Below are 62,933 nucleotides of genomic sequence, written 5' to 3' on the forward strand. Positions count from 1 at the left end.
CCATATCATTGGTATCAGAGTCAGTCAAACCTCAAACCTCCGTTAATGGTAGAAACAAGGAAGATGACATCAATAAGGAGACCAATGGAGAGCACACCGACAAGAGAAGACTCAATCCATGATAACCCTAACCGTGAGGCCGATTCCTTAGGAGCGATCATGGCAGGACCGAGTCAACCAACGTCTATGGGTGTAAATATGGGCTTGGTGGATGAACTTAGGGGCATGTTCCAAACATTACTGCATAGAGTTGACAAAATGCAGAATGATCATAATGCTTTGAAGGAATATGTTCCAAACATCAACAAGGATACCAATGGAGAGCACACCGACAAGGGAAGAGTCAATCCACGATAACCCTAACCGTGAGGCCGATTCCTTGGGAGTGACCACAGCAGGACCGAGTCAACCAACGTCTATGGGTGTGAATATTAGCTTGGCGGATGAACTTAGGGGCATGTTCCAAACATTGCTGCATAGAGTTGATGCAATGTAGAATGATCATAATACTTTGAAGGAATATGTTCTAAACATCAACAAGAAGAGCAATGGAGAGCACACCGACAAGGGAAGACTCAATCCACGATAACCCTAACCGTGAGGACGATTCCTTGGGAGCAACCACAGCACGACCGAGTCAACCAACGTCTATGGGTGTGAATATGGGCTTGGCGGATGAACTTAGGGGCATGTTCCAAATATTGTTGCGTAGAGTTGACGTAATGCAAAATGATCATAATGCTTTGAAGGAATATGTTATGAACCGATTTGCTTCGTCATCTCCTCGACGAAGATCGGTGCCTCAAGGACCAGTGGTGGGACCACACTGAACCGATACCCCACAGGTCCAGGTGCGACATGTTAGTGTCAATGATCCTCTTTTACCTATGCCTACACTGTAAAGCTCCCGCCCGACACGGGCACTTGCATGCCCACGTGCCCACACGGCATGCTCGACGCACGCGATAGGACGGGCGAGGCCCGTCACACAAACATACGCTCCTGTGCACATATAATCAGAACATCATCAAATAATATCTACTAATCTATTCATGCTCACATAATCCAACACCAACCGAATCATATTATCAACCAAATAAATATGTTAACATATGAATATCTAAGCCCACAATAATATACACTAGATCACTACCTAATCTAGCAGCACCCACACAGGCCACAACAAACCATCAAGATACTACTAAACAACTAATACACGAGTGCACTATATTCTGACATGTGCTATACAAATCATCGTCTGATATAATAATGTACAAATATAACAAACAACGATACAACTTAATATCTAGTTAAACTAGCTCCTATACCACCTCACGTTTATATCTCACCTCATCTTTACTCTAAAATATCTCATTAGGATATCTCAAGCTGGTATAACGTACAATAATATCTGTGAGGGTTAGAAAAGAAATAAAGAGAGTCATGAGCAAAAGGCTCAGTTAATAGACCTTACCCCGAATCAGTGAAGCCAAACAAAGAGTAAATCATGTACTGAAATAATATGAATCGAAAGAGCATTATGTTATAAATGAGAATATGAATGTAACCTCAACAATATATAATTGAAATGTATATAATATGTCATAACTGATAAAAGCATATAATCCTCGACAATAAGTAAACAAATCTCCATGCCATAGTATCATCATAACTCTCACTCAAATATGACACATGATACATGTCATCTATGACCATGTTATGATATCAAATGTAACCATATACGATGTAAATTGATCATTTGATAATCAGGTATTTAGATAAGAATAAAATCATATGTAGTTCTCAATATCACGATCATCACCGACATCTCGATATAATATCATCATACTAGACCACTGTGGACAGTCAACACCCAGTACCCGATCTCAACATCCTACCCGTAGGCTCAAAGCATACCCTGCCATACGCTAGGGGTATCTCAGTCATAATCATACTCTGCCATATGCTAAGGGTATATCAAAATCTATCTAGATCGGGTACCCCCACCAATTAATAAAAGTCACATGAGGGTAACTCACCACACGCATGCCCTAGCGAACGGTAGGTGTCCGATTGTCTATGCGCAATGATTTAACTGAACTCGGACATGGGCCACGAGATATCACCTATCAGCAATCATAATCATTACTCTAGGCACCCCTAACCCTGGCGCCAACTCGAGTACCCTCATGCTTTTTCTATCAACTTTCCTATCAATGAGATTTATGTATTTCCTTCTATATGATAGATCACGTGTACATATATCCAGTACTATAACAAGTTATGCATATCAAGAATTTAGGTGGTAAGGAAGTCAAAAGGAAAATAATGCAATGCAGTCTCCAACCATATATCTAACACATGCATACTCCTTCTAGTTTATCACATGCATACTCACGATAGAAATCATCTCGATATAAAACTATAATAGTATAGTCATCTCTAATCATCTCTATATATCACCAATGTACTCATATCCTAGATCAGCCAAATCAAATGCATGATAAAATATGCTCAACTGAAACCATCTCTAGATAAAGTCATAATCATGTTGGAGGCGAAAACATGTATGTACATAATATATAATAAATCATAATTTGATAAAGGCATCTAAGGGAGAAGACTACTCACCTTTGATCAGAAAACCCAACACATGTGTCCCTCACATCCATCAATCAACCGTCACACATCACTAGCAAGGTCCACGGGGTCTCAAATAAATGGTTCGAGATCTAAAAATATTTAACATAAAGTTAGTTGTTTATCTGATTATAATCCGTTCGAGTAAAATATGTAATTTATTACAATTTAGAATTTCTACTAATTTTTATAACTAGCTAGATTTTTAATTATAAATAAAAATAAAAATATAGATAAAAACCTAATTATAATTAAATTATATCTTGATTAATTAGGGACTATGTAGTCATTACTTTATAAAATAATAAATAAATACATAAGCTGATTATTTTATTTGTTACAAAATAATAATGTATAATAAATTATTAGAATTATTTAAAATGTATCTCATAAAAATATTAGTATATAAATTTGATAATTATAATTTACAAATCTATATATTAATCTAATAGAGATATAAATAAATAAATAAAGAAATATGAGTATTACTTATATTAATACCTAATTAATCATTGATTATACAAATTATAATTAATACTAATCATATTGAAGAATATATATTATTATTAAAATAATTAATGTCTAAATTATCTATTTGCATTAATTAAGAAGGAAAAACCTAAATAAATAACATCAATAAAATAAATAAATAACTAATTAATTAATTAGTACACTGCCATCAGTGCTGGGCTCGGCCCAGCACTACCTGCTACAGTGTTGGGCCGAGCCCAGCACTGTGTAGAAAAAGAAGGTGAAGAAGCCGAGGAAGAAGAAGAAAAAGAAAGAAAGAACGAAAGAAAGAAGAAGAAGAAGAAGAAGAAGAAGAAGAAGAAGAAGAAGAAGAAGAAGAAGAAGAAAGGAGGAGGGAAGGGAGGTGCGGACTCAGGCCGGCGGGTAGGGCACCGGCAGCTAGCCAGCTACCGACCTCTCGTCGGCGGCTTGGCTCCGACGAGCTTGAGCCCAAAGCAAGAAAATTAGAGGGGGGGAGAGAGAGGGAGAGAAAAGGAAAGAGGGGAAGTGAGAGACCTCACCGGTGGTGGCGGCGATTCCACGGGAGGTAGCACCAATCGACAGGCCGGTTAGGCGGTGGCGGTAGTAGTTAGAGAGAGAGAGGAAGAGAGTTCGGGAAAGAGAGAGCAGAGAGTGAGAGAGAGAGAGAAATATAAAGGGGGAGAGAGAGAGGCGGTAGGGATGCCGGTGCGGCGTCGATGGGCCCACCGGAGCTAGCTGGCCCGGTCTGGTTGGCCGGGCCAGCGGTTGGGAGTGTGTGGCACCCCTAGCCCGCGCTAGTAGCATGGCACGAGGCCGTCCACATTATGGCTGGCCACATCGTGCCATGCAAAAATGTTTTTTTTAAGGTTGGGTTGTTACATACACATCATCCCCCATCTCCGTTACAAAACCTAAGACTAGCGATGGTGGAACCCGAAAGGCGAGCAGCACTGGTGCGCTTCGTCGATGAGGAGGATTGATACTTTGAGGATGAGGTTGATCCCTTCGGAGATGATGATGGCCAAGCTTGAGGATTTAGAGAAGGAAATCAACATGCACAAAGGTTTGGACCTAAACCAAGGATTTTTCGCAACCCCGACAATGTTATTCGGGGGAGAATCGCACGCTTGGATTTCCAAAATTTCAAGACGGTGATCCAACGGATTCGGTGTTTCAAGTGGAGCAATACTTTGATTGTCAAGGTACAGCGGAGGACACAAAGGTCCAGATGGCAAGCTTTCAACTCCAAGGAACAACATCGTATTGGTATCGATCGGTTATTTGTGGTGGAGGATTTACTAGTTGGGATAACTTTTGTAGGAGGATTACACGCAGATTTGGGACAGTGGCATATGAAGATTTTGTTGCTACATTAAGCAAGATGGTTTAGAGCACGACCGTATTGGAGTACCAAGTAGAATTTGAAAGAGTTAGTAGTCGTTGTGAGCCACCTTGGCCCGAACCGACATTGATGAGCACATTCATTTTAGGGCTGCGAGAGGAGATACAGACGGATATTCATGCTCTTTGTCCTACCACTTTTGAGGAGGCATTTGAGAAGGCCGTGAGGATGGAGCAAAAGCATAAGGCTCCCAAGATTGCAGCGAAAACGAGTTGGAGCAACCGAGATGGGCGGTTTGCACCTAGAACACCAGCTGAAAATTCTGCGGTTTCAAGGATAACCACTGTTAGTACTAGACCACGACCACCTTTGAGACCTTCTTCGGATGTTAGAGGAGGTAGAAGACCCCCCGTTCAAACTCTCACACCTACCCAAGTGGAGGAGCGAAGAGCGCAGGGCCTTTGCTTTCGATGTGATGAACGTTTCACCCCCGGTCATCAGTGTTCCAAATCGATCGAGAGTGTGATGCTCATCAATGGTCTCGAGGAGGACGATGAGGTCATTGTTGATGGAGAGTGTTTAGAGGAGGTCCTTGAGGAGGCCATGGAGGAGGGTGTAGAGGAAGATATCCAAGCTGAAATATTGATGCATGCATATTCGGGTACTTCCGCGCCGAGGACGTTACGGATAGACAGACTCGTTAGAAAGCATTGTGTGCACATCCTTATTGATTCGGGGGGTACACACAACTTTCTAGATGAGAGGTTAGTGAGGAGATTAGGCTTGGACGCTAAACCGACCACGGGGTTTGATGTTGCTATAGGAGATGGCACGAAGCTTCGGGCAGAGAGCGTGTGTCGTCGGGTCGGTATATGAGTGCAAGAACACGATATCATTGTGGACTTGTATCCGTTAGCGCTGTGAGGAGCGAACATTGTCCTTGGCACTCAGTGGTTATAGAGTTTGGGACCCGTCATATTTAATTTATGGAGCATGTGGATGAAATTTAAACAAGGAAACAAAGATGTACGGCTAGATGGCGTTCGTTCTCTACCGATTCCTGCGATGCAGCCGATGGTGGGGCTGCTTTGTACGAGTGATTTGGCCTATCTTCTTTAGTTAGGACCAGCAAGAGATGAGCCTCAAATGAGTCCAGATACTAACATAGAGTTGTCTAATTTATTAGATAAATTTACTAGACTGTTTAAGGAACCAAAGGAGTTACCACCAAGGCGAATGGTGAACCATTGCATAGAGATTATACCTGGGGCTACACCGACAAGCATGAGGCCATATCGGTACTCACATGTGCAAAAAGAAGTTATTTCCAAGATGGTTGCCGAGATGTTGGGGCAAAGCCTCATACAACCAAGTCATAGCTCTTACTTATTGCCCGTGCTATTGGTGCGAAAGAAGGACGGGACATGGCATTTTTGTGTCGACTACCTGGCACTAGATGCTATCACCGTTAAGGATCGGTATCCCATTCTGGTCATAGAGGAGCTATTGGACGAGCTTGTAGGGGCGACCATATTCAGTAAGCTTGACTTGAGGGTCGGGTACCATCAAATTGGAGTTCACCCGACGAATGTGCATAAAACTGCATTTCAAACGCCAAACGGGCACTACGAGTTTCGGGTGATGCCCTTTTGTCTTACCAATGCTCCAGCTATTTTTAAAGGCCTCATGAATAAAATTTTTTTGTCTCTTCTGCGAAGTTATGTCTTGGTATTTTTTGACGATATTTTGGTGTATAGTAGAACTAAATTGGAGCATTGGCGGCATTTGGAGGATGTGCTGAATTTGTTGAAGCAAAATCAGCTAAAGATCAAGAAGTCAAAGTGCCTATGGGGAGTACTACAAGTGGAGTATTTAGGCCACATCATCTCAGCGGAAGGTGTAACGGCGGATCCTCAAAAGGTAGCATGCATGACCGCTTGGCCAATACCTACTACTACCACAGGATTGTGAGAATTTTTGGGGCTGACTAGATATTATCGCTGCTTCATTGCCGGGTATGGTAAGAACGCTGCTCCTCTCACTTCTTTGTTGAAGGACTCTTTTAGATGGACAGATAAAGCCAACTATAGCCTTTGAAAAACTAAAAATAGCAATGACGATTGCGCCCGTTTTAGCGCTACCGGATTTCACCAAAGAGTTCATTGTGGAATGTGATGCATCGAGAGATGGCATAGGAGCTGTACTAATGTAAGGAGGACGTCCCATAGCATTTATTAGCAAAGATTTATCACAAAAATCTCAGCAATTATCGATTTACGAGAGAGATGTTGGCAATTCTGTATGTTGTGATAAAGTGGAGGCCTTATTTAATTGGTAGGCGATTCATTATCCGAATCGATCAAAGGAGCCTTCCATATTTTATGGGACAGCATATTCACACTCCGGCACAACAGAGATGGGTCACAAAATTGCTGAGGTATGATTATGAAATTCAGCACAAGAAAGGAACGGAAAATAGAGCGACGGATGCACTATCACGCCAACCCGACACTGCCGAGCTTGCAGCCTATTCTTCTCCCACTTTTTCTTTTCTTGATGAGCTAAGGTATGCATGTACATCTGACCTAGATGTTTTAAGATTGTTACAGGAGGTGTTGGATGATCCAGAGCGCCATCTAGAGTTGGAGAATCGAGGTAGTTTGCTGCTGGACTACAGATGCATTCGGGTGCCTGCAAATGATGGATTACGGCAGAAATTGTTGGAGCACTTCCACCAAACTCTAGAGGCTGGTCATGAGGGTGTCTTGAGGACGTATAGGAGGATATCTCAGAGTTGCACGTGACTAGGATTGAGGCGGGATGTCAGGAGTTTTGCCCGTGCTTGCGAAGTCTGTCAAAGGCAACCACATTGAAACCGACCGGATTAATTCAGCCTTTACCTATACCGGATCGTGTTTGGGAAGACATTTCTATGGATTTCATAAAGGGTCTTCCGCTGGTACGTGGCTATTTAGTTATTTTTTTGGTCGATGACAGGTTGAGCAAGTATGCGCACTTTTCGGCATTGTCACATCTATTTTTAGCCAAGTCAATGGCTAAAATTTTTGTTAGAGATATTGCTCTGTTATATGGCATGCCACGCACGATTGTTTCGGATCGTGATCGTATATTTATGAGTGACTTTTGGACGGAGTTTTTTAGATCGCAAGGGACTCGATTGAACTTCAGTTCAGCCTACCATCTATAGACGGACGGCCAAGCCGAAGTGGTCAATCGAGGCATAAGCAGTATGTGAGGTGCTTTGCTGGAGAGATGCTGAGACGATGGTTGGAGTTCTTACCGTGGGCGAAATGGTCTTACAACACTGCCTACCATAGTAGTATTGACATGACTCCATTCGAGGTGGTGTATGGGTGCATGGCTCTAACATTATGCACATATGATCCACTGGCATCTGCAGATCGGATGGAGGTGGACTTAAACTTTTGGCTTTAATGGATAGAGACGCTACATTGAGGAGGTTGCGTGCCCATCTTAAACTTACTCAAAATCGCATGAAGCAAGTTTATGATCACAGTCGTAGGGAGTAGGAGTTCGACATTGGCAATTGGGTGTTTGTGATAATGCAATCGTATCGACAAGTGACCTTGCATCCGATACAAAACCAAAAGTTAGCACATCGCTACTTCGGTCTGTTTCGGGTGTTAGAGCGTATTGGTCCAATTCCATATCATTTGGAGCCGCCGGAGGGGTCGAGAGTGCATCCTGTCTTCCATGTTTCATTGCTAAGGGAGCGGATTGGAGATCATGAGGTCGTTGGATCAGTTCTACTAGAGCTATTAGAGAAGACAGAGATCGTAGAGCTAGTTCGAGTACTTGCTAGGCGCCAACGACGTCATGGTACCAGATTAGAGATGGAGATTCTAGTTGAGTGGTTTGACAAGCCATCCGATGAGGCTATATGGGAGTTAGAGATAGACATCTTGGAGCGTTTCCCCAACTTTACACCTTGAGGGCAAGGTAGGAGAAGCGTGGTGGGCTGATACACATTGTTAGAGTCTTTTCTTATTGCATTACTTGTTTATTTTCATTAAAATAAAATTCATGTAGGTCGCATTCGAACGCGGAAGGGGTCGCATTCAAACACCCTTGTGAACGCCTGCATTAGGTTCGCAAAAACAGAGAACGCGAAATGCATGTTCGAATGCGGTTGGGCGTGTTCGCATCAACAGAGAATGTAGTGCGTTCGAACGCAATCGGGCGCGTCCGAACGCAATCGACGGGATTCTACTACGATTAGAGTTAGTTATTATTATTAGGGCTTGTTGGGTAGTCTCTATAAATATGTGGATGGCAACCAAAATCATTATGCTATTGGATTATTTGTTTCTTGCCTCTCTATCTTCTCTCTACCCTAATCTCCCTTCTCCTTCTTCACCAACCTACCACCTCTACCGTTGGCAAGGTCTCTCCTAACTTCTAATCTTCCTCGTTTGTCGAGTCCTTCCTCTTCTTTGGGATCTCGACCACTTCTTCCCCTTCGTCTTAATCTTTTAAACAACATCACCCATCCGTCATTATCTTCATTATCATCCATAACACTAACTTCCACTCCGCCCGTCACCACCACCATCATCCGCAATATATCGTGTTTTCGTCCTAGTTATAGTTTGAATCTGCAAAGGGCATAATTACGAAAAAATATAGATCAGGGAGTTATGGATCGATTTCACTTGGTTTCATAATTGTATGACTACGGGAGAATATTTTGTGAATATTTTCTCTCGGTTACGCGGACTGAATTTATACAATAAATTCAGATCTTTAAGGGATCGTTCCGTAGACCATATCAGATATATATTGAATGTTCAAAGTTAATAGCATCATTCAGAGTTATATTATAAAATCAACAGAAATTTTGTATGACTATGCTTGTATTTACCATCACGATTTGTTAATCACATTGAAATATTTAGCCACACATGTTTGTTACAATGAAATTTTCACGCATATTTATTTCCATGAAGGCAAACATAGTTTATTCCCTTCCTTCTATTATTGTGCACCAATTTTCTCTGCTCCCCATCCCACCGAATTGTACGTCCTTTTAATTATCCCCTTTCCACCAAATTGTACGTCCTTTTAGTTATTGGAAACGACTTGATCTTTCACATTCGTCTATTCCCAAACTATTGCGCTGCTTTTATCAACAAAAAAAAAATGGACATGAAAGTGGAGAAATTATTATTATTATTATCATCAATTTCTAAACTAATTGCAGTTTTCCGACTGCCACTTGAGAATATATAAAGACTGATTTTATCTTCTATTACTTGCAGTGATCTCTTCTATTTTGTATTTTGTCATCTAGTCTATCATTGGCATTTCAGGACGATATCCTTAATTATTCTCATAGCAAAAAAGACTCCCAGAAATTAGAAAAAGAAAATAAAAGAAGCCCGAGCTGCTCCACATGTTTGACAATAATGAACTAGGCTTCTTGTCTATTCTACTTAATTTAGTCAATTATTGTACATCTTCAATTATTGGACCTTAGAAGCATTACAACTCCTTGAACTCCTGCATCTTTCTCCCTGCATATATATATTTATATATAATAAAAGTCTGTAGACTGATCATATTATTCAATTCAATTAACTGATTACAACTTGATACAAAGATGAAAAAAGAGAAATATGACAAAAGTCCTAAGAGCAAGTCTCACACATAGTTGCATTACAGACTAAACAACAATTAATATAGGTATCGAAACAAGTACTCAAGCATAATAGAAAACAAAGAGGATAGAGCAACACTCTAGTAACAAGTCTCTCGCTTGGCCACTTGATAGCACACTACAAGTAGAATAGCATGAGTCTTGAAAAGCTAAGCACCCAACTAAGAAGCAAGCTTAGACAGGGATACAAGTACGCCAATGATGGAATTAAGTGAATTTAACAAAACACTTAAACCTCATTTGAATAAACCTATGAATCCAAGAAATAGAACACGCAAACAAAGAAAAGAAAAGGAAAACAAATAGTGAGGGGGAGAGCAAAGAACTGGCTATTATAATCTATTGCATCCACACAGATATTTAATACACAAAAAATAGATGGCCCAAAATAGGATGAGGTAGGGCAGATTGTAAAGCCGACGGCGTTGAAAGCTGGGCGAGGCACAGCGACAGAGTGTGACTTGGAGGGCTCTAGTTAGTTAGATCGAGTCTTTTGATTTTATTTCCTGCATTGTTATTTTCTACATTAGGCTAGGCTAGGTCATGAGATATTTGGTTGGGTCAAGTCATAAATGCCACCACTTGGTGCTAGTTGGGTTGGGTCTAGTCTATTTTCAGCTTTACTTGGAGGGCAAGTTATTTATCATAGGTAGCCGCTATATAAGGTGTGGTGAGCACCCAAGTAGAGGTATGAAAGAATTACTCTAATTTTCCCTCTCTCTCTCTCTCTCTCTCTCTCTCTCTCTCTCTCTCTCTCTCCTATCAGCTAGCATCACTCTTACCGAGGCCACCAGTTGAGCCTACCCAAGCTACCTCGAGAACTCCCCTACACCTCAGCTCACCCCCACCTCAGTAACAGCACCGCATATTCCTCAACCCAAACTGCCTCCATCTCCCTCGCTACACAACCCGACAAACCAAAGCCACCGTCCTTAGCTCATCCGATTGCTCGATCGCCCCTCTCATCTCTAACCACAACAAGGAGGTCGAGGCAAGATGGGTGAGGTGCGGTGACAGAGACCGAGGTGAGGCGAGGCTTGGCGGCGAAAAAGCAAGGAGCAAGCGATTCGAGACCTGGGTTGACGATTGGTGCAAACAAGTAAAGCGTGGGGCTGATGAGATCCACAACCGTCGGCTCCAACCATGGCGATACCGAGGCTGAGAAGGGATTGACGAGTACCATGGTACTTAGCCTAGATAGCGACGACGGCCAACGACAGTGCTGATGAAAGTAGGGTGGTAACGAGGAGAAAGAGGACTTATCATCACGATTTGTTAATTTATAGCTACAGATGTCTTTTATATTGTTACAATGAATTTTCCATGCATATTTATTTCCATGAAAACAAACATATTTTATTCCCTTCCTTCTATTATTGTGCACCAATTTTCTCTACTCCACATCCCACCTTCTATTATTGTGCACCAATTTTCTCTACTCTACATCTCACCTAATTTTAGGTCTTTTAATTATTCCCAAACTATTGTGCTGCTTTTATCGAAAAAAAAAAATTGTGCTTCCGACGTGTTAGACATGAAAGCGCGAAAGTTATTATTATTATCATCAAATTCCAAACCTATTGCAGTTTTCCCACTGCCACTTGAGAATAAAGATAGCTTTTCTTTTCTATTACAGTGCACTCTTCTATTTCGTATTTTGTCTTCTAATTTAGGATGAGATCCTTAATTACTCTCGTACCCAAAAAGATTCCCAAAAATTAAAAGAAAAAAAAATAGAAGAAGCCCGAGCTGCTCCACACGTTTGAAAATAATGAAGTAGGCTTGTTGTCTATTCTACTTAATTGAGTCAATTATTGCAGATCTCCAATTATTGGACCTTAATTGGAAGCATTACTCCATGAACTCCAGCAGCTCTCTCTGTATATATATATATATATATCTTGCAAACTCTTCTTGGTGTTCATCTCGTCTTGCATATTTCCATTTCTTTTTGCCTTTCCATTCATATATTCTCTAGAAGATGAAATTCATAGACATCGTTAGCAAGATGATCACTCCCCTCTTATACCCTTTTAATCCTTTGATAAATCTCATGACGATGCATGTAATCTATCCCTTTAATACTGGTGACAATGTTAAAGGCCTCGTGGACGCCACAAAGGACTTAGTAGTTCGGAAGGACGACGTCGAGAGCCGAATCAGGATTGCCAAGAGAGATGGTCTTGTGCCAACGCATCAAGTAGGATGGTGGTTGGAGAAGGTAAAGAACATCGTTATCGAGGCCGAGGCGATCGAAAGAAAGTATGCCAACAGGAGATTCAAGTGCCTTGGTGGTTGCTCTATCAATTGTTGTTCGAATTACTCGCTCAGTAGGATTGCTGCTGAGAAGCTTTTAGATATCGAGAAGTTTTATGCCGAAGGAGACTTTGCAGTTGTCGGACTGACGCCGGCTCCTCCTCCTAGTCCTCCTCCTGTGCAGGAGGTTTCTGCCAGACCAACCTCGTCATCGCCTGCCGTGGAATCCAAGCGGCATCGGTCTAAGTTCTCCTTTCTCTCAAAAAAGAGAACGCCATCGCCTGCAGGACAGGAGGTTCCCGCTGGATCAACGCCGTTGCCTGTAGAACAGGAGGTTCCCGCCACATCAACGTTGCCGCTTGTAGTAGATCTCAATCTTCAAGTGGCACTCGAATACATTAATGAAGATGGTAAGCTGGGTATGATCGGGATTTGGGGCATGGGCGGCGTCGGGAAGACCCATCTGCTCAATAAGATCTATAAATCACTTGACGGGGCCTCTTCTTTCGGCCATGTGATTCTTGTGACGGCCTCAAAAGAGTGCTCGGTAGAAAAGGTTCAAGAAGCATTAGTTAAGAAGCTCCTTTTGCCTGAGAAGAAGAATGACATAGATTCGCAGGCTGATGTCATCCGCAACTACTTGAAGGCTATGAGTTTTGTCCTACTATTGGATGACCTATGGGGACACCTCAATCTTGAAGCAGTCGGTATTCCGTTCCCCATCGGCGTTGACCGCAAGTACAAGCAAAAGGTGGTATTAACAACGCGATCAGAGAATGTCTGCGGTCTGATGAAGGTCCAAAAGAAGATCAAAGTGGAGTGCCTGAAGGAGGAGGATGCACGCCGCCTCTTTCTTGAACACGTCGGCGAAGAAGCCCTCAACTCCGATCCTCAAATTCCAGACTATGCGGAACAAATCCTGAAGGAGTTGGATGGCTTGCCACTGGCTCTTATTACCACCGGGAGTTCCATGTATTCCAAGAAGGATCCCAGAGAGTGGAAACATGCCATCGATCTACTTCGAAAGTCGCGACTTGATGACGTCGAGCTCGCAGGTACGGACCAGAAAACATTTCACATATTAAAGTTTAGCTATCAAAGTTTAAAGAATGATCAACTGAAAGAGTGTTTCCTGCGCTGCTCCTTGTGGCCGGAGGATTACATAATCCTGATAGATGAGCTTATCGAATGTTGGATTGGTTTATGCATGATAGACATGTCCAATATGCGAGAAGCATACAACGCCGGACATGGATTGATAGGTGATCTGAAGGCCGTTTGCTTGTTAGAGGCTGCTGGAAAAGACCATGTCAAAATGCATGATGTGGTTCGAGACATGGCATTGTGGATAATGTGCAACGATGGCAAGAACAAGAACCAATGCGTAGTGCGAGCAGGAGTTGGGTTGGAGGAGGCACCGCGAGAGATTAATATTTGGTTCGAGGCAGAACAAATCTCCTTGATGCGTAATCGAATGCACGCATTCCATTTTCCTATCATTCCTTGCCCTACCAAGCTCAAAACCTTATTGCTTCAGTGGAACGAATTGTCCACAGTGATTGGAAGCATCAAGAATTTTGATGCACTCACAAACCTAGACCTATCCCACAATAGCTTTGATGTTTTTCCGATCGTGATATGTAGCCTGCCCAACCTCCAGTACCTCAACTTGTCGCAAAATAGGATCGAGTCATTACCTGATAGTTTAAGATCACTTACCAATCTCAAACACTTGCTTCTAAGGGACAACAAAATCCACAAAATACCAGACCATGTAATAGGGGAGCTTAAAGCACTAGAAGTCCTGGACATAGTTAATTGTTACTCAAACAAAGATTTGTCTTACCTACCATCGTTATTTAAGGATTTGGAGTCCTTGGTCAATCTTAAAGCCGTTGGGATGGATCTGCAAGAATTAAGCCAACTAAAAAGGCTCGCCGAGTTGTCCTTTGTGCCCGTTATATTCCTCACTTTATATTATTTTGATGAATCGTCTTCCCTCTCTTTGCCAATCAGCTCGTTTACGAACACTGGAATACATATGAACTTGTCTGAACTCCGGATATTCAGAACCAAGTTAGAGCAAATCAAGTTCAAAAGCTATGATCCAAGATTTAATCTTCGTAATCTAGAGAAACTCTCGTTTGTTGACTTAGCCTACTTGAAAGAGATTGTATGCGAGGGATTGGTGCCCAAGGACTTGTTTCCAAATCTCACACGCTTAGAATTCTCTTATTGCGAAGCATTGGAAAATATTTCTTGGATTGTGTACCTTCCATGCCTGCGGATTCTGGAAATGAGCGAATGCACCACAATGAAGCAGATTGTTTGTAATGACCAGAACAACCATGTTGATCAGAATGTTGCTGAAATAGAAGAAGAGAGAGCCCGAACATCTCCACCTACCTTCCCTTGCCTGAGAAGAATCATCTTGTCCTTCTTTAAAGAGTTGATCGACATTTGCGATCCTGCAATCAGTTTCCCTTCTTTGGAATCTCTCGAGGTTTTTAAGTGCCCAAATTTGAAGAAACTTCCTTTCGGCACGCATACCAATTCAGGCAAGTTGAAGTCTATAAAGGGCGAAAGAGCGTGGTGGAATGGGTTGGTGTGGGCGGACGAAAATCTCAAGTCTTCCCTCCAATCCTTTTACCAAGAACAGTACTCGATTGATTCAAGTGTGAGCTACATGTAGCTGTTCTTTCCTACTTGTGAATTGTTTTCTTCTTTTCTTCAACTTTCATTATTGAGTATTGGAAATCGCTAATAGATCGATGAGGTTTGTAACGAGCAGATTAGGGTCTTTATTAACCCCATGTGCATGCATACAAGGCTCTTAAAATAATCGAACAGATTGGGCTTGGGCTCGGGCTCGGGCTCGGACTTGTAAAATAGTCTCTGGGCTTGTTTTACTTGTAAAGTTTATTATTTTTTTTTTAACTTATTTTAAATTTCTATACAAACAAGCCCATCAATTTAGGGTCAATCTCACAATCTTTAGTCACTTTCCTCCTCATCCTTTTTAATATTAGTCAAGGCAATCTCTTTTTAGTTTTCCTAGGTTTGAAAGGCAGCTCCATAAGTTCAGAGATTTCATACAAATGCGCAACTCTAAAGGAATTAATCTACATTCTTTTTCCTCTATGATAATGACTTTATCTTGCAATTTATCAGATAAAAGTCTTAAGGATTTTTCTTATATTCTAACTCAAGGATTCTCTCAATTGACTTGAAAATAGGATCCCCAGTTTTACTCTCCTCCGTATAAAGGTTTCAAAGCTATTGGTTACCTTTGGGTTGTTCTCGTATGAGTAACTTCAATAATATTTCATGCATCCTCGTCTATTCCACAGGTACATATATATCAAAATGCATTAGGAGAGACACTACTATACAGTTAATTGCTTTGCTATTCCACCTAGACTTTTTTAAAATATAAATTGTCTCATTATTTAAAAGGTTTTTTTTATTAATTTGATTTTTATTGCTAATTTAGCAGAGAGTTTTCAACCGTAAATAATAGAAAGTCAAACTTGTTAATCAATCGATTTTAAAAATACTCACATCCCAACTTACAATAAGAATAATTAGATCCATTGAGTAAAGGAGATCTAACTGTGAATTTACTTTCCCTTGAAAGATCCATTTTCTAGTGAATATCTCTCTAAAGTTGACATACTCTGATCTTCCATAAGCTACGTATAAATGACTATGTTAAATCGAACTGCTTTATTCGAAATGTGACAAGTAGGGGTGTTAAAATAAATGAGCGGCTCATCCCTGGCTCAATTGAAGTTCGGGCTTAGGCTTGAGCGAGCCTAAATAAATTTATAGGCTTAAATTGAATTTCGAATTAAGCCTAATCCAAAGTCGGCTCAACTCAAAAAATATTTATTAATATTATATATATAAGTATATCAATAACTATTAGATCTTCGATCTAAAGATAGACTTGATAGGTTTGGCCTTAAATAGCCTAGTTTCAAGCTTGGGCTCGGCTTGAGTTTGGCTTGAAATAGGTTCGATTTAGGCTTGGGTTTGACTTGAGCTCAGTTTGGCTCGGCTTGAGCTAAGCCAAGCTTGAATAAAAAAAATTAATTTCGAGTCGAGCCTGAGTTGGAGCCGGCTCATTCAGGCTTGGCTCTTTTACACCCCTAGTAACAAGCCTTTAAACCATATCTTCATAACATACCAAGATACAGCTACATTCATATGCAAGAGATGGTATGTTTGAATTCAATGATATGCTTTTTGCTTCTCCTAGATTTAGAACTTTATTATGGTGCTCATATGTCAAATTGAACTACCGATTAGTCCAAGATTTAGAATGATACGATTCGGACTTCACCGACGTCGTCTCGAGCATGGATTCACTTTAGGAGTGTTTTTATTTCATGTTTTAGTGTTTAATTTCCATTAAAATAAGTTTTCTGTAAGTCGCGTTCGAACGCGGGTGGAGTGAGTTCGAACGCGGTTTGTGAACGGGGTTGTGAATGTGGTGAAGAGAATGTATTGTGCGTTCGAACGCGGTCGGGCGAGTTCGAACGCGGTCGACAAAAATTGTGTTTTTAGGGTTAATTTGAGTTGTTGGTTAGCCTATAAAAGGATGTGGTAGGCAACCAAATTGATTATTGATTATTGAGATTGAGTTTTGCCTTGCCTCCTTCGTCTTCTTCGCTCCCGTTCTCTCAATCCCCGGCGATGCCGCTTCTAACCTCCCTCGTCCGGCTAATCACCCTAGTCCCTTAGGGGTGGCCCTCTTCTCCTCCTTCTTCCAATCTATCCAACACTTGCCCTAACCTTTCCATCAACCATAACCCTTCCACCACCACTTTTCACCGGTGCCACCACATTAACATCGGTCCACCATCCACCATTACCTAGGATCTCGTGCCTCCATCCACGGATCCAAAACAGAGCATCCTGACGTTCGTTCACTAAACGAACGATATCTCGAGATCCCCAACTCCGATTTGCCTGAAACTTAATTTGTTGGTCCGGGCCTACAATATATCAAAATTTCACGTCGATCCGACGGCGAAATATTTCGGGATCTTATTTCAAAGTTTCGTGCCAGATCTAATCCAGATCAAGAATTGGAAGAGATCGACCCTTCACCAAAAAGGTGAGATCGTATCAAGCTGGTATTAGAGCTCCATAGCTAGAGGCGTGATCGCAACAAGCTGGTATGAGAGCCACCGTTCCTCAGACAAGCACTTCCAATGACAACAACCAGATCCATGGCTGCACGGCGAGATGATGAAGAAGAGATTCTCCCAATAGAGGAGGGAGAAACGATTACAGGGACTTCCACCCGTGGAACCGCCCGATCTAATCAGAATACGGAAGAACCTAGCGTTCAAGCCGTGTTGGGGTCTCTTTCAGAGCAAATGGCCATCAACAACTAGATGATGATGGAGATGATGCGGGAACTACGGGCGACAAGGGAAGCAATGGCGAACGGGAAAGCACCATCGACCCCACAACGCGAGTCGACCCCCTTGAACCCACTGCCACCGGTTCAGCCTTTGCAACCACAAGAGCCGCTGCTACCACCACCCTATGGGCAGAGGCAAGCAAGGATGGTTACACCAGGTCCAGTTGCAGGTGAACCCATCCGACGAATGAACCACCATGGAGACCACCTTGGAGATCAAGATCCGTGGGCGGGCCAATACGATCCGGAACCATGGTGAGTTAATCTAAACCGAAGGAGGGATCATCAACCCTTCATGGTGCATCCTCCCCTGGTTAGACAAAGAGTTGGACATGATCCGGAATGAGACGACGGCATACGTGGACAAGTCGTGCGTCTCAAATTCCCCAAGTTCAAAGGTGGCGATCCGATCAATTGGTTGTATAGGGTGGAGCAATTCTTTGCATACCAAGGAACGGCGGAAGAGTACAAGGTGACGCTTGCGAGCTTCCACCTTGAGGATGCGGCGCTTCATTGGTTTCGAGCAGCCAATGCCACTGAGGCTATCGAAACTTGGGTTGAATTTTGCGCCGATATCACACGACAATTTGGAGCATCGGGATATGAAGACTTTGATGCTCTCTTCTCAAAGACGGTACAAAAGACCACGGTTAGGTCATACCAAGAAGAATTTGAGAGGATTAGTAGCCGATGTCATCCACCATGGACGGATCAACAACTTCGCAGCACCTTCATCTCCGGGCTGTGGGGTGACATACAAGCCAATGTGAGGGTTTTAAGGCCTAGAACCTTAAAGGAGGCCTTCGAAGATGCGGTGCTTATGGAAGACAAACATAGGGCCATGAAGATACACCTGAAGCATAGTTGGACAAGCCAAGGAAGCCGCAATCAAGCTCAACCTAACATAGCGGCGGGAAATACTATCGGAGTACCAAGGGTTGTTGCTACAGTGGTACCTCCTCGAGCACCCTTGAAGCCATCCCAAGATGTGAAGTATGCACCTAGAGGTCCGGGACGAGCACTCACACCAGCCCAAGTAGAAGAAAGAAGAGCCAAGGGCCTATGCTTTCGTTGTGATGAGAAGTTTGTACCCGGGCATCGCTGTGCTAAATCGATGGGATTAGTGATGCTAATCGATGGATTGGAGGAAGCGGAGGACGAGTTTGCAGCTGAAGGTGCAGATGTGGCTGGACATCAAGGAGAAGAAGCTGAGGAGCCACCCATGGAGGACATGATAGCCGAAATCTCCCTCCACGCCTATTCGGGGACAGCTGCGCCAAAGACCTTGCGGGTGAACGGGGTAGTCAAGAAAACCACAGTAAGAATCTTGATTGACACCGGGTCCACCCACAACTTCATTGACAAGAGGCTCCTTAAGGAGATTGGGCTCGAGTCGGAACCCATGGAAGGGTTCGATGTGACGATCGGAGATGGCACCACATTGCGAGCGGATTCTATTTGTGGAGGTGCAGAATTGAAGGTGCAAGGCCAAACTTTCACATTGGACCTTTATCCGTTGGCCTTGCGAGGTGCCGACATTGTTTTGGGGACCCAATGGCTTCGAAGCTTGGGGCCCGTGAAATTTGATTTTACAAGCCTCACATTGACGTTTTGGAGAAATGACAAGAGAGTGCTGCTAGATGGAAGCCAACTACTGCTTGAACTTCCAAATGAAGGGGTCGCAAGGGAGCTCGCTTCTTTCTCGGCGCCCACCTTTCCTTTCTTCTCAGATCTGCGGAGAGCTAGTGCAGAGGATAGTGAGCTGGTCCAACTCATGGAGGAGTTGAGAGAGAACCCCTCAAGCCACCCCGAGCACGAGGAGCGCGATGGGTTAGTACTAGAGTGCGGGCGAATCAAGGTACCCCGGAACGAAGAGCTACGGAGACTATTGATGGCACACTTCCATGATACTCCTATAGTAGGGCATGAAGGGGTATTATGTACCTACAAGCGGCTGGCCCAAAACTGTACATGAACAGCAATGAAGACGGACGTGAAGAAGTATGTGCGTAAATGTCAAATCTACCAACGAGTCAAATCGGAGGCACTCAAGCCTAGCGGGCTACTACAACCACTACCTATACCAGAGCGTATTTTGGAGGATATCTCCATGGACTTCATTAAGGGGCTGCCGGAGGTTCGGGGACAATCAGTGGTGTTTGTTGTGGTGGATAGACTGAGCAAATATGCTCATTTCATAACATTGTCTCACCCGTTTTTAGCAAAAAGGGTTGCTGAAATTTTTGTTCGGGAAGTGGCATGCTTGCATGGGATGCCTAGGACGATCGTGTCAGACCGGGATCGCATCTTCATCATTGAGTTTTGGTCTGAGTTCTTCAGATTGCAACGGACTCAAATCAACCTGAGTTCAGCTTATCACTCCGAGACGGATGGCCAAACCGAGGTGGTGAATCGTAGACTGGAGCAATACTTGCGATGCTTTGTGGCGAAACGACCAAAGGATTGGGTCAAATTCCTTCCATGGGCTGAGTGGTCATACAATACTGCTCATCACTCTAGCATCGGCATGACCCCCTTTGAGGCGGTTTATGGGCGCACTCCCCCTGTCTTGCGTGCCTATGATAGACTCGCGGCGGTGGATAGGACCGAGCTTGACTTGGAGCTTGCTGATCGAGATGAAATATTGAGACTACTCAAGACTCACCTAGCCACAGCCCAAAACCGCATGAAGCAAACTCATGACAAAGGCCGACGTGAGCGAGAATTTGAGGTGGATCAATTGGTGTTCGTTCGAGCTCAACCGTATCGGCAATCCATATTGAGACCAATTTTGAACCAAAAGTTGGGTTACAAGTACTACGGTCCGTACCGAGTGCTACAACGAATCGGTCCAGTAGCTTTCCGGTTGGACCTACTTGAAGGAACCAGGATACATCCGGTCTTCATGTATCAGCATTGAAGGCCCAGATCGGGCCTAACCATGTGGTGGGTTCGGCCTTACCCGAACTAATGGAGGAGGATGGCTCCACTGAACCGGTCCGAGTATTAGGCCGTAGGAGAAGACGCCATGGGACCAGATTAGAGACTGAAGTGATAATTGAGTGGCTGGGCAAACCTACTGACGAGTCTACCTGGGAGCTAGAGTCAGATATCATGAATCGCTTTCCAAACTTCAAACCTTGAGGACAAGGTTGCGGAAGCGTGGTGGATTGATACGATTCGGACTTCACCGACGTCGTCTCGAGCATGGATTCACTTTAGGAGTGTTTTTATTTCATGTTTTAGTGTTTAATTTCCATTAAAATAAGTTTTCTGTAAGTCGCGTTCGAACGTGGGTGGAGTGAGTTCGAACGCGGTTTGTGAACGGGGTTGTGAACGTGGTGAAGAGAATGTACTGTGCGTTCGAACGCACTGTGAGCGCCTGCATCGCGTTCGCAAATACCGACAGGCGTGTTCGATCGCGCGTTCGAACGCCTGCATCGCGTTCGCAAATCTAGAAGAGCGAACTCGGTGCGTTCGAATGCGGTCAGGCGAGTTTGAACGCGGTCGACGAAAATTGTGTTTTTAGGGTTAATTTGAGTTGTTGGTTAGCTTATAAAAGGATGTGGTAATCACCAAATTGATTATTGATTATTGAGATTGAGTTTTGCCTTGCCTTCTTCGTCTTCTTCGCTCCCGTTCTCTCAATCCTCGGCGACGCCGCTTCTAACCTCCCTCGTCCGACTAATCACCCTAGTCCCTTAGGGGTGGCCCTCTTCTCCCCCTTCTTCCAATCTATCCAACACTTGCCCTAACATTTCCATCAACCATAACCCTTCCACCACCACTTTTCACCGGTGCCACCACATTAACACCGGTCCACCATCCACCATTACTTAAGATGTCGTGCCTCCATCCACGGATCCAAAACAGAGCATCCTGACATTCGTCCACTAAACGAACGATATCTCGAGATCCCCAACTCCGATTCGCCTGAAACTTAATTTGTTGGTCCGGGCCTACAATATATCAAAATTTCACGTCGATCCGACGGCGGAATATTTCGGGATCTTATTTCAAAGTTCCGTGCCAGATCTAGTCCAGATCAAGAATTGGAAGAGATCGACCCTTCACCAAAAAGGCGAGATCGTATCAAGCTGGTATCAGAGCTCCATAGCCAGAGGCGTGATCGCAACATAGAACTTGATTTTTATCTTGGGTGAGTGATGTGAATTTGGAAGACTTCACAATGCTGTCTTTTAGAGTGTTCTTAAAAGATATATCCACTATTACTTTGGGGGGAGTTTCTTAATTGGTTTATTTACCCTATTCACGGCTACTACATATGATGTTTTTACGTTTTTCATACATTTTTTAATTGAAGAATATTCGGATTGCAGAATATTATATCTTCCATTCTCATATTGCTGCTCATGTTGAAATCACTATGCTGAAATTGAATTACTCATGCTTCATTTTGGTTCACTTTGGTTTCATTATGGTGCTCATATGTCAAATTGAACTATACATTTGCTTCACTTGTATTTTATTTGGTATCTAGTTTTGAATATTAAGGTGTAGATATCTAAGTGTGTCGTGCTTTTACTTATTTAGGAGGTTATCTCGACCCTACAGAAGTACTTAGGAAATTAATGTATTTGAAATTGCTAAAAGAGAGTTTGCTAGCACAGTAATATAGGTGGTAATTTCATAGACACAAAACATATTCTAAATCATGCGTACAGCCTTATAAATATTGTATATGATTAAGACACATAATGCTTAGATGGTTAGACTAAAGAAATCAGCTTAAATTGTCGAAAATATCATGTATTTGATATAACTTATAAAGTGGGGTTCACATATTATTAATGATAGAATTAATTTATTTTAAAGAATATTTTATTGTCATATATTCACTTATTCAAATTTATGAAGAGAACTTAATGAAAATTGGCTCTAAAGTGGGTATCATGACAATGAAAAATAAAAAAAAATAAGTTTAGTACCATATTGGATATTTAAGAAATGTTAGCATGGTATATAAGTATTAGACTTCTTATGGGTTTTGGGACCCAAAATAAGTATCTATTTTATAGATAAAATATACTATGCAAATTAACTCGCACACGCAAACTACCCAACTTAGTTTGGTTCGCGCATGGGTCAACCCCAAAATTATTTTGTTTGATACATGTTCGGATCGAGTTCGGTTGAATCCGAAGTGGTGTCCCTTCGATTAGAATAGTTAATTTATTGGTTGGTTGAACTCAAAATGGTGTATTTCTTCACAACAAACTATTAATTAGTTAAAACCCAAAATGATGCATTATTTTTCACTAAATTTTGTTCATTCAATTCAAGTCTGATTTGAGTCTTCTGTCTGCATTTAAGAGGGAGTACAATACGGTTCAGATTCAACAAGACATTCAAATAACTACTTCCTTTTAAGTGCAAGATAGTCGTTATATTATGAAAGATCGAAGTCTATTATTTCAGAAGCAATCTGTGAAGGGCAAATTGGTCTTATGGAGATAATATCCAACACTAGACTCGACTATACAGAAATTTACATTTTGTAATCCGTGAGTTTATTAATTTATTTACTTATATCAAATTTTTTGTAACTTTTAGAACCAATTGTTACCGCCAACAAAATGCACTTTTCTAAAATTATTGTATCTTCTTAGAATAGTACCAATCAAGCAGCATTTCACGGTTGAACATCATCGTACATCCGAGGGCACAAATCAGAACTAGTTATCTAATATCATCATATTGATCGATCGACAAACACAGTTGTGTTTGACTAGTGGCATTGCAGCTGATCTAGATAGGAGGTTTTAATATTTAATCAGAGTCATCGATCAACTAGTATCTCTCTCCGCTATATAGGAGCTTGAAAGCCAAAGATCTTGAGTAGCTAAACCTGTCTTCCCCACCACCATCTGCTTAGAAAAGGAGATAATGCATGTAGCTTGCATCTCATTAGTAATTTGTTCGGGTCGGCCCGTTCTTTGTATTAATTTGTTGTGTGATAGAGAGGCTTCCACGTATATCTTATTGTTTACTATTGTGTATGTTTTGGATGTTTTTGTTGCTTTAGCTTTACATACTTTTTAAACATGTAGGGTGCTAGCTTTCTAGTTATTTATTCTATATTTTTCACCTAGAGAACTACTTGTATGCAAGTAGGATTAAACAAATTGCACTAACTTAGCCTAAGTAGTAAGTACAACACCCCTTATAAATAACTCTCGGTATATATATATATATATATAGAGTGAAACAACTAATGCAATCAATGATTCATATTCATATATATATAGAGCGAGAGAGGGTGGGGGTGGGGGAGAAGATTTGTATGAACTGCTGCAGTCGTCTGCGACAGCCGACTGACTCTATTTGGTGGTGCATCAATGTGGAACAACTATATAGATGATAGATGTTAGAAGTGACCTTCTTCCATAAATAAGCTTATTACTAACTTATTTTGGTACATTATTTTCGTTTGACGCTCAGACTTACGGAACACTCGTTTTTTTTCTTTTTAGGATAACTTGCTAGATAAACCAAAGATTACCTCTGTCACTTGTCTCTTGGGAAGATAAGTTAAAGTAGGCACAAGTTGGCAGTGAGTACTCATTTGAGCCATAGTCCGGGCGTGGAGAGTTATGTTATATACCTACAGTTATTTAATTAATTGCATGTGCCATCTTCTGACTCCTTTCAGAGCATACATCTATATAGCTCAGTATTCAGGCCTTTGACTGACTCCATTATAAATCTCTCTCTCTCTCTCTCTCTCTCTCTCTCTCTCTCCCGCTACTATTGCCTGAATCAGGGGGTAGTCAGAATACCAAATCCATCTCTTTACTGGTGGTGGATTCTATTCTCTCTCTCTCTCTCTCTCTCTCTCTCTCTTGAACCACTCACATGCATCCAATTATTTTAGCACTGACATCTACCCATGTGAATGTCTTTAAACCCAATGCAATCTCTTTCAACTCTCTATCTATAATATGAAGAACATGGGATCCCTTTTACAAGCCCACTAAAATTCAATTAGAGATTTCTTTTCAGTTCTCATGTTCTTAATTCTGCAAGGCCTACTTGTTCTCGCTTCATTTCAAGTTCAGCTCTTATACTGAAACTCACTTTTTATATATCTGACACAAATTTTTGAAGTCCAATAGCAACCCAATTGAGTCTATAATATAGACTTCTTCTTCTTCTTTCTTTTTAATATGAGATCGAGTAATCTCTCATGCACGTGTGATATTCAATGATTACTATAACTACAGCATATAAGAGAGATGGTCTTATTTGCTTACTTGCACATGTGTGAGGATTGAGTGGTGGAAATTATTTGTGGTTTAAATATAAAGCATCATCTTCCAAGCTCTCCAACTACCTTTTAAACGAGCAAATAAAAAGAAGAGGTGGGAAAAGAAGAAGAGATCATATCACCCTCGTGCACGTGGTGGGTTTCACTCGCGCCGCAAATTTGTAAAAGTATTGTTAGTGGTATTAGGGTATGTACTCGGGTGGACAAAGTTAGGTGGTATAATTCAATAAAAGAAGTTGGTATGGCTTTGTTTCGGGCCTCACATTAAGCTAACTATACTCCTGTTTGGTTCGAGTACAAGGCGTTTCTAAACTTGGTCATGTTCTAGTAATCAAACATTATTTTATTTATCATTTCATTTCTGACTAATTTTAATTCCCAATATTTATCCTTGAAATAACTTATATATGTTATTTTTATGTTATTATTAATATTCTCTCTTCTATCTCTCCTTCCAATTTGAATTTTATGTTTTTATTATAAAAGTGCTCATCTTTCACCGTCACCGACAAAAAAAAAATATATAAAAATATATTTGTACACACAATTGGAGAAATTAAAAATTTATTATTTAATATAATTTACTGGCTGGCTCAATATGAGTTTAAAAAAATTACCGACTTGCATTTATTTTACTTTTTTGCGTCGAATCAAAATAATAATTACACATTTATTCCAAATCCTCTATCTTTAATTTCTCTCTAAAATAAATATATTTTTCTTTAAAAAACTTGTTAAGCCCGCAATAAATTATAGGATACTAGTGGTTGCGGATTTGTGAGTTTCTAAGCCAGCAAGATGTTTTAAGTCGGCAATAACTCACTTTCTAAAATTTGTAACACTAAAACTTCTTAAAAAAATATTAAAAAAATAATATCAGAAAAATATTAACAAAATATGGCCTTACGGTCTTATAACAAAAATAAAAGAAAAATAAAAATAGTAACTATATGTTATTATTTAATAAAAATACAACATTAACCTTATGTTATTTTAAAGATAAGAATTAAAAAAAAAATTGTAAGCCCATACAGACTTACGTGCATGCATGGCCGTATACGCCAGCGAGCCAGTTATTTAAAAGCTCTGTATTGATAAAAACATATTTTTAATTAAAATAATCAAAGTCAAATAGTATTTTGATCTATTAATTTTATATATCATATCTTTCTCTCTAAAACAAACATATTTGTTTTATCAAAAAAAAAAACAAACACATTTTTAATCTTTCACATCACATCATAGATAATAATTATACTTATAGCTTAGTTCATAATTAAATACCATATTTTCTTAGTCTACTTAAATATACCTAAATTTATTCTCAAAGTAAATATTTGTATGCTCACTTTAATTCTAGAATAAGAGCATAATAATTATCTTTCATGTCATATAACATAAGGTAAAAGATGAGAACAGATTATTTTAATTTTATCTAATATATAAATTTTTTTTTAATTTAATATAAAATTGATTGATGGGATATATTGACTATTAAACAAGTTAGCTTTATATATATATATGTGCAATAAATGCATCCACATATGCTAAAGATGGAAAACTATTTTATTTTTATCTAAAATGATAAAATTATATTTTAATTTAATATAACATAGATTGATAATATAGATTGACTGTTAAATAAGTTAGTTGTATATATATGCAATGAATGCATCCATATATGCATTATCATTCGATATACATACAATGCTTTTGTATTGCGCTACTACATGTGCAATGCTTTGGAGGCCGCTAACTCTGTAGTGTTTAATTTCTAGCTGCGCAATGCTAAGAAGATGCTACTTCATGTGCAACGGGAAAGAGGTCGTCGGCAGATGTGTGTTGCTTGAGATATCATATGCAGTGGTTGATAATTATTCATGCAATGTGTGCAATACTTGTTATGTATGCAATAACTAGGTGTGTAATAATTCATATTAAACTATTTACGCAACGGCTACATATTTGTTATCCACTTGTATTATCAAAGTGGGTATGCAATGCTTGAAAGGTAGGTGTAATGTTTGAGATATAATTATGCAATGCTTATAAAAATAAATTCTTATAATTTTAACATATATAATTTTATTAAATATTGATTTATTAATATATATTCTTCTATATATTTAATCCTACATATTTAGTTCTTACAAAAAAATATTTTTAAAATTATTTATTCTACATGGAAAACATATCTTTTATTTTATGTTAAAATATGACATTATTAATAATATTAAAATATTTACTCTTTCATATTTTTTTCCAACATTTCCTATTTTATTATTTAAAGAAATAAATATTTGATTAGGTAAATACATAATTTAAATAAAAAATGTATTATATTATCTTTGAATAAATATTTATTTCGATAACATATTGGTTTATTAATTTTATACTTTTTCCTATTATTAATACTATTATAAATTATTTTAATAATACAATATTTTCATAATTCAAATTAAATATTATTTTGTTAAGAATTTGGAATATATATTTATATTTAAACATAGGATAAAATAATATTAATAATACTTTTTAAAGTTACTTATTTTCATGAAATATTACATTGTTGACATTTATACTTTTAAGTTGGATTTTTATTTATCTAGTGTAAAATAAAAATGTTTCGATAAAGATAGCATCCAATTCTTTTTAAAAATATTAGATTATAAATGTTTCTTTACTATGTGTAATTAAATATTATATTATTAATTAATTTTTTAATATATATAAATGTTTAAAAATTTATGATTAAAATAATATTTAATAATAATAATAATAATAATAATAATAATAATAGTATTGTTCATTGAATATTGTTCATATGTTACTTTTTATAAGTATTTGAGAGAGACTAAGAGAAAAGAGAGAGGAGTGATGAATTATGATATTATTAATAAGATGTTTAAGAGAGATGAGAAAAGAATGATAAATTATGATAAGACAATGGTAAGATATTTAAGAGAGAGGAGTCAGGAGTGAAGAATTATGATAAGAGACTTTAGAGAACATATAATCAAATCAAGGGTAAATTAGTAATTAGTTTAGTGTGTGGTATAAGATGTAATTTTGACAAATAGTATTTGTATTCTAGAATATGAGTATTATGATATTTAGTGTTATTCTATTAAGATGTCATATTTTAGAATAAGGAAGAAATTATTCCTAAAAGAGTATTTTGAAATAATTTTATTCTAGAATATAATTTTTTATTCTAGAACAATAGATAAACATCATAATAGTCATAATCTAGAATACAAATACTATTTATTAAAATTATATCTTATATCACACACTAACTCAATTATTAATTTACTCTTGATATCTATCCTATCAATCTATTTTATATCAAATCAAAGGGTAGTTATCATAATTTCAAAATAAATAAAATAATTTTTTTATTTTTATTTTACTTTATGTTACATCAAAAGTAATTACTACATAATTATTCTATAATATTGGTGAATATAAGAATAATTATTCCTCGAATAAAGGCCATTGTTCAATTAAGTTAGGAAACCCTTAAGGTAAGAGTCTTATTTTAGCCTCCATAAATATGTGGAGTGCAACCCTAATTTTTTTATGCCTAGAATGAATATTGAGCTAAGCTCAGTTAAATTTATTTACCTTGCATTATTTTTAATCGTAGCTGTCTATTTTTTCTATGAGTAGATCTAAGTTAGAAACCCTATCTCCACCTTCAAACCCTAGCCACCATCTACCTCCATGAGCTACCCACTCATACGACCGACCACCACCATCACATAGTAGTCCGTCACCCTCCGACGACCTCCACAATATTAGTTTTTCCTATTTTTACCTTATTCTGACCTTGCTTCACTACTTTAGCCATGACTTTCAGATCTCCAATTGACTTCATTCTAAAGCCATTAAATCTTAGACTTCTAAAGTTACTACCTATAAAAATCTCAAGATCATCCTACAAACGAATCGTTCTAGATCTGGTTCGTAACATTAGTATTAGAGCCGACATTCCTCAGCTGATGGTTAGCACGAGATCAAAGAAGATGAAGAGGAAGGAGCCACCTTAAAGAACCAGGAACTAATCTCTGTTTTTGTGGATGTTTCCCCAGCGCTGCCACCACCGTCGGCAACCACCAATGAAGAGCCACCCTCATAAGTGAAGACGTTGAGAGAGTCAACTAAGGAGAGCTTCGAGAGGATCAAGATGGCAATCTAGGCCTTGATGGTGGTTATCCTAGCCTAGCATGACCAACCCAAGCCGCCAACACCGCTGGCCATAGCTGAAACATGCCCCACGGCATGAACGATCCAAGCTGTGAGGGAGGGGACGAGCCAGCCCAAACCATGGCCTCGACCCCTCATTTGGCCAAGGTGGAGACCCCCACCCCCCCATCCTCTGCAAACCCAAAACATCGCCACTACGACAACCCCAACATAATATTCCCCACTCGCAGTGGAAGCTAGGGCCAAAAATCCTAGCTTCCCACCAGAGGCGATCGAGACCCCACCGGCGACGAACTCCATGTCCAATACCTTCCTCGGATCACCCATACTCAAGCCTAGGTTGTCATTCTTGTTAGCACCGGCCGGAAGACTGCCAACAACGATGGTTTATTCTATAGCAAACCCACGGCTGGTGGCCACGAGTTCGATGCTTCCACGACCACCAATGGAGAACGTTGGGCGACCAAATCTGATAGCCACCACCACGGGAATTACCCTACATCGAGGTGGCTTCGCTGGGGCTTCCTGCCACTGCTGCTCTCCTGTAGTGGGGCCATGGGTCCCTTCCGCAACCACTAGGGGTTGGTGGACCCATCGGCGATGTGCCATGGATGCTGCACCAGCTCAAACCTGAGCTTGAGTTCGGCCTTCCACCGCCACTTGCCGCTGTGTGGACTGCCCGGGATGGCGACGCCATCGGCCACCTACCCTACCTAGCCTCCACCGAAGTTATAGTAGTCTATGGTGGTGCCCCAAAGCCAAAATCTAATTTCAGCCTTAGGATTAGGACTAGGGCAAATGCATGAAGGTGATAAAATGAGCAATTTTTTAGGTAGGCCAGATTTTCGCTAACCAATTCAACCACCTCGAGTGGACTAGTTTGGGATCTATGAACATGACCTGAGCACGGGTATGAGCCCAAGGATGAATGGTGGAGCGACCTACTGGGCTTATGCCATCGAACTGAGCCAAACCTGCATGCAGCCCGGGTGCGACATGAGTCAGACCCGTGGGCCCATACCCTATGTGACCAGCCTCAACCACAACGTCACTTGGCCTGCGATGATAGGCCATATTTTGGGATCCAAGCTGGGACTATCAAGCTTAATTTTCCAAAATTCTTTTGAAGAGACCAATTAGACTGGACCTATCTAGCGGAGCAGTTTTTCACGTACCATGGCACACTCGATAACCAAAAGATTCAGCTAGCTTTATTCCAGTTGGAAGGCATGGCAATTAGGTGGTACAAGTTAGCAGAGCAGATTAAACCATTTGAGTCTTGGCAGGACTTTGCGGATGCGATTTGTGCTTTGTTTAGTCCGATCTAGTACGAAGACTTTCAGGCCATGTTGACTAAGCTGACTTAGTCAACTATAGTTTGAGCTTACTAGGAGGAGTTTGAGCGGATCTGCAACTAGGTCACTAACTGGTTTGACTTGGCTCTGAAGAGAGCACAAATCACATGAGGAGAGAAAAAGATAGGCCAAGCCCCTAGCCCACTAGAGAGACTTCATTTGCCCCGACTCAGACTACGTAGACGGCTCAGCCTAATTGCTAGATGATCTCGAACTGCTTTCTACCTAACAACTTGGAGGAGCGTAGAAGAAAAGGTTTGTGTTTTACTATGATGACCAATTTACACCTAAGAAAAAATGCAAGCGCCAGCCAGCACACGTCATATTCTTAGGCAAACTCGAGGGTGAATCCGAGTCCACTGATTGGCATGACTAGCCATACGAGTATAAGGAATTGAGAGACTAGTCACCTTGAGGACAAGGAATCGGAAGCGTGATGGATTGCTACAATCTGACTATATGGGTTAAGTTAGTTGAGTCGACTGAGTTGAATCTATTTATCTTTTAATTTATTCATGCTTATGTAAGCTGCTAAAATAAGTCCAATTAAGTTTAGGAAAACTCTTAAGGCAAGAGTCCTAGTTGAATTAAAAAAGTTAATAAGATAAATTTTAATGAAAGTCAGTCTAGGGTTAGCCATTATAAATAGGTGGAGTGCGGCCCTAATTGTTTATGCCTAGAATGAATATTGAGTTAAGCTAAGTAAAGTTTATTTATCTTGTATTACTTTCAATCGTAGCTGCCTATTTTTTCTAGGAATAGATCTAAGTTAAAAATCATATATCCACCTTCAAAGTCTAGCCACCATCTATCTCCACAAGCCACCCATTCATATAGTTGACCAGCACCATCCCACGGCCGTCTGCCACCCTTTGCAACCATCGATTTTTCTTATTTCTGTCTTGTTCTGGCCTTGTTCCACTATTTTAGCCATAAATTTTCATTCGAATCTACGATTGACTTCATTTCAAAGCCATTAGATCCGAGACTTTTGAGACTACTAATCTTCAAAATCTCAGGATCATCCTTTAAATGGACCATTCTAGATTTGGTTCGTAATACTAGTCATAGAGTAGTAACTATGACATTCTATGGGTAAAAGATGAAGCATAAACATTTGGGAGACAGACTTTCTAAGTGGTTGCATATTTGTCGTGTTTTTACTTTTTCTCAGCTTATGTAGCTTTCTCTCTCTTACTTATTTGATTTTGCTTTTACTGTTTCCTTATTATCTTTTAATGGTTCTTGTGAGATGTTAAATGTCAGGGAGGAAAGTGAAAACGATTCCAACATGACAACAAGATGGACACCCAAGCAGCCTATAATGCACTATACAAAGAATCCTACAAAATCAAAAAGACTAATATAAAGCTTATAGGAAATCTGAAAGTGGCAGTATATGAATTGTCTAGGAAGGTGGAGCATCTCAAAAAAGAAAATTTAAAGTTCAAATAAAAATTGGATAATGATGTCTTAAACTCAAACTCTATAATTTATAAATATTTTTTTATTATGAGATAAAATTAATTTTTTAAAAGTTAATGTGCATGAGCAAGTTTTTTTGAGTATAAGCTTATTTAAAACGAGTTAAGTTTCTTGAATTGAATTAGAAAAAGCTAAGAGTTCATTTAATAAACTTGATGTAAGTTCCAAGAAACTGAGCAAATTATTTGGAGCTCAAGAAGAGAAAAAGAAGAATGTAGGGCTAGGATGCAAAGATACAACTTCAACTTTCTTTCCTATAAGAAAGAATTGTGATCTAGGTCTTGAGAGCAATCAATAAAAATGAGAGGATCACCGTCTTAGGTCAAAAATGTCATTCCTATACAACATGTTCAGAAGGAACAGTTTTCAAATATCTATTTGTTATCACTGTAGTGTAATCGGGCATATTAGACTACAATGTATTATTTTATAAAAATCTAAACATAATTTTATATAGGATGAAAACTAGATAAATTTGAATTAGGAAAGAAGATATTTTAATACCTTTTCGAGGTGAAGTTATCAAGTGATCTCTTAATAGAAAATTTTGGCTAGATAGAGTTTGCTTATTTATTTATTTATATACCCTAGCATATATATTTTTGTGTATACATCTTGTTTTTGCGTTTTAGATTATTTGCGGATTGGTTGGTCATTTATGCATTTCAGCATTTTGTTAGTTTTATTTAATTTGAGTTTCTTATTTTTATTTATGTTTTGTTCAAAAAATGAGAAAACTTAGAAATCTGTAATGCATCTTAGATGAACATATCTAGTTTGAAAGCAGATTATTATATTATGGTCTTCATTTGGATGACTTAGTATGTCCATTATTACTTTGATCATTATAGCTATCATATTTGCCTCTTAGTGTGGGCACTGATTCATGAGTAATTTTTCTTTAACAATTAGAACATTGGCTAGACTCACTCTGATTGACCTTACAATTTAGTATCACTCAATGGTTAGGACTATTACGTGTTTAGGACCCATTCATTTATGAAATAAGGCTAAATTTAAATAAATAAATATTTTAATTTTTAATACCAAAAGATGAGAGAGTTAATACTAGTATAAGCTATTGTTTTATTTAATTAAATACTAGAATAATAAGTACTAATTATATTTAATATGACATAAATTTAATATTAAAATATTGGATAATAGTGAATTTGTATTGGGAAGATGTCTTATATCAAATGACCAAGTATCCTTCATTTGATGTAAGATAGTAGTAATAATATATATTATTTGAAATTATAATACTTTGTTGGGTTAATTAAATTGACACCTCCGCTACAATATCTAGTTTTCACAGAGATCCCCTAAACTTTTTTAGATTACAATATCACTCTTAAACTATAAAAAAATTTCAATGTCATCTTTCTATTGGTGTACTGTCACATAAATTAGGGGAGTCAACTTATATGGTAGTCAATTTAGATGTGAAATAACCTAAATGCCCTTGTTAGAGGGAAGATAATTTTATTTTGGTCCAACAATAATACCCTCATCTTCCTTCTTTCGTCCCCGTTCCCTCCCTCTTTCTATTCTCTCCTTCCTTGACGATGCTACCGCCCACGGCGTGTTACGATCCGACCATATGGATTAAGTCGAGTCAAGTCGAGGCGAGTCAAATTAGTTACTTAACTTTATCTTTCTGTTTTGAATTTCAAATAAATTAGATAAACTGCATGTATATAAAATACGCTTGGAATTTTACTCCTATAAATAAGGGTGGACATGTGTTGATAATGATCATGGAAAGAAATCTAAATTTAGCCAATTATTATTTTAGTCCTTATCTAGCCGTTAGATCGCTTTATCTTTCGAGAAGTAGATCATAGTCGTAGAAACATCCAAACCCTCCAAGCCCTAGCCACCTCCTACCTCTAGCACCCACCCTACAATACAGCCATCCACCACCACCCTTGGTCGTCCACCACCCTCCGAGGACCACCACAATGTCAGAAGTTACCGTTCGGCCCTCCCTGGCCTAACTCTACTATTTTATTTTTATCTTTTGATCTCGACATCCGATTTAGGTCCTACAAGAGTCATTAGAACTATAACTCATGAGGCTACATCTAGAGGAGCAATTTTTCACATGCCATGGCACGCCCGACCACTAGAAGGTCCAGTTAGCCTCATTCCACTTGGAGGGCGTGGCAATTAGGTGGTACTAGTTGGCTGAGCGGACTCGACTATTCGAGTCTTGGCAGGACTTTGCAGATGCGATTTGTGCTCGGTTCGGTCCGACCCAGTACAAGGACTTTCATGCCATGTTGACTAAGCTGACTCAATCAACAACAGTTTGAGCTTACTAGGAGGAGTTCGAGCGGATATGCAACCGAGTCACTAACTAGTTTGACTCAGCCCTGAAGAGTACCTTCATTAGTGGGCTTAGGCCTGATATTCAGGCTGAGGTCAAGGCTTTGAGGCCCACTACTTTTGACGAGGCATTCTCCTTAGCTATTCTGAAGTCCAAGTTGGATCAGCTGAACCAAATCCGCCAGGAGGCGAGAAGAAAGGCGGCCCAAGCCCACAGCCCACGGCCCACTAGAGACAGCATCTGCCCTGACTCAGCTTGCACCAACGGCTCAACCTAATCGACAGCTGATAACGCGCTGCTTTGTACCCAACGACATGGAAGAGCGCCAAAGAAAAGGCTTGTATTTTTACTATGATGATCGATTTACCCTCGGTCATAAATGCAAGTGCCAACCAGCCCACGTCATGTTCCTAGGCAGACTCGAAGAAGACGAACTCGAATCCACTGATTGGCACGACAAGTTATATCAGTACAAGGGCATGAGAGACTAGTCACCTTGAGGACAAGGTGTCAAAAGCGTGGTGGATTATTACGATCCGACCATATGGGTTAAGTCGAGTCATGTCGAGGTGAGTCAAATTAGTTACTTAGCTTTATCTTTCTACTTTGAATTTTAAATAAATCGGATAAATCGCATGTGGATCCGATCCGCTTGGGATTTTACTCCTATAAATAGGGGTGGATATGTGTTGATAATGATCATGAGAAGAAATCTAAATTTAGCCAATTATTATTTTCGTCCTTATCTAGCCATTAGATTACTTTATCTTTCTAGAAGTAGATCATATTCGTAGTAACTTCCCAACCCTCCAAACCAAAGCCACCTCCTACCTCTAGCAACCACTATACAATACGGCCATCCAACACTACCCTTGGCCGTCCACCACCCTCCGACGACCGCCACAATGTCAAAAATTACCATTTTGCCCTCCTTGACCTAACTCCACTATTTTATTTTATCTTTTCATCTTGACATTAGATTTAGGTGAAACTAGAGCCATTAGAACCCTAACTCACAAGGCTACCTCCCCTAAATTTTTATTATCATCCTACGGTTGGATCGTTCCAAATCTGGTTCGTAACACGACGCCGATGAGATACACAGTGATGTCTCCACCACATCGGGACCTCCCTCCTTCCCCCTGCCCTACCCTCTTCGCACACCTTGACTTCATTGTCAGCCTCCTCGATGCTTGCAACACCACCTCAGCGTAAATCGAGGGAATACAAACAATTGCGGGTCCTTCGCTATGCGCTCCACCTCCTTTATCAAGATGCGCTCGCGAATTAGGCAGCAACGCTGGGGCACGAGATTCAAGGCATTGTAGTGGAGAGCTCATGGAAGACGATGGCATTGTAGTGGACCTCGCCTGGCAGGCTTGACTTGACCAAATTGTGTCCCCTCCCAGACGACGCTATAGCCCACAATAAGGCTCGTTGCCCCCCACGGGCGAGGGTGCCGACAAGCCTCCACTGCAACATTGTCGCTATGGAGGGAGCAGCACGAGGGCCATGCCACATAGGACGGGGAGGCGTGGGTGAGCTCCCTCCTGCTCATGTTTTGCCACCGCTCCCTAGAGAAGATCTTATCCCTCGCGGTCGGCGTTGATGCTACCAACGATGAGGCAAAGGAAGGTAAGGAGATAAGAGTGGGTTTGAGATGAGGAAATGTAGTGGAGTAATTTATTTTGAAGACTTGTATAAGTTAGTTGAGGGTATTTAGGTAATTTCATAAATTTATTTATTTTTGGCTGGCTAAATAGATGACAAAAAAATTTGTTAGGGCTATAGTTGGTCATTACACATTTTTCATCACCAGCATTACCTGTTTTACTTTGCTCTAAAGTTTAGGGGTGACATTATAAACTAAAAAAGTTTAGAAGGGTCTTCATAAAAATCGGGTATAGTACAGTGGATGTCAGCATAATTAACCCTATTTTGTTTTACAACTACTAACTTAAAATGCTCCATATATTTGCACTAGGATAAATGCAAACTTATAAATGCGTGGCAGTGTAGATATAGTTATATAGTGCGTAACAATGTTGACATATGACTATATAGTGCATGATAGTTCGGATATATAACTATGTAATGTGTGACAATGTAGATATATAGCTATGTAGTGCGTGATAGTGCAGACTTATGTTCTTTGTACTGTATTACAATATAAATATAATAGTATATTTATGTGACATGCCTAACTTTCAAGAGAAGAGAGAGAAGAGAGAGAAGGGATCTCAACTGTATTTGGGTGACATGTAATTAAGTGCTGTCTAATTTATGGGTAAAATAATAATAGCAAATTATTGTTAAAATATTTTTTAATTTGTAAGAAATAAGATAAGAGAGAATGATGAATTAGTAAGTATACCAAAATAACCTATTTTTTTTTCAGTTACTATACTAGAATAAGGAGGCTTATTCTAGAATAAGGCTATTCATATTCCATAAGTAAATAAGGGCTTAGTGTTCTTTGTTGTGTCCAGTTTGATACCGCTCACTATTTGTGAATTATATTACTCTTCATGAAAATAAAAATAAAAAATAAAAAAATATTGTGCATTACAAGAAAAGGGCAATAATAATAATAATAATAATAATAATAATAATAATAAGTGTGGTTTGACTTCAATAATGTGTTTTATTTTGTGTTCAGTCCATCTTGAAGTTGATTTCAAGTGACTACTGCCTTGTAGAGTGATTATTTGAGAACCTACAATTGATTGTGTTTACTGGACCTTAGAGTGAGTTTTTGCTCGAGGTGTTCAATATACTTATACTTAGTTATCTTGCATTATTTATCTTGCATCCTTTCTCTATAAAACTATAATGTTTTGATCTCTGTGTAGTTATTGTGAAATCTACGGATGCATCACATAAAAACACTAGGGACTAGTTATTTTTCCATGAGGAACAATATTTTATCTGAATGAGATATTTGGAACTTTCAGCTAAAATTTTGAGTACATTATTATAGGTGGACATTTTCTATTATAGAAAATTCTATTTTGTCATAAATTGTCGAATAAATTGTCGAAGGGAAAGATTGTAAGATTTTATTTGTACTCATGTAATTGACAAATTCTGTTTCAAAATAAAATTTTATTAATATAAATTGTCTAGATTTTATATATAAGCATATACATAAGTTATGATAAATTAAGAGAAGTTATGAGATATTTGGTTAAGAATATTGAAGTGAAAGGTTAGTTTGAAGTCAAGGGATTCATATATACAAGTGATTTGAAGATGTAATATTGAAATTTTTTAAGTCTTAGGAGGATTTCAAATCAAGGCGTTCAAACAACTTTACTTGCATTTGAATACATCGAGGATTTTTCATAGATTACATTATTACCTGAAATATGTCCGGAGATCTTTTTGCTTTCTATCTAAAAGGTATTTGTCTTATCTCTAAAAGAATCTATAGAGAATCTTTAAAGCAATATTCTTCTTTATCTCTAAATAAATTCGTAGAGAATTTTTAAAGCAATATTATATATCTCTAAGAGAATCGGTGAAGACTCTTTGAAGGAATATTATACCTTATAGGGTATATAAGGGTGTTTTAATCTAACCCTAGGTAAGTCATTTATCATATCTTTAGATCATCTTTTTGAGACCAAGATCACCATCCAGTTTTAGATGGAATGTGCTAAATTGCTCGCAACTCTACGTATCTATATCAAACTAGAAGAATTAAGTCTTGAGGATCACTAAATTAAAATGATCAATCTCGAGGGTCACTAAGGTTTAGAAAGATTTTATGGGAAAAAGTGTATTATGAGGTCTAACAAATAAGATTGTTATAGATTGAGTTGTAAAGATTGATGGATAATCTATAAGTTTCTTATAACTATTATAGATTTTAGTGATTGTTTCGATTCAAGTTTGGATTCAAGAATTTCTACTCAGTTTACTGTTCTTCCATGTAAAAATTTATTATCTTTTCATGCTTTATTTTTTAGTATTTTATATTGATAGTGCGTGATAGATCTCATTTCTTGGGGCGTATATTTAAGAAAATTTAATTGATATCATATCATACATAAGGATTCATATTTTTTTGAAGTATACTATGTGAGGAAACTAAGAACTCATAAAAGTTGAACTTGAAGCTCCTTGAATTCTTTTTCGATGATATTCCCTTTAAACTCTAGTTCATCCCTTCCAAAGTACTACAAGATACATCTAATGTTTGATTAAAACTTGAAGTAATAACTCCTCACACGGTGATAGAAACTGAAGCTCTTTTATGTAAGGGATCCTTGGATAGGATGTATCACTTTGTTCTACATATAGATATCTTTTATAGAGTGTGATGAACGTTTTCAATTCTTATTGGGAGTTTCACCATAGGAAACACCAAGCTTTATTGTATTTCTAAACTTTTCTTTGCTGTTTTTGGCGATCAATTTGAACTGATTTAAAGCAAGTGGACTTATTCCTTAGGGCTTGTTTACTTTAGAAATAAGGTAAATTTTAAAATAGGTATTATTGTTTATTATTTTTAAAATGAGGTCTTTATTCTAGGAATAACTATTCTTATCTTCACTTATATTCTATAAGTAATAATTTTCTTTAATGTGATATAAAGTGAAGAAAAAGATAAGAAATATAAAATTCTTATAAAATTATCATTAATAACCTTTGATTTGATACTAACTAGGTTGACACGATAGATATCAAGGGTAAATTAGTAATTAGGTTAATGTGCAGTATAAGATATAATTTTGATGAATAATATTTGTATTCTGAAATAAGGTTATTATGATGTTTAGATATTTTCTAGAATTAGGAATTGTATTCCTAAATAAGCCTCGTTCACTTGTAGATTAAAGGTGGAATAGGCATAAGTATTCTAATTTTTAAAACCAGAAAAAGATGGCTAATACTAGTATAAGCTATTGTAATGTTTAGTTCAATACTAGTATAAGATGTAATAATTATATTTGATGTGATATAAAGTTGATATTAAAATAATAAAATTATATTGAGAATTGGTAATGTTTTAAACCCAATAACGAAAATACCCTACTATATGTTAAATAGTAAATAGTATGGGGCCTTTTTATTGCGACTTCTCTGCATTGTGCAAGGTTATAGTATGGGGTTATAACCCCGCACTCCCGATGTGCAGGGTATTACCACGCACTTTAGTGTGCAGAGTGTTACCCTGCATTATGCAGGGTTATAGCCCTACACTCGGGTGTTCATTGATACTATTTGGTGAGAGCAGAGATGCCTCACCATAGGGAGATGTGGTCGAGGATGACGGTGGCTCTAAGTTGTAGTTTGTATGACCTCTCTTTGCATCTACAACAAAAACGTCGAAAGGCACTACTTTGAAGTATTCTTAACCGAATTAGGTGCACATCGATGGAGAAATGCAAGACAAAATGCCACATTCACGCAAGTAATTTATACATTATAATTTGTGTAAATAGTGTATTGTGTCAAATTTTTCCATGCGGAAAGATGCAAATTTGTTCTCGCGCTGCAAGGTCATAACCCCGTAGTATGCTAGTATGCGGGGTTCTAACCCTGACTCAGGTATGCGGGGTAAGAACCCCGCACTGTGCGGTAATGCGGGATTATAAATCCGCAGTGCGCTAGTATTCAGAGTTATAATCCCGCTCTTCTTGGTTATAACCCCACAGTCTACTTCATTTTTACCCTCCTGTGTATATCTTTTTAATGCTGGTTAATCAGAGAAATGGGAGAGATGTGCTCCTGCAAGAAGAGTGTGTGTGAAGCGTGGTCATAGTGCTTCGTCGAAGGAGTGGTGTGCAAAGCATGGTTATACTGCTTCGTCGGAGGAGAGGCGTGCAAAGCGTGGTCGTAGTACTTCGTCGGAGGAGATGCGTACGAAGCGTGGTCGAAATGCTTCGTCGGATGAGAGGTGTGCAGAGGTTGAGGGAGCTCGTTGTTTGGCTTAGTGATGGAGGCCATGGCTGCCTTTCTAGAGAAGAGAAAGAGGAGAGAGAGAGAGAGAGAGAGAGAGAGAGAGAGAGAAGAAAATCAAACTGTAGCTAATTAGATGTTAAATTAGTGCTGTCAACTCAAAAGGGTAAAATAGTAATTTCTAACTATTAATAAATTAGCTTTTAAAAGTTGTATAGAATAAGATGAGAGAGAATATTAAAATGTACTAGAATAAAGTAAGATGTTGTTTAGTTACTATACCAGAATAAGGAGGCTTATTCTAGAAGAAGCCTATTCCTATTCCACAAGTGAACGAGGAGGGGCTATTCCACAATTTGAACTAACTGGTATCGATTTGTAGTATCTTTTGTAAAACGCTGAATATAATTTGTTTTTTTATTATTAGTGTTTTGTGTGGATGAACTTACCATTATATAAAATTTTAGTAACACAAAAGTTTGTAATCAAAATTTCTAAATAAGTAGAGAAATGGTAGAAATAATATAAAGAAATACAAATTATTTCAGGGGTAATTTAATATTTTGGCAACTCTTTTACAACATTCAAACTCAAATGGCTATCTGTTGTCTTTTCTCTCTCCTCTCTCGTCTTTTTAAACTTAGAAATAAACTAGTGTTCGCTAACGAGGTTTAAAACATTTCCCAGATGAGAAACCTTAAAACCATGTGTTAGGTTTTTATTTGTTGGCAATTGTGTACAAAATATTCTAAGTATATTTTTTCATGTATATGAGCTTTACACAAGTCTAGAATATCTCTGGTTTGAAGAATTGCAAGATTATTGGAGAAAAGCCGTCGAGTTCACACCGCGTTCACAAACGAGTTCGAACGCGAAATCTGCGTTCACACAGACAGAGAGCCGCGTTCACAAACGCGTTCGAACGCGAAATCTGCGTTCACACAGACAGAGAGCCGCGTTCACAAATGTGTTCAAACGTGGGTACTGCGTTCACACAGACCGAGAGCTGCGTTCACAAACGCGTTCGAACGCAACCTGAAGAATTCAAGCTGTCGCGTTCGAACGCACTCGAGCCCGTTCGAACGCACCAACAAAGTTTAAGAATATTGGACTTTCGTGAGTACGGATAAGATTTGGATTTGGCTCTATCTTGGAGATGATATATAAGGATTGTGAAACCCTATCTCTAGGGTAGTTGAAGAAGCATTATTGAAGGAGACTTCTTGAGGCTACATCGGTTCTTCAACTAACAAGGCTCTTTTCATCTACAAATCTTAATCTTTCGTCTTAAGGGCTATCTAGACGAAAGATCAATCTCGAGGGTTACTGAGATTGGACTTCAATCACGAGAAGCGGTGAATCGTGGGTTCTAGCGAGCAAGACTGAGAGGAACAAAGTCGTTTGGTTCGACGGGTTGTTTTGAGAGTCAGTCTTATAACTGCTACTATTCTAGTGATTGGTTTTGATCCGAGTTTGGATCCGTGGTTTTTTTCCCGTTTGGGTTTTTCCACGTTAAAATCTTGGCGTTCATCTCTACTTTCGTTCTTAATATTTCTACGGACTTTTACTTAAGCGAACGAGTGATATCATTGCCTAGTATTTAGATACATACGTGTGTCTAGGAGTTTTTTCACCATGTATCATTTCACCCCTTCTAAATCAAAAACAGAAAACATAATTAAGAAATTAAAATTTCACCCTTCCAAATCAAAAACAAAAAGACAGGAAAATAAGTAAAAGTTAAATTATAGTTTGTTAAATTATAGTTTGTTAAATTATAGTTTGTTAAATTATAGTTTAGCCTCTTTATGATTTGATTCAGACCAAATTACAACCATTATCCGTTAACACGTATATAGAAGGACTTTATTACCCTATAAAATATATAATCTAATTGGATAATAATAGGGATAATTTGGTTATTTAGCAACTTGTTTGTAACGAGAATTTTTGCGTCAACTATGATAGAGGTAGTTTAGTCATTTATGTTATTATATTGAATGAAAAAAAAAACCGACTATATAGTCATAGACGATAGAGATATGCGTTTAACTTTAAGTTTAAAATATGCTAGTATAAGTCAAAATCAGTCAAAGCACAATAAGGTAAAATATAATTTAACTAAACATATGCGTCTACGGGTTCTTCAGATTCAAATCGAGGCTGTTTGACACATAAAGTCTTCTTTGACTACTTGTTTGCTAGCTATTTTGCTGGGTTTACAGCTGCCAATTAAGAGACGTTTCTGCCAATCGATTGCCTGGAAAGCATTGGACTTTGGCTAGTTCTAAAGGGTTGTCAAAGACTAATAACATGTCACATGGCATCTCATTGGGGTGAAGTATTCGTGAAGCCCAAAAGAGCTGCATAGAGGTAGGTTTAGGGTCACAAAAGTCCAATCACTTGTCCTAGAATGTACTTGCTATCACTCAACTATATATTGATCAACTGTAGATATAGGGAAAAGATACTTTAAAATTACTGTTGAAAGGTATCCATACTAACTGTTAGAGATCTTTATAATGCATGGCAAGGAGGAAGTACTGTATCAATTAGATCTTTTTTCTGTTATAAAAAATATCGTGTAACTATCATGAGATTAATTTTGCACTTTCTAGAGACCATTTTGTACTTATTTTAGAAGTAAGAAAGAGATAAAATTGAGTAGTCACTTAATATTTTTCTATGAACACCATCAGGGAGCCAAACTTTTGAAGCCAAAGGTCTTCCAGAAAATTTGCAGCATCTCTATGGAATTCTAAACTCTAATAATTGAGATGTAGACAAATTGAGGTCAAATGAGGAAGTTGTCTTTTAGACAGGATGAATCTTTTGAAGCTGCAATCGCGGGCTGTGAACTGATGCAGTAGAATGCGAACAAAAGGGTGAGAGAGAGAGAGAGAGAGAGAGAGAGAGAGAGAGAGAGAGAGAGACCAGTTGCAATTAATTACTCTTCACAAATGTGGCGGAGAGCCTCAAATGGAAAGAGGAGTGCATCTCGTTCAAATCATTAAGGTTTTCTATTTTTTTAGGAAAAACTATGATTTCTTCGTTCGATATATATCCTATAAATAACCTATAATTTTACGATAATTATAAGAAAAAAATAGAAAACTTATAAAAACATATGCCCTACATTTACTTTTACTGTCATAAACATCCTATCATAGATCAATTATCATTGGACCCCTTTGTTTCACTTTTATTGCCCCAAAACCATTTTAGTTTCTTAATACCATATAAATGAGCTTAACTTAATTATGCTTATACATAAGCATAATGATAATAATACTCGCATGCAAGTTAGCATGCACCACTCGCCTCCACAGCAGTACTCGTTGCCTCTTTGGTAGATAATTGTATTGAGGGTTATTTTATGTACTTTAATATTTAAATATTTCTTATAACATAGAGATCAAATGCTAAATAATTAATAGAAGCAAAGGTAGGGTGACTCTATTTTATAAAATCCCCTAAGAGAAAGGAGGAAGAATAGTTGTTAATTCACTAACTAATTAATTATTTCCTAGGGAAGACAAGCTTATAATTAATGGATCACTCTCGTGTTTAAAAGCCCACGGTATTGCACCTTAAGAAGCATGAATTCATGCATGTAAAAACTCTCTTGGCTACCTTGTGATCGATCAATACATTTAGCCCTCCAAATGCAAAGACTCCTACAAAAGTAGAAGAAGAAAGAAAAAAAAAAAAATTGGATCAAGAAACGAGTAGTAGAAGAAGAAATAAGATAAACTGGAGTGATGACTGGCCGACAGAAGGAGAGCAATAGACGGCTTGAGCTGTCGGCCTTCACGGTTTGGTATACAACTCGTACCCACATCCCCATGCACGCCTACGTTTTTCCTCCTATAAACTATAAGCTCTCGATCGTTTCATACCAGGCTCCTACTTCCAAGCAACCGATTAAACTAATTAACATTATTTATATTGAGATAACCCCAACATTATAATGTCTCTTTACATATCTTTTGCCAGATAGGAGAATAGCGGCCAAGTCAGGATTCCGGTGACATGACTACAAGTCTAAGTTGATTAAATATTAATTACTTTAGAAGATTACATCTTAAATAGTAATTACTTTTAGTACCAGGTATTATGCTATTAGACATTCAAAATCCTCTCAAATGCAACTGAGTTGGGATAGTCGTCAGGATGTACAGGAAGAAAAAAAAAATTGAGCAATGGAAGTTTCTTTTTATTTTTATTTACTAAATGTTACACATGCTTGATTGATATAACCAAAATAAATCTATCTTGGAATAATAAAATTATAATAAAAAACTAAAAACCATTTACATGATTCTTTCAAACTGCAGGGGCGTTCTCGTAACTCTCCCTCTATATATTCCCCACCTCCTCTCTGATCGAAGACTCTCTCTCCCACCAACCAAATATTGAAAGTCATTATATTCCATTCTCATATCTCATTACAAGAGAAGTTTCAGAGAGATATAGAGGGGGAGAGGGGAAGGAAGAGAAAGCGATGGGGAAATGCAGCAAGATCCACCACATAGTGCGGCTGCGCCAGATTCTCCGGCAATGGCGGAAGCGCGCCGGGTCGGCGGCGGCGGCGGCGGCGCCCCCAGCGGACGTGCCGGCCGGACACGTGGCGGTGTGCGTGGGGAGCAGCTCCCGGCGTTTCGTGGTCCGGGCGGCGCACCTGAACCACCCGGCGTTCCGGCAGCTCCTCCGGCAAGCGGAGGAGGAGTACGGCTTCCCCTCCGAGCCCGGCCCGATCGCACTGCCCTGCGACGAGTCGCTGTTCGAGCAGATCCTCCGCCGCATCTCCGACGCTTCGAGCTCGCGGTCGGCTCCCTCCACGTGCTGCTGCTGCGATCACGTGGGGATCAGAAGAGGTGGCGGAGGAGGATGGCGGCGCGGCGACTCGGTTCCATTGCTTGGCGGTGGTTACGACGAGAAGACGATATGGTGATCATATAAGCCATTACCTAATTTTGAGTTTTATTTTATTTTACTTTTTTTTTTTAAGCTTTTTCACGAGGTTGTAAGGATGGAGTGAGAGGAAGTGGAGAGTGATGGCGGAAGTCATCCCTTGTCGAATCCGAGAGGGAGAGAGGGAGAGGGAGAGGGAGAGTGAGAGAAATATTGTAAATGATGTGATTAATTAATTATGGCATGCAATTCTTGAGCGGAAATTCTATAGATTTCCTAAGCATATATTTGTGTGTATCTATTTACAAGATATTGGAGGAAACCGGTGGTCCCTAACCATTGAAGTACCAGTAAACAAACTATATATATATCAACTTGCATGTACAATACCTACTAGTGGACTTGTGATGTCACAAATACTAATTTCAAGAAGAGCTCAAGCTTTGCAACGAACTTATCCCCCCAAGCTGAGATTAATGAAAATTTCTTTGCGCAGTAATTTCCACCGAAAAGGATTAAAAAAAAAAGAACATTAATGAAGATGACTAAATTACTAATAATAATATATATGGACCGATAGAAGTTTAAGGTGGTTAATAATAATATAAAAAAATCAGTTCAAAATATTTTGTATTCAAACTGATAACATTTCTTAAGAACTATGAACATATTTTGCGGCCAATCAAGAGCTGCCGAGTGACCCATAACTCCAGCAGGATGCAGACAATCTCGCTATGGCCTTTTTATACGAGGAAAGTAGATTGGGACCCTTGGAATAGTGATAGCATGTGAGTTGATAGCTAATCTGAAGAATCGCGAGTCACGATTAGTATCACGAAAAGATGACAAGATCCATGATATCATGGTCTAATGCTTCACCTCACGTTACAACCTTGATAGATGATGTCTTACCTAAGTACTAAAATACTTTTCTTTAGATTCCCTGAAAAATTAACTTTGTGGATCATATATATATATATATATATATATATATATATATATATATATAATAGAGTAATTTGTTTTCATTGTACTAACCAAATCTTCCCTTCTTACGTCTTAAAGAAAGAATGAGGTTTTGACCCTAAAGTGTTGCTACAGTAAAAATATTTTTCAAAATATAATATTGCTAAACTATTTCTCAAACTAGTATAACAATTAAATCGTTATCTAAGATAGTTATTCTTAGTAAATTAATCAGTTTTCCAATAGCTAAAATATAAAGAAAAAATTTAGATTATCATAACTTTGTGCCGTGTTATTTGATTTGGACATAAAATATCTTGTGAAGATATGAAAGGAATTTATAAGATGGAATTGTTGGAGAAATTAAAAAAGTAGAGTGGAATCAAAATAGAAATTTGGGTTAGTAAGGCAAGATGCTAGAAGCTTCTTTTAAGATAATAATTTTCCCACATATGGACTCTTGAAAATTCTATCTCAAGGATATAATGTCTTCATAATCAAGTTTCCAAAAACTGCTTCCAAGGAACTTGGAGACCACCCAACTAAAAGTTAAGAAGAAAATTAAAAATCAATGCTTTTATATAAAGAAAGTAGGGTCAAGAGTATGATTATTTTTCTTATCCTTTTAGATATCTCCCTGTTTATTTAAAGATTTTTTGAGGTGGAATATGTATCTCTAAGTAGTAAAAGAAATTCATTGGAAATGACAACTTTTGAACCAAATAGAGTTATTTTTTCAACAAAAAATAACTATTTTCTGGTCATTCAAATAGGTTTCGAAAGTTGGATAGAATTTGCTCTCAAGAAAATTCTGATCGAATAGATTTTGAATGTTGAATAGAAATACTCTAGGGATTCAAATCTAAGTTTGAACGGATTCAAATCTCGTTCGAACTGACTTCCAATAGTTTTTCCTACAACACTATTTTTTTAACAAAACATCCCCATGTATGCATAATTTGTTTTATATTATTTATGAAAATATCCTACAATTCCCCACTTATTTTCAAAATAATAGTAAAATAAAAATTAAAAATTAAATAAAATACTTTGAATTAAGATAAGAGGATTAGACATTGATCTCAAATCATTAAAACCAAATGAATTAATGTCCACATTGCACGCGATTATTAATCCTCTTAAGACAACGCATTATAAGCCTTGCGCTTATCCTAGCTTAGCGGGTGCACTTGGATTTTATCAATAACCTGTAGAATTAAGGTGGTCCCGACCTTTATACCCGCAAAGGCAGTCTCAGCAAGAGTGTCCACAACCGCTTTGTATCACTCTACTAATACTATGAATACTATTAAAGACTAAATATCCATTCTTATGTTGTGGATTAAGGTGCATTAATTTAGATATAGGACTGGATTAAATAGTGGCATCCTCATTATTCTAAAGTAATATGCACCAAATATGACATACATGTCAATATTTCCTTTGATATTAATGATTAAGTCCTTTGAAGTCTAAAGAGTAGGCTTTTAATCATACTATTTTTAAATCGGTAATAGTCTCATATCTCTCCAAATTTTATTCAATCAATCACCACTAAGTGGTTTGGTGAGTGGATTCGCAAGCATTTAATTTGCAGGTAAATACTCCGAAGTGATTTTACCCTTCTTCACAATTTTTTTATATACTTATATCTCATTGCAATATGTTTACTACCATCAGTAAGTTTCTTATTTAGAAATATATATTGCAGCTTGATTATCAGAAGATAGAATAATTAAATAGTTAGCATTTCATAAAAAGGAATACCAAGTAAAAATGTCTCTACCAAATCAATTCTTTACTAGTTTGTGACATAGAAATATATTCAACTTCCAAAGAAGATAAAACAATGTATAATTATTTCTTAGAAGACAATGTAGTTAAGTCCCCATCTAAAGTAAATATAAAATCACTCACCAATTTAGAACTAGTCTTATTAAAAGCCCAATTAGCATCACTATAACATTCAAGAACGAAATTATTACATCTATAATATAAATCATAATGCATTGTATGCTTGAGATATCTCATAACTTGAGTAAGTTCTATCTAATGTTTATTATTAGGATTACTAGTAAATCTACATAACTTATCAATAGCATAAGCAATATCTGGTCTACTATAATTCATAACATGCATCAAAGTACCAATAATTTTTGCATACTATTTTTGTCTAATTGTCTTACTTTATTAGGTTTCAGCTTATTCTTACTAATTGATATCACACATAGTTTACAATCAAAGAAATCAAATTTTCTTAATATTCTCTCAATATAATGTGATTGTGTCAAAATATAAGCATTATGTTGTTTAATCACTTTCATACCCAAAATAATATCTACTTGACCAAGATCTTTATCTCAAATGATCTAGTAAGAAATTCTTTAGTTTCATTTATACTAACCATGTTAGTACCAAAAATAAGTAAATCATCAACATAAAGAGTAATGATAACTGTAACACCAGCCATCGAATGTCTACTCTTGATAGAACCCACATGATTACCACGCGACCTGCTAGTCGATGTTTCAACACAATATACAAGTAAAAAGCCCATATTTTCATAAATAATGCAGACAAAGAAGCCCATAACACCAAGGCCACTATAAGCTCAAAATACATATCCATAACAAAAATAAGACAAATCTCACGCAGAAGCTACAAGCCATTTGGCTTAATTTACGTGAATAAAATAAGAATCAAAATTAGAAGACTTAGGCCAATCTTTGCCATATACTCGATGGGCTTGAGGGTCATCTACTAATCTAAAAATGATTCCACTAACCGATGGTGAGCATAAAGCCCAGTAAGTATCTACTGCTATAGTCTAAAAGTAGTGCGATAAACGATGCAACAATAAGTAAATATGAATGTGCGCATCATGATCAAATAGAGTACACCAATACCACATATCCGTCATGCTCTTCTAACACGCACATATATTAGCAATTGATAACTTACCATATATATCATCCGGACTATCAAGTCCTCAAACTTGAGCTCATATCGAGCTCTGCCTAGTTACCATGTCAATATTACACCACATAATATGCATTCTCTCAGACTACCAAGTTTGTAACTTAGGCTCTTACAGAGCTATGCCCGTAGGCCACATCATCATCTCATGCCCAACCACATGCATATCCCCATGGGAGAGTAGATACTAGTGGTAGAATCGGCAGCCCATTACTCGGCGTACAGCATGACCAATTGTCCACCGCCGCAGACTAAGGACATCAAACGTAAGCCCATCACATAGGTCAGTATTGCACATCGATACTATCACTCGAACCCTCAGCTCCACTGATACGATCTCCCCCTTTTGACCAAGGCTTGATCTATTCTGATTTGTAGATCTGGATACGATCTGACATGAAATTTTAGAAAAAGATCTTGAAAGATGCCACCATCGGATCGATATGAGATTTTTACATAGTGTAGCCCTAGGGAAGAAATTTCAACAAATCAAGTTTCAAGCGAATCGGATATCAAGATCTCGAGATATCGTCCAATTAGTGGACGGACATCGAATAGTCTATCTTAGGATCTGTGGATGGAGGCACGAGATCCTAGATGATGATGGATGGTGGTGGACCAGCATTAATGGGGTGGCACCGGTGAGTAAGTGATGTTGGAAGGGTTATGGGTGATGGAAGAATTAGGGCAAGTGATGGATAGATTGGAAGAAGAAGGAGGAGAGGGCCGCCCCTAAGAGACTAGAGTGATTGGCCGGTCGAGGGAGGTTAGAAGCGGCATCGCCGGGGAACGAGAGAACGGGAGAGAAGAAGATAAGGAGGTAGGGCAAAAACTCAATTCATCAATAATAATTTCATGGTTGCCATCCACATCTTTAGAGGCTAACCAAAAAAATTCAAAAATGGCAATTATTAACCCTAAACAGTACATTTTCGCCGACCGCGTTTGAACGCGCCCGATCACGTTCAAATGCACATATTTTGCACTTCTCTGGATTTGCGAACATGATGCAGGCGTTCGCAGGCGCATTCGAACGCGGCGTTCGAATATACATTTCGAACTCTTTGGATGTGCGAACCTGATGTAGGTGTTTACAAGTGCGTTCGAACGCACTCCACCCGCGTTCGAACGCGACATACATAAAACTTATTTTTTTAGAATTAAACACGAAAATAAGAGACAAAGACATTTCTAAAGTGTATCCATGCTCGAGACGACATCGGTGAAGTCCGAATCGTATCAATCCACCACGCTTCCGCTACCTTGTCCTCAAGGTTTGAAATTAGGGAAGCGATCTTTGAACTCTGACTCAAACTCCTCCATGATTTGATCCTCTACATTGGTTCCCCACATATCTAGAAATAGAGGAAGGGTTGTTGTTGAAAAGGAGGTGAGCTCACTTGTGTTTGGTTGGTGCGAAAGGGCATCGGTCGCTCGGTTCTCGATCCCTTTTTTGTAAACTAGTTTGTAGTCATAACCAAGGAGTTTCGTGACCCACCGTTGTTGTGTTGGGGTGTGCACATGTTACTCCATGAAGTAGGGTAAGCTACGGTAGTCCGTGCGGATAGTAAACCGTTGGCCAATCAAGTAGGGTCGCCATTTGGTGACGGCATGTAGAATTGCTAGCATTTCGCGCTCGTAGGTGGATAGATGTCGCGACCGGTTTGACAATGCTTTGCTCATATATGCCACGGGCCTGCCCTCTTGCATCAAAACTGCTCCAATGCCCTCAACCGAAGCGTCGCATTCCACCACAAAGGGCTTGTTAAAATCTGGTAGTGCTAGAACCGGTGCAGTAGACATGGCTGTCTTCAATGCTTTGAAGGCCTCCGTCGCCTTGCCCGTCCATTGAAACCCTCCTTTTTTGAGTAAGGAGGCCAATAGGGCAGCAATCTTGCCGTAGTTGGCAATGAACCACCTGTAGTACCTCGTCAACCCAAGGAATCCCTTCAATCCCCACTAATTAGTGGGAATCGACCGGTCCACCATATTCTTGATCTTACTTGGATCGACTTCCACTCCTCTCGCTGAGATTATATGTCCCAAGTACTCCACAAGTGGCTCTCCCCAAAGGCACTTGCTCATCTTGACTTTTAACTAGTTTTATCGCAAGATATTCAACACCTCACACACATGCTGCAAGTGCTCGCTCCAATTCTTGCTATACACTAGAATATCGTCAAAGAAGACGAGCACGTACCGACGCAAGAGCGGGAAGAAAAGGTCATTCATCAGCCCTTGGAAGGTGGCCGGTGCATTGGTGAGCCCAAATGGCATGACTCAGAACTCATAGTGGCCATCGTGAGTTCGGAACGCCATTTGTGCACATCTTTCGGGTCAACGCGGATTTGATGGTACCCCGCTCTTAAGTTAAGTTTGCTAAAGTAAGCCAACCCTGTGAGTTCATCCAGCAACTCCTCGATCACCGGTATTGGATACCGATCTTTGACGGTGATCACATTCAAGGCTCGGTAATCGACGCAAAATCGCTAACTCCCATTTTTCTTCCGAACCAGCAGCACCTGCGACGAGTAGGCACTTCTACTCGGTTGAATAATCCCTTGCTTGATCATTTCCACCACCAATTTGCTGATCTCTTCCTTTTGGACATGCCGATACCGATAGAGCCGAACATTTGCTGGTTCAGCCTCCGAAATGATCTAGATGCGATGGTCGTGCCGATGGGTCAGCGGCAGTCTTCGGGGTTCCTCGAAGTGATCCTTGAATTCCTGTAGCAACTCTTGCATGTCAGCGGCTATTTCCCTTGGTGGTGGATGTTCTGGTTCAGCAACAGCCATTTGCAATAGTAGAGCTCGGTCCCTTGAACAAGGAAGGCCCAAAAGTGGTTGAAACGTTGGCCCTTGCCACAGTTGGTTTCCATCCAACAACACCCTTCGACCATTCCTCTAAAATGTTAGTGTGGGGTTTGAAAAATCAAATGTTACGGGCCCCAAACTTTGAAGTCATTGGGTCCCCAAGACAATGTCGGCACCTCGCAAGGCCAACGAAAAAAAATCCAATGTAAAAGTTTGGCCTTGCACCTTCAATTCCACACCTCCACAAATAAAATCTGCCCTTAATGTAGTGCCATCTCCAATCGTCACATCGAACCCTTCCATGGGTTCCGACTCGAGCCCAATCTTCCTAAAAAGCCTCTTGTCAATGAAGTTGTGGATGAACCCGGTGTCGATCAAGATTCTCATTATGGTTTTCTTTACTACACCGTTCACCTACAAAGTCTTTGGCACTGCTGTCCCGGAATAGGCGTGGAGGGAGATCTCGGCCATCATGTCCTCCACAAGTCACTCCTTAGCTACTCCTCCTTGATGTCTAGCTACACCTTCATCTTCAGCTGCAAACTCTTCCTCCACATCCTCCAATCCATCTATTAGCATCATCGATCCCATCAGTTTAGCGTAGCGATGTCCGAATACAAACTTCTCATCACAATGAAAGAATAGGCCTTTGGATCTTCGTTCCTCCACTTGAGCAGGTGTGAGTGCTCGTCCTGAACCTATAGGTGCGTACTTCACATCTTGGGATGGCTTCAGGGGTACTCGAGGAGGCACCATTGCAGCAGCGGTACTTGGTACTCCGGTAACATTCCCTGCCGCTATGGTTTGTTGAGCGTGATTGTGGCTTCCTTGGCTCGTCCAGTTCTATTTTAGATGTAACTTCATGGCTTGATGTTTGTCTTCCATGAGCGCTGCATCTTTGAAGGCCTACTTTAAGGTTCTAGGCCTTAAATCCCTCACGTCGGCTTGTATGTCTCTCCGCAGCCCGGAGATGAAGGTGCTGCGAAGTTGCTGATCCGTCTATGGGGGTTGACATCGGCTACTTATCCTCTCAAATTCTTTTTGGTATGCCCCAACCATGGTCTTTTGCACCGTCTTTGAGAGAAGAGCATCGAAGTCTTCATACCCCAACGCTTCAAATCGCTGCGTGATATCGGCGCAAAAGTTAGCCTCATTGGTATTGGCTGCTTGAAATCAATAAAGTGCCGTATCTTCAAAGTGGAAGCTCACAAGTGTCACCTTATATTCTTCCGTCGTACCTTGGTATGTGAGAATTGCTCCGCCCTATACAACCAATCGATCGCACGCCACCCTTGAACTTGGGGAATTCGAGGCGTACAATTTGCCCACGGATGTCGTTGTCTCGATCCAGATCATGTCCAAATTCTTGTCTAACCGGAGGAGGATGCACCATGAATGGTTGATGATCCCTCCTTCGATTTTGATTAACTCGTCTTTGTTCTGGTTCGTATTGCCTCGCCGACAGATCTAGATCTCCAAGGTGATCTCCATAGTTGTTCGCTCGTCGAATGGGCTCACCTGCAACTAGGCCTAGTGGAACCATCCTTGCTTGTCTCTATAGTGGCAGCAGTGGCTCTTGTGGTTGCAAATTCTGAACCGATGGCGGCGGGTTTATGGGAGTGGACTCGCGTCGTGGGGTCGATGGTGCATTCCCGTTCGTTATGGCTTCCCTTTTAACCCATAATTCCTACATCATCTCTATCATCATCCCGTTGTTGATGACCATTTATTGGAAAAGCGACCCCAACACAGCTTGAACACTAGGTTCTTCCGTATTCCGATTTGATCGGGCATTTCCACGGGTGAAGATCCTCGCAACCGTTTTCCCCTCCTCTATTGGGAGAATCTCTTCTTCATCATCTCGCCATGCAGCCATGGCTCTGGTTGTCGTCATAGGAAACGCGTGTCCGAGGAACAGTGGCTCTGATACCAGCTTGATACGATCTCCCCTTTTTGACCAAGGTTCGATCTATTCCGATTTGCAGATCTAGACAGGATCTGACATGGAATTTTAAAAATATATCCCGAAATATGCCGTCATCGGATCGATGTGATATTTTTATATCTTATAGCCCCAGAAAATAGCTTTCCATCAAATTAAGTTTCAAGTGAATCGGATGTCAAGATCTTGAGATATTATCCAATTAGTGAATGAACATCGGGTAGTCTATCTTAGGATCCGTGGACGGAGGCACGAGATCCTAAATGATGGTGAATGGTCGTGGACTGGCATTAATGAGGTGGCACCGATGAGTAAGTGGTGGTGGAAGGGTTATGGGTGATGGAAGGATTAGGGCAAGTGATGGATAGATTGAAATAAAGGGGAGGAGAGGGCGTCGCCGGGGAACAAGAGAACAGGAGAGAAGAAGAAGAGAATAGGAGGCAAGGCAAAAACTCAATTCATCAATAATAATTCCATGGTTGCCATCCACACCTCTAGAGGCTAACCAAACAATTCAAAAATGACAATTATTAATCCTAAACAATACATTTTCGCTGACCGCGTTCGAATGCACATATTTTACACTTCTTTGGATTTGCGAACGTGATGCAAGCGTTTGTAGGCACATTCAAACGCACATTTTGTACTCTCTGGATGTGCGAACCTGATGTAAGCGTTCACAAGCGCGTTCGAATGCACTCCACCCGCGTTCGAACGCGACATACATAAAACTTATTTTTTTAGAATTAAACACTAAAATAAGAGACAAAGACATCCCTAAAGTGTATCCATGTGAAAATTATGTGCCTCACTATCGGTGAAGTCCGAATCATATAATCCACATCATCGCACCCCCTATGCGAAAATCATGAGCCATCACTCACGGACGCTCTTATCTTGCGTCATCGGATATCACTAGGTCTACATTATTCTACCATTCTCTCTTTATCTTAAACACCCTACAATGTATGACTCTCGTCGATCGATAGTATATCACCTATCGCCCGGTGAAACGGCTATCTGATTGTCTATAATCAAAATACTAAGACCTTAGGCATGGACCCTAATATATATAAGTATAATAGTATTCTCCGCTCCTCTAGGGAGATGTCGGGTACTATTAAGACATAGCAGTCACGCCTTTATAGTCTTGCACGCGTGCAAGTGGCATGATATTATACAACACAGCAAGCATAATATAACACCCATCATTATCATGTTTTGCGTGCTAAAATACATGATGATGCCCAATAAATATGCGTAGACATTATGATATGTTAAATATTACCAAAGTGCAAAATATAATTACCATGCATGACGTGCAATAATAACGGTAAGGAAAATGTATGCACAAGCATGATATGTGATGATTTCATAAGGTACGATATTTCATTCTCTATACTACTCCTAGATTATAGAAGTGTTACTTGTTTGAACCGCTTTCCTGATACTAGCTGCAACTACGCCACGAGATCATCCTCATAGGTACAGAGTCCACCTCGATAAGAAAAGTAAATAAAAGCATGAGCATAAAATTCCTATCACTAATTAGCTAAATAATCTTACTAACATTCACTACAAACTTGAGTAAGTCTATCTCGTAATTCCTACCTTTATTAATCAGGTTGAGCTGGCATAGCTGTACCAAGGCTTGATGCGTTATTAAATATAATAAAGATATTCTCCGCAAATTATCGCCCAAATCACTATTATCAAATTTACGGAAGATCACATAGACAATATTTAAAACTTCGTCAAATAATGCAACTTGCTTAATACCATTTTTCTATATTTATCTGTATTAATTCTCAGATACGAGCAATTAATACAGATACACTCAGACCACCGACTCCTTTGATAAAATTGAATTAGCCCAAAATTATAATCAGCAAATGTTAATATCCAATTGGAGCTAGTTCCTGTTATGTGTTATTTGCAACGGCACTCTCAGGCCATAGTCTAGCTCATTAAAATTAATTTATAAAATAATTAATGTAGCGAACACTACTATCGGCTAAAAGAACGAGTAATGTTTAGGGCTTAGGTTGACATGAATAAATAAGTGAAAAGAATAGAGTAACTTAAATTAAATAAAATAAAAAGCTTTAAATCCATTTGGGCCAGTCTAAGGCCCAAATGGGTAAGCTGCAACTACCCAAAAACAACAAGTCAACCACCAAGCTTGGGCCCAAATCCTCAAACCTACAAAGAAAGCCATTTGGGTTGGGACTCAACCCAACCCACAACAACACGGGTTGGGCCACAGCCCAACCCTCAACCACACCATGGGTTGGGTTGCGCCCAATCCAAACCCCACATGGGCTAGGCTCACAACAGCCCAATCCCATCACCATCTTGGGTTGGCCTGCAGCCCAACCCACCATAACCTTATATGGATTGGTTATTTTAATAAAAACACAACTCTCTACTTTATTACTTTTGAAACCAACTTTTTTAATTTCTTGTTTAAATTTTTATACCATTGACTAGGTTCTTGTTTTAAACCATAAAGAGATTTGTTTAATTTATAAACTTTATCTTCTAAGCTATTTATCACATAACCTTCGGATTGCTTAATATAAATCTCTTCTTCTAAATTCACTATAAAAATGTTGTTTTAACATCTATTTGATGGACTTCTAAAATTACACATAAAAGCAATAACAAACATAACTCTAAGAAATAATTCTTATTACCGGTGAAAATGTCTCAAAATAATCAAATCCTTCTCTTTGGCTATGACCCTTGGCTACTAATCAAATCCTATAGGTTTAGTGTTAGAAGGTAAACTTGCTAATACCCGAGTCCCATTGTTCCTAATAGATTAAATGTCATAATTCGTAGCTTTCTTCCAAAGATATGAATCTGGTAAAGACATAGCCTTACAATAATCTTTAGGATTATCTTCAAGTATAAAGGTAAAAGAAATGAATGGCTTCAATTTCTTTTTCATTTTTAGATTCACCATTTATATCAATTTTGGAATCAATTGAACCGTCCTAAAGTAAGGTGGCTGCAAATGGAGAAAAGTGGCTAGGGTTTGGAAGATTGGAATGCTTCTACAACTATGACCTACTCCTAGAAAGATAAAGACGATCTAATGGTTACGGTAAAAGAGAAAGACGATAAGAAATATTTGGCTAAACTTAGATACATTCAACGATAATTTATCAACACATGACCACTACTATTTATAGAAGTAAAAAATGCTAGTGATACGAACCAGGTCAAATCGGATCACATAAAAGGGAGATTAGGCTCAATTGATTGAGTCTAATTATCTTATTTGGTTATTTAGTTTAGTTAGAGTCTTAGCAAATTAGAATTTTATTTAATTAGCTAGATCCAGCTCTACGTAGTTTCGGAAAAATATTCGTAGAATATTCTATAGATATCCGAATAATATAAAGCTAATTGGATAAGATCACCAACCAGCACCAACTCTTCCGTTGGCACGGTCTCGTCTAGCTTCTAATCTCCCTCTGTCGTCGATCCCCTAGTCCCGTAGGACAGGCCAATTTCTCCCCCTTCATCTCTTTATCTTAAACCGTCTCTACCTCATGTATGGTTTTTACCATAGTTGTAGGCCAATCAAATCCTTCAACCATATATCGCATCCGCATCTGCAAACCATCATCATCTATTGTCGAGCCACCTCTATCAACTACTCGGCCTCTACTCCATCATCACCTCCATCCTAAACCTAGGAATCCGTGCCTCCACCCGGCGGATGTGCACAAAACTGTATTTCAGACTCCGGACGGGCATTACGAGTTCCGGATGATGTCTTTTGGTCTCACCAATGCTCCAACTACCTTTCAAGGCCTCATGAATGATATATTTCGGCCTCTCTTGTGAAGGTATGTCTTGGTATTTTTTGACGACATTTTGATTCATAGCAGAACTGAATTGGAGCATTGGCGGCATTTGGAGGACGTGCTGAATTTGTTGAAGCAAAACTAATTGAAGATCAAAAAGTCTAAGTGCCTATGGGGAGTACCACAAGTGGAGTATTTAGGCCACATCATTTCAGCGGATGGATTGCGGCAGAAATTGTTAGAACACTTCCACCAAACTCTAGAGACTGGTTATGAGGGTATCTTGAGGACTTATAGGAGGATATATTAGAGTTGCACGTAGCCAGGATTGAGACGGGATGTGAGAAGTTTTGTCCATGCTTGCGAAGTCTGTCAAAGGGCTAAAGCAACCACATTGAAATCGGCCGGATTACTTTAGCATTTACCTATACCGGACCATGTTTGGGAAGACATTTCTATGGATTTCATAAAGGGTCTTCCACTAGTACGTGGTTATTTTGTTATCTTTGTAGTGGTTGATAGATTGAGCAAGTATGCGCACTTTTTGGCATTGTCACATCAGTTTTCAGCCAAGTCAGTGGCTGAAATTTTTGTTAGAGATGTTGCTCGTTTACATGGTATGCCACGCACAATTGTCTCGGATCGTGATAATGTATTTATGAGTGACTTTTGGACTGAGTTTTTCAGATTTTAAGGGACTCGATTGAATTCGGCCTACCATCCACAGATTTCAAGGGACTCTATTGAATTTCAGTTCGGCCTACCATCCATAGATTTCAAGGGACTCGATTTGAGGTGCTTTATGGGAGAGATGTTGAGACGAAGGTTGGAGTTCTTACCATAGGCGGAGTGGTCTTATAACACCGCCTACCATAGTAGCATCAATATGACTCCATTTGAGGTGATGTATGGATGCACGGCTCTGACGTTACGCGCTTATAATCTAGTGGCATCTGTAGATTAGACGGAGGTGGACTTAGCATTGATGGATAGAGACGCCACATTGAGGAGGTTGCGTGCTTATCTTAAACTTGTTCAAAACCACATGAAGCAAGTTTGTGATCGTAGCCATAGGGAGTACGAGTTCGACATCGGTAGTTGGGTGTTTGTGAGGGTGCAGCCATATCGACAGGTGACTTTACGTCCAATGCATAACCCAAAGTTAGCACATCGCTACTTTGGTCTGTTTTGGGTGTTGGAGCGTATTGGTCCGGTTGCATATCATTTGGAGCTGCCAAAGGGGTCGAGAGTGCATCATATTTTTTATGTTTCATTGTTTAGAGAGAGCGCATTGGAGATCATGAGATTGTTGGATCGATTCTACCGGAGCCATTGGAGGAGATAGAGATCGTAGAGCCCGTTTGAGTACTTGCTAGACGCCGACGACGACATGGTACCAGGTTGGAGATGGAGATTCTAGTTTAGTGGCTTGGCAAGCCATCTGATGAGGCGACATGGAAGTTGGAGACTGATATCTTAGAGTGTTTCCCTAAATTTTCACCTTGAGAGCAAGGTGAGGGAAGCGTGGTGGGCTGATACACTTAGTCAGAATCTTTTATTATTACATGAGGAGTTTATTTTCATTAAAATAAAATTTCTGTAGGTCGCATTCGAACGCAGGAGGGATCGTGTTTGAACACCCTTGTGAAGTCTGCATCAGGTTCGCAAATACAAAGAACACATATTATGCGCTCGAATACGGTCAGGCAAGTTCGAACGCCCGCATTCGAACACATGCATCGTGTTCGCACATACAGAGAACGTCTTTTGGTGCGTTCGAACGCGATCGACGGGAATCCTCTAGAATTAGGGTTTCATATTGTTTTAGGACTTGTTGGCTAGCCTCTATAAATATGTGGATGGCAGCTAACTTCATTATGCAATTGGATTATTAATTTCTTGCCTCCTATTTTCTCTCTAGACTTCTCCCTCCTCCCTCTTCATCATCCTTCCACCTCTATAATTGGAAAGGTTTCTCCTAACTTCTAATCTCCCTCGACTGTCGAGCCACCCCTCTTCTTTGGGATCTTGACCACTTTGTTCCCTTCGTCTACTTCCCTTAATCACATCCACCATCCACCTTCACCTCCATATCCATCCATAACCTTAACATCCACTCCACCCGTCACCACCACCATCACCCACATTATTCCATATTTTCGTCCGTGCTAAAGTTCGAATATTCGAAGGGAGTAAATACGAAAGTTGTAGATTAGGAAGTTACGGATCTAACCAAATTGGTTTAGTAATTTTATAACTACAAGAGAATATCTGACGAATATTTTTCCACGATTGCGCGGACTGATTCGTGTAATACATTTAGATCTTGAAGGAATAGTTGCGTAGCCTATCTTTAGTTCGAGAACCTATCAAAGTGGTATCAGAGCTTAACAATTTGGTATTAGAGCCTATCAAATTGGTATCAAAGCTTAACAAGTGGTATCAGAGTTTAATAATTGGTATCAGAGCAGGCGAATCTTAGACCTCCATTATTGGTTGAAACAAGAAAGATGACATCAACAAGGAGACCTATGAAGAGCACACCGATAAGGGAAGACTCAATCCATGATGAACCTAACCGTGAGGCCAATTCCTTTGGAGCGACCACGGTAGAACCGAGTCAACCAACGTCCATGAGTGCAAATATGGATAAACTTAGGGGCATGTTTCAAACATTGCTGCATAGAGTTGACACAATTCAAAAGAATTACAATGATTTCAAAGAATATGTCATAAACCGATTGGATTAGTCATCTCCTCGTCGAAGCTGCACCAACTTACCACCCATCACCACCACCATCACCCACATTATTCAGTGTTTCGTTCCTGCTACAATTTGAATCTGTGAATGGCATAAATACGAAAGTTGTCAGGAATTTACAGATCTAACCAAATTAGTTTCGTAATTTTATGACTACCGAGAATATTTTGACAAATATTTTTCCATGGTTGTGCGGACTGATTAGTATAATACATTCAGATTTTGAAGGAATTGTAGCGTAGCCTATCTTTGGTTCTAGATCTTATCAAGTGGTATCAAAGCAAATAATTCTCAGACCGTCTTGGCTACCACAAGATCAAAGGTAGCAAAGCAAACGAATGAGCAGGGTATGGAGACAGACCACACGGCTCTGCCAAGATCGCCATATCGACAGAGTTCACGAGGTCGAACGAAAGGCCCTCCTGATCTCTCGCAAACCCTAGCGCTCATGGCACGAACGTTATTGGAGATCAAGGCAATCCATGTGGACATGAACCAAAGTCGTCCAAGGCGTACACCTGATCATACCAACTATGGGGAAGGTAATTAAGGCGGCACACTGATGAGACCAAGCACAGCCATCGAACTAGATCAAGCCATGGCAACGTGGGTTGAACCTGCACCGAGGTCACCTTCACAACATGATGAAGGACCACTGAGGTATACATCACCATCAAAAGAAACCTTGTTGCCCACACCGAGAGCTAGGAATCCCAAAGCGGTCGTCAGCCATCACCAATCGCCACCCGAGCCGCTGATTGAGGGCATTGAAGCTTTGAAAGATATCGAGGATCCAATACCTCGACGGACCGATCCTATGGTCATAGCTGTCTATAAAGTTCCTTACCGATCTAAAGGACAACCTCCTTAGCCTATAAGCAATGTGCCAAATCCTAAACCGATCAACCCTTGCGCGAGGCCTAGACTAGACTCAAGCCTACATTGCATTGTGGGTGAGTTAAATCTTAGCCTTAGACGAATTGGTCAAGCACAAATTAGCGGGCTACATTGTGTTACACTTGGTCGAGCTATGGCCTCCTCCACAAGTCCTGCGCTCTTGGACTTGGCTCGGATGTTGGTGGGAACGATTTAGCAAATACAGAAGGTTTGGAAACCACCATGGACACCTTGAGGACATGGTGGTCGGAAGCGTGGTGGATTGATGCGAATCGGTTCAGATCGGATCACACCAAAAAAATTTAGGTGGAGATAGCCTTATGAGGTAGGGTTCTAATGGCTCTAGTTTTACCTAAATCAGAGGTTATGATGAAAATATAAATAAAATAGTGGAGATAGGTCAGGGAGGTCAGAATGGTAACTTTCGATGTTGCAGTCATCGGAGGGTGGTGGACGGCCAAGGGTTATGGTGGACGGCCGTGTAGTAGGGTGGTTGTTGGAGGTAAGAGGTGGCTAGGGTTTGGAGGGTTAGGATATTTCTACGACTATGATCTACTCCTAGAATGATAAACACAATCTAATGGCTAAGGTAAAAAGATAAGAATAAAAATAATAACTGGTTAAACTCAAATTTCTCTCAATGATCCATAATCAACACATGTCCACTCCTATTTATAGGAGTAAAATTCCTAGCAGATTGGATCCACATGCGGATTATCCAATTTATTTGAAATTCAAAATAGAAAGATAAAGCTAAGTAACTAATTTGACTCGACTTAACCCATGTGGTCGGATCGTAATATATTCTTGTTTATACTACTTGTAGACTGTAGAAGTAGATACTTACTGGGCTTTATACTCACCATTGTTTGGTGGAATCATTTTCAGATTAGTAGATGACCCCAGGCCTGTGGAGGATCTAGCGAAGATCGGCTTTTAGACTTATAATTCTTATTTTTATTCTATTGATGTAAATTAAGCTAGATGGTTGTAGCTCCTATGTGAGCTTTGACTTATATTATTTTATGGATATGTATTTTGGACTTATTGTGGCATTGGTGTTATAGGCTTCTTTGTTTATTTTATTTGTGGAAATGTGAGTTTTTCGTTTGTATATTATGTTGAAACATTGACCAGCATGTTATGTGTTAATCACGTGGGTTTTACCTACATGAGGGGCACGTGTTTGGTAGCGAGTGTTACAAATTTAAGCATAGAACTTTCATGGATGATTACGAACGATCTAATCTTCAGATCCTCCTCAAATTTTTTGGTATGTTGTTACTCTAGAAGAGAGTTTTATAATGAATCTAAAATCACAAAGGTTGGTTAGATCTAGATATATCAACCAAATAGTAGCCGAATGTCAGGATAAATTATGCTACCCAAGAGGAAGAGAAGATGA

The 62,933-nt window shown here is 39.3% G+C and overlaps 2 protein-coding genes across 2 annotated transcripts; both read left to right on the forward strand.

Moving 5' to 3' along the window:
• The first annotated feature begins 12,022 nt into the window (after positions 1-12,022).
• On the forward strand, positions 12,023-15,218 carry LOC140788214 (probable disease resistance protein At1g61300). Its single transcript, XM_073137383.1, has 2 exons — positions 12,023-13,483; positions 13,643-15,218. Exons 1-2 carry the CDS (start codon positions 12,154-12,156, stop codon positions 15,118-15,120), a joined length of 2,808 nt encoding a protein of 935 aa, XP_072993484.1. The 5' UTR covers positions 12,023-12,153; the 3' UTR covers positions 15,121-15,218.
• Positions 15,219-44,942: 29,724 nt separating this feature from the next.
• On the forward strand, positions 44,943-45,392 carry LOC140788472 (auxin-induced protein 6B-like). The gene has a single exon (XM_073137728.1). The coding sequence runs from the start codon at positions 44,943-44,945 to the stop codon at positions 45,390-45,392; it is 450 nt and encodes a 149-aa protein (XP_072993829.1).
• Positions 45,393-62,933: the final 17,541 nt, after the last annotated feature.

Source organism: Typha latifolia, chromosome 5 (genome assembly GCF_019914945.1).
Source record: "Typha latifolia isolate L0001 chromosome 5, TyphaL0001v2, whole genome shotgun sequence".
Classification (NCBI taxonomy): domain Eukaryota; kingdom Viridiplantae; phylum Streptophyta; class Magnoliopsida; order Poales; family Typhaceae; genus Typha; species Typha latifolia.

Bases quoted from the DNA above. Each gene is read 5' to 3' on its own strand.
- LOC140788214 (XM_073137383.1), top strand. From the start codon at position 12,154: ATGAAATTCATAGACATCGTTAGCAAGATGATCACTCCCCTCTTATAC. The intron at 13,484-13,642 runs GTACGGACCAGA...TATGCATGATAG, and splicing joins TGATGACGTCGAGCTCGCAG to ACATGTCCAATATGCGAGAA.
- LOC140788472 (XM_073137728.1), top strand. From the start codon at position 44,943: ATGGGGAAATGCAGCAAGATCCACCACATAGTGCGGCTGCGCCAGATT.